General features: G+C 48.5%; 1 protein-coding gene across 3 annotated transcripts; it reads left to right on the forward strand.

The window, feature by feature from the left end:
• Positions 1-1,241: 1,241 nt before the first annotated feature.
• LY86 (lymphocyte antigen 86) lies at positions 1,242-59,106 on the forward strand. 3 transcript variants are annotated; one of them, XR_012923209.1, is made up of 6 exons: positions 1,242-1,465; positions 27,240-27,326; positions 28,599-28,727; positions 55,073-55,125; positions 58,243-58,498; positions 58,661-58,750. XR_012923209.1 is itself a non-coding variant. In XM_012737726.3 (5 exons), exons 1-5 carry the CDS (start codon positions 1,330-1,332, stop codon positions 58,742-58,744), a joined length of 489 nt encoding a protein of 162 aa, XP_012593180.1. In that variant the 5' UTR covers positions 1,242-1,329; the 3' UTR covers positions 58,745-59,106. The 3 variants fall into 3 exon arrangements, 2 of the variants coding, with proteins under 2 accessions (XP_012593180.1, XP_012593181.1); XM_012737726.3 differs by lacking the exon at positions 58,243-58,498 and having other exon boundaries at positions 58,661-59,106; XM_012737727.3 differs by lacking the exons at positions 55,073-55,125; positions 58,243-58,498; positions 58,661-58,750 and adding an exon at positions 30,676-30,818.
• The last annotated feature ends 12,104 nt before the right edge of the window (positions 59,107-71,210 follow it).

Here is a 71,210-nt window from a genome sequence, read left to right on the forward strand (position 1 = left end):
ATTAGGAGATGGAGACTTCAGGATATGATTAGGTCATGAAGGTGGAGCCCTCATGAAGGGGATTAGTGCCCTTATAAAGGAGGCTTAAGAGAGACCCTTTGCCCCTCCACCAAGTGAGCGCACAGCAAGAAGGCAGCATCTATGAACCTGAGAGCTCCCATTGAGTGTGCTGCTGCCTTGATCTTGGACTTCCCAGTCTCTAGAACTGTGATAAATAAATGTTTGTCGTTTAAGCCACCCAAACTAAGGTAGTTCTGTTATGGCAGCCAGAGTAGCTGTAGCTGAGCTCTCACTCACGCCTTCCTGAGCTCTCGCTCCCAGCACGGCTGCCTTCCACTCCCCTCGGCCAAGGGGAGCTGCCTTGTCTCCTCTTAGAGCAACTACCCACCTCTCCCTTGGGGCTCAACTTCCACCCTGTGTTCCATAAAAGCCTGTGCTTCTTAAACTTGAGCCTCGCCTGGAGGGCTTAGTGAGACTCAGAATGCTGGGCCCCAGCCCCAGCTTTCGCATTCTGCAGGTCTGTGTGCGGCCCAGGATCTGCATTTCGGACAGGCTCCCAGTGGAAGCTGCTGCAGCCATCGCCCCAGACCACACTCTGAGAACCACGGTGAAAGCCAGCATCGCTGAACTTATTTGCAGATGGGTACCTAAAAAGTCAATCCAGACATGAGCGGGGCTCACTTCCCGGGGCTGCTCCTTCCAGCTCATCTTCAAGACCACATCTGCTGCTCCCAGAACAAGGTCCTGCTCTCAGTGGGACAAGTCACTGCTGACACCCCAGCCCCAAGAGTGGAGCCAAAACCAGAGGAGAGAAAAATGACAATGATTCAAAAGCCTCATTCCAGACTCCTAATGTCATTCTGCCACCCCCAAGAAGCCAAACGCTGTCTGCCAGTCCCAGCCAGGTCCCTGGTCCTCAGCCCGTGTCAGAAGCTTGCAGAGACACGGGGCTGCTGATGGAAAACACCTGGTGGCCTGTGGTTTGTCTTTGCTGAGTTTATGGCTCCACCTGGGGGTGGGGGCTCCAAGCGGGGCTGTTCTTGGGGGCCCAGGCACGAGTTCATGCATCACTTGCCAGCCCTGTCCCTGCGAAGGCAGAAAGTCAAAGCGCAACTGTCTCAGACCAGACCCGGCCGGTGCAAGGCAAGGTCCTGCGGGAGCAGCAAATGCCTCTCTCACTGCATTTTGCTTCTGACTGTGGCTCCCCGGGAGCCTAAAATTTGAGAAGTGAAACTGACCATGCCACCCCCTTCATGAGAGGAGAGGAAGGGCCTTGAGATCTTGTTATTGGACCTGTTATTTTTCTGTCGGTCCCACACAGGCCTCGCCATGGAGGGTTTCACAGCTGTCCTCCTCATCTGGACTCTGATTGCTCCGGGCAGCAGCGGTGGCAGCGGCAGGGAAGCCTGGCCCACACACCTGGCCTGCAGGGAGGGGGGCTTGGAAGTGCTCTACCAGAGTTGCGGTAAGGGCTTTTGAAACATCCGTATGTGTTTGTGGGAAAATTAAGGCCCGCAGATGTGGGCTGCTTAAACGCTTAGTTGGGGTGGGGCTGGGGAGAGGGGACCAGCAGCCCAACGCTTTCTCCACCTGCGGGGGTCTGGGAGGGCCACAGGGGCCCTCAGAGGAGGCGTGGGGGTGGAGGATGGGGCTGGCGGTGGGCGGGAGGAGCCTCTCGAGAGTGACAAAGAGGGCAAGGAAGAGAAAGTAAGTCTAAATGCAGCAATTCACTAATACCACAGAGCCCAAAAAGAACAAAATGATCAATGCATCTACCAAATCGTGAAACCTCACCAGTTGAAAGCTAGGGAAAGATGCCCCCAACAAGGCCTCCCAGACTGCAGGCCTGCGCCCCCGGCCAGCGGAGGCAGTCTGCAGGTGGAGTGAAAAGGCCACGTCTGCCCATAGGGAAGCTTCCTGTCCTCCTCTGGGCATGTCCAGAGCCGCGGCTGCAGCGCGTCACTCTGCCTCTGTGGACACTGCGCCTGCGGCTCACGCTGTCGGGGTTTTCCGTAGCACGGGGACCACAGAGGCGCGTGGGGTGTAGTTGTGACCCCCGAGGGCAAACTGCCCCGGGATTCAGCGGAGAGGATGAGTGAGCTGCAGTGAGCAGGCCAGAGCCAGCCCCGAGAGCCGGGTGTCGGTTCGTTGGGCCTCCGTGACAAAGTACCACAGAGCAGGTGGCTGGAGCAATGGAGGTTCATTTTCACTCGGTTCTGGAGGTTGCAAACCCAAGGCCAAGGTGCTGGCAGGGTTGGCTTCTCCTGTGGCCTCTCGTCTTGGCTGTGGATAGCTGTCTTGTCCCGTGTCCTCACACGGCCGTCCCTCTGCCTGCGCCGGTGTGCTCACCGCCCTTCTCATGCGGACGCCTGTCACACCAGATTAGGGCGCGTGTCACCGCCTCCTTTTAACTTAATCATCTCTTTAAAGACCTGTCTCCAAACGCGGTTCTGCTCTGAGTCCTGAGGTGGGACTCAGTGCGCAGGTTGGTGTGGCGGGGCTCTGCCCAGCCGCGGCGGGCTCCTGCGCGGAAGAGCGCAGTCCAGGCTGGGTCACGGCGTGAGTGGAGGGTGGAGGGACTGGCTGTGGAATCTGCCCCTCGGAGGGAGGAGGGGAGACAGGCTATCTGCACTGCCGGGGCCGGGAAGGAGCCGCACATGATGCGTCCGAGTGGCTGGGGCGTAATGACGATGTGGCACTTGCGCACAGCCGAGCCCCGCAACTGCCACCCAAGGAGCTGGTCACCAGGGCCGTTTGCCCGACTTGGCTTTTAAAAAGAAGGAACATTGATGAGTACAAAAAAAGTAAAAAATAACTAAGGAGGATGAATGGCCAGTGCTGGAAGCGCCACTCGCGTCACTCACCCTGTTCCCACGGGGCGGGGCTGCCCGCTGGCGCCCCTTCATTTCGGTGCAGGGTGGAAGCCAGGCTTGCCGTGAATGCTCGGGGTTAGCGTTCCCGATTCATCCTGGCATAAAGGGTTGCCAGGGCTGGTCCGCCTCCAGACTCACCCTCAGCCTGCAGCCAAGCCTGGCATGTCCTTTCCAGTCACAGCCAGCAGAGGCGCAAGCACTGGGCACATCCGGGAAAGAGCAGAGACGGTGCCCGCCATCTGGGACGGGGAGCTGCTCCATGGAGACAGCCAATGTCCTGGACAAGCCTGCTGGGGCGCTGGGAATACGGGACGCGGGCGACGCTGTTCTTGTCCAAGAGTGGCGGGCGGGTCAGACAAGTACGCAACAGGGCAAGAGCCTCGTGAGAAGGCTGTAGTAGAGGCAGGCGTTGTGCGCCAGGGGACGTGGTGGGCAGAAGAGGCTGAGGTTGGCATCTAGATCTGTCGGGGAAGGCGTCGCCCAGCCCGAGTTGAAGCTTAAAGACTAATAACATAGTAATGAAGACATCTCCTGTTCATGGCAGGCGCCACGCTAAGTGCTTTGTAAACATCATTCTTACGATGCCGATGTGTAAAACTGAAGGTTAGAGATGTCAGGTAACTTTTCCAAGGCCACACAGCTAATACTGGCAGAATTACATCCCAGGGGGCACAGAGAAGGCAAAGCATTGAGTAAGTATTGTATTTATGGACTTGAAACAAACGGATCCCCAGCCGGCCCGACTCCAGAGCCCACGCTCCAATCTCCCTGCTCTGGAGTTTTGCAAGCAGACGAGGCGGAATGAGGAGGGCGGGGGAGGAGAGCCCGGGCGGAGAGCGTGGCACGCAGGAAAGCAGGGAGATGTGCCGAGGCATAGAGTTTGGGGACCTGCGGAAGGGCTGTCAACACGGGGGTGAGAGATGAGGGGGAAGTACAGGCAGAGCCCCAGACAGGGCGGGCCGCCTGCCTTTGGCAAGGAGTGCGGCTGCATTTTGGAAAGATCCCCCGGGTCATGAATAGAGCCTGGGTATTGAGTCAGGAGCTATTTGAGGCTGGAAACAAGGTTTGTAACCAGGAGGAGCAATAACTCAGGAAAGAAACAATAAGAGTAGGAGCTGGCATCATTTCGACAGCCTTAATATCCCTGGGAGAAAGAAGGAACCTCATAAGCAGCTGCTGGGCTCTGAATACCAACCAGGAAGTGAGCATAATTTTCTGCAAAAGCAGAAGTCCTGCCCCAGCAAACTGTTCGTGCTTTGGGAAAGAAGAGAGCCGCAGTCTTTACCAAAGCAAAATAGGGAACACATGCGGTCAGGGGCTCTGCCTTCACCGAGTCACAGGACAATTCCCAGGGACCCCAGCACACGCCACAAATGCCCACCACGCATCGACTGCATGCTGCCTCTCGTACACATGGATGTGAGGTTGACTGCAGACACACACGTCGGAAGAGGAGACGGGCAGCAGCGGGAGAAGCAGGGTGAGGGGAGGGTGAGGGAAAGTGCTGTGGACAGAATGTCTGTGTCCCCTCAAAGTTTCTGTTAAACCCTAATGCCCATATGGTATTAGGAGGTGAGGCCTTTGGGAGGTGGTCAGGTCGTGAGGGCGGAGCCTTCAGAAATGGGATTAGTGCCCTTGCGAGGAAAGGCCAGAGGTTTCCCTCTCCTTCCACCAGGAGAGGACACAATAAGAAGGCGGCCGCTGTAAGCCAGGAGGTGAGCCCTCCCCGAGAGCCCACCTGGCTGGCACCTGGCCTCCGTCTCCCAGCGTCCAGGACTGGGAGAAATGCCTGTGGATTGTTTAACATCCCCAGCTTCGGCCTATAATAATCTGATACACTCCCCCTAGCTGACCAAGGGGAGTGGTAAGACAGCAGAGGTCAGGACACACGGAACAGGTGAGGCGGCGTGAAGGGTAAGGATCTGCAGTCAGCGAACCTCACTCAAACCCGGGGCAGTCCTCCCTAGGTCTCACGTCCTTGTCTGTAAAGTGGCTGTATTAGTTTCCTTTCGCTGTTGTAACAACTTTCTATTTGGTGGTTTAAAATAGCACCAGAATCAGGGTAGATTCTGCAGAACCTTCCGTGAATGCCGCACTCACATCCTGGCATTTGAGGGAGAAAGTCAGACTGCGTGTAAGAGTGGACGAGCTGCGTGTCCTCCAGGCAACGCTCCACACGTATGACCGTCGTCGCCACCGTTGGGGTTTGTGCTGGGCTTCTGATCAGGGTCGGATAGCGGAGGTCTGAGCTACGTTCCCTGGCGAGAGCCTCGAGGGTAGACCCCTTCACGTGCTTTGCCATCAACCGGGCAGAGGAGGGCCTGTGGCACATGCCTACGTGCCTGTGCGTCCCCTCCGGTCTCTCTGCTACTCACAGTGTGCCTGGCCGTAGGAGTCCTCCTGGGAGCAGCTAGCGCAGGGGAGCTGCCTGCAAACGGTAGTCCTCGGGCAAAAAAAAATATGCCTGTTTGTGAAAGGCCCATGTTTTTACATTTTTAAATAATTAAAAAATTCAAAAGAAGAATAATAATATTTGTGACACATGGAAGTGATACAAAATTCAAGTTTCTGTGTCCACAAAATAAAGGTTTATTTTAACGCAAATATGTCTGGAAACGTAGATGTCGTTTCCCCGGAGCACAGCCGCGCCCGTTCTTCCCGAGTGGATCTGGCTGCTCCCGTGCCGCCGGGCAGAGCCGCGCAGTGACACTGGCCTCGGCCCACAGAGCCTCGCGAGTTAGCCTCCTGGAACTTTGTGGAGAAAGTTTGCTTATCCCTGGTCAAGGGTAGGAAGGAATCTTTCAAGGTCTTCACAAGGTCACAGCCTCAAGTTCCAGGTCTTCCAGATGATTCTAGCCAAAAAGGGGTTGCATGGACAAGCGAGCTTGATGGCGAAGCCACCATGACTGCGAGGAATCCCTGAAAGGGATCCGTCATGGCCAGAATAATCTCTCCCTTCCGCATGTCACCTTACAGTGGAAGGATAAGCCCCTTCCATTGGTAAGGCCTCGTTTAATCCTTACGAACAGCCCTGTGGGGTAGGGAGGATGTTTGTCTCCATATTTTGGATATAGAAACTGAAACATGCATACATATTAAGTATTTTGATAAAGTAACATACCTGAGCTGTGCTATAAACCTAGGCGTCCTGACTTCTCGCCCAGTGACTTAACGCTGTAGCGTGGGGCTCTAACAGGACCCAACCTCCTGGTCCCAGAGACACAGGGGAGGCCGGGGAGAAGACGCGGCTAAGAAGATAAGTCGTTGGGTAAAAAGGGGAAACCCTAAGCAGTATGTGGACTAGCAAAAGAAGGAGGAGGAGGAGGAAGAGGAGAAAGAAGGGGATAAGGAGGTGGAGGAAGAGGAGGGAAAATGCAGGAGGAGGAGAGGGAAGGAGGAGGAGGTGGTAGAACAGGAGAAGGAGCAGGGGAGCAGGGAAGGAGGGGAAGAGGAGGGGGCAAGAGGTGGAAGAGGAGGAAGACAAGGAGGGGAGGAGAGAGATTCAACTCCGGTGACAGTTGTGCCCCTTCTGTGCCCTGCCTCCCCTCCCTAAGACATGCAGAGCTGGGCCAACCTGTCTCTTCCCAAGTCTCCGTTGTGAATCTATTACAGCCACAGAGGAAAAGGAGCACCACAGCTATAGTTTCCAGCCATGTGTGCAAAGTTTTTGTTGCAAGGTGGTGTCTAGAAATGATATCTCCCTTACAACTGTATTAACTCCCCTGAAAAAAAAAAAAAAAAAAAAAAGAAATGATATCTCCCAAATTAAAAGAGGCAAATGAAGGGCCATTCTCTTATCATTAAGAACAGCACATTTGTGGGCAGAGCCTTACGCAGGTGGCACGCTTATTTCCTAGGGTGGCCCTATTGCCCACACCCAACAACAGTTCCCTCTGCGGAGCAGTCGGTGAGCAGGGAGGGAGGGGACCCCCACCTCAGCAGTGTGTTGAGGGCTCTGGGGGTCCCTATGGGTCCTGGCCAGCCCCTGGGAGCTTCCAAGGTCAGGTTACCATGGCATCTGGTCACCATGCTTCAAACACACAATCAGCACCTGCTCTCCTCTTCTTGAAGGCAGTGGGCCTTGCCCACATCTGCCTAAATAGGTTCCACGTCTCTGACGTTCGCTACAGGTCGGCACTTTATCTGACCTCCAAAAATTCTCTTAATTACAAAGTCTAAATCAGGCCATGTGCATCTGAATAATCCATCAAGGTAACCAAACAGGACAATTAATTAGACTTCGAGAATGCAAAACAATGCCTGCAACATCTTGACCAAAATACAGGGTGAGTTGCAAGTGACCTAGCCATGTAGCAGAGCAAACAAACAAGGCATATTGATAAAATGTTCATAGACAAATTTTTTAAAGCTGCCCTGGGAGAAAAGAGATGGAGAAAAAACTATTTTCCTCAGAATCTAATAATTCTGAGGTAAATGGAGCATAAAACAAATACAAAAGAAACAACAACATCAAAAGGAAAAGAGAGCACCACAGGCCGTGTAGTCACTTAGCAATGCTTTCACACACTGCACACAGACAGCGATTTCTCTCTCCGTTTCTCTCCCAGATTAGCAGGGAGGTCACACTGCGATCAGGGAAGTAGAAACAGCTACAGAGACAAAGAGGACGACGCTGGGTGGCGAGACTGAACAGCTCGCTGCCTTGAGCGGGGTGGGGCCTCGTGGCCCAAACTGAAAGGCAGGAAGTTGACAAGGACACAAAGATGTCAACGTTGCAGTGCAGATTTTTAACGTGCTAGATGAGAGGGAACGGTGCCGGAAGGGAGTGAACCGCGTAGACTTCTGAGACCACACCACCGGGATCCCCGGGGTTTCCCCTGGGGGAACACTTCACAGCCCATCTCCAAACCCCAGACACTTTGAAAGGAGAGGCTAAGGGACTTGGTGAACAGGGACCAGAGAGAGAAAGAAGCCAAGAGCCTGTGGTCCCACGAGGCGCCTTCTGCAGGCAGGAATGCCTCCCGGTCGCCCAAGCCAGCGGGCAGCTCCCCTGGTTCTGGGAGGGCAATCTTCAGAGAGGCAGAGACGGGCGGCTGTCCTCCAGCCCCACAGCTATTAGTTCATAGAAACTACGGCATAGATGACACATTCCCGAAGCAGCGGTGACCGTGAGGTCCTGGGCACGGGTTCAGACCCAGGCCTGCCGGAGGGACAGCGCGGACCAAAGCAGCTTCCTTTGCTCCAGGAGCCGAGGACAGTGACGGTGAAAGGGCCATTCCCAGCTCTGGCTGTGCAGCGGGGCCACCGGGAGAGCCCGAGGGCACCAGGCTCCCGTGACACAGGCCCCGCTGGCCACCCGTGCGTGGGAGCAGTGTGGGAAGGCACAGCGCAGGGGCGGGCTGGTAACGGAGTGCAGACAGGCAGGTGCTCCCTCTAACGGACAGGCAGGTGCTCCCTCTAACGGACAGGCAGGTGCTCCCTCTGGCTCCTGCCCAACAACAGGGCAGGGTTTTTCACTGAAAGGAAAGGGTGCCCCGCCCAGGACGTGGGTGCCATCTAGGTTGGTGTTCGTTCCCTTTCTGCAATCCCAGGCCCTTGCCCCAGTAGCTTGTTCTGGAAGTGGAAGGGGTAGGAATCAGGTGTTAGCACGTCCTTCTGTGTGAGGCTGACGGGTGATTCATGTGCAGTGGGCAGCATGCACGTTGGCACCCGACAGCCATCCTGTGGGATCCAGGAAGGCACCGTTGAGAGTCCCTTCTTGAAATTCTGAGACAGTCCCCCCAGTGCCCTCTGCCTTCAGGACAGAGAGAGTGGTCACCAACCCAATGGCTAGGAGGAAAAAGAAAAGAGTTCCCAGCCCAGAAATCCCCACTGGCCTTTCCAAGCACAATTTGTAGTCTGAGACTCACACAGGCTGCCTGCTCAGCCACAGCCGTCAAAGGGCTCCCTTACTGGAAACTGACGCCTCCCCTTCTGGCCAGATGGAAACTGCACCAGCCCCTGTGGGAAACCGGAACAGGATCATCAGGATTCCCTGTGTCGCTCCCACGGCTGGGCTCTTTCTCCGTCAGAGGGCTTCTCTGTATGTTTCAGCGCCTGACTTAGCCTTCTTATACTGGATTTTTAAACAATTAAACACTACTCACACGACTAATAAATCAAAACTTTGAAAATGTAACAAAACAATTTTTTGTAGACATACATACATTGGCCACAAATTTATTAATAGAATTGTCTTAAGCATTTAATCAAATACAGCACATTTTTCTTAATTGCTTTAAAAACCTTCAAAAGCAGATGGAACACACACAGATTTTCACAAGATCATTTCCCTCATTATTCTTTTTCTTAACCTGGTTTCAAAAAGTTGATACCATGAATTTTAACTTATTTCTTTATTATCTTTGTAGTAATACATTCTGACCTATGTATGCCCTTATACCTTCCTAAGGTTGTATTAAATAGTAATACTTCTTTCAGTACTTTCCTAGTTGTCTAATACATTTCAGACTAATGTTAAAAACTATCACTCAGATCAGCTGGGGTTTGAGTTACTAAGTGATTCTGGGCGTGGTGGCCAGTCAGCAAGGTGAGCTCTCTTTACTTAAACTTTACCTGTTACACACTTAAGGCCATTTAAGTCCCTCGTTTTCATAAAGATCCTGCTACCCTGCTGCTTTTCCTTGAATGACGAGCCCTTTAAGTTGTGCTGGGTCCCTTCTCGTAACTCGCTGTCCTACCGTCACCATGCACTGACTTGATCTGCAAGCGTCGCTGGAAACTCACACCTGCAGTGGTTGCCCAACATATCGTTAGAAGGATCAGTTAGAGGAGGCAGTGGATTTTGCCTGCATAGCAAAGGCTCATCTTCACAACATTTAGCTAATTTGTCATCTTAGCACGTGGCGCTGTACTGCCTTTGCACGCGTGTCTTCTGTGTGATCGGTCGTGCTGATTTGACTTCCTTCTGGCTTTCTGCCTAATTTTTATATGGACCACCTGAGCTGATCCCTCCTTCTGTTCCATTTTTCCCAAGACTGCCTGGCTCATCCACAACTCTTTGTCCTTACTCCTACTTACTTACAAAGATAGAGGAAACTGCATAGTTGTCTCTGCTCTACCCATATGGATGGAAATATTCAGTCTCCAAATAACTAAGAATCAGGCCCCATGCTCGTCTCGTCCTCAGGACATGACCTAATTTCCTTCCCATCTTCGTTATCACCTGACATGCCTGCTCAGTACTTCTCAAAGACAGGTCATGAGGGATGAGGCACTGTCTTCCTATTCCCAGCAACTGCTGGTGCTGTTAATTCCACTCGCCCTGTCCAGGGGAGGAGAGAATGCCTGAGTACCTCCCCCACCTGCCCCCTCTCTGCCAGAGATGAGCACAACAGGCCACATTAGAATGGACTGTTTACAATTCCGTGACCAGTGTAGTCATCGAGGATTTGGTCTTTTTGGCCAGCTCCCAGTGGCTGTGGAGAAGAGGGACGCCTGGCACGAGGGAGGTGCCTAGAGCAGCTCTTGACTGTCAATCAACGTGATGTCCTGAGAGGCTGCGTGATTGGCTTTTGACAGTCTGCCTTGCGGCTGCCGATGAAACATCAGGGTGTGGGGCAGCTGTCACAGGACGACCCCTCCCCCTGCAGGCCTGCGTAGGGAGGGTCAGCACTCTGTCAGTCCCTGGCCATACGCAGGGGTCTCTTACGGAACTGGAACATGTTCAGGCCAGACTGAGCCTCAGGGCTCCAAGCCGAGCACCCCCTTGTTCAGAAGAAGAACCTCGGAGCCAGGAAAGCCGTGTGTCCCAGCTGTGGCCACAAAGCCGGTCAGCAGCAGAAGCCAACAGGACCCTTCCAGGAAAGTTCTGCTTCCTCTAAAAGCATGAAAACCACCATGTGAAGTGAACTCACCAATTTCAGGTCAAAGGTATGACAAAACCAAAACCAGACTCTGTCCTGTACACCCACACACCCAGGTGCGAAGGACCCTCCTTTTAGGCAGTCCTCCTCTCGGGCTGCTTTGCCCACACCCCTTCTTGCCCAACACGCTTTTCACATGAAAAGATCCTTGGAGCCTCCTTTATAATATTGAGAGATCAACGATTCCATAAATTTATTATTAGTGCAGACTTTACATAGAAATGACATATTTTCATAGAGCAGCAAAAACAAGAGCTTGTGTGGAGTGAGCTTACGCGGGCTGCCTTCCCGTGTGACAGAATTGTCACTGAGGACTCCCGCAGCTCTTAGTAAACCAATGACCATGACAGAGGACACCTGGCAAAAATAAGACAGGTGACGTGGGCCCCTAAAGCCTGGGAACTTGATGCCAGAGCCTGCTTCTTCTGATCTTTTCTCTGTTTATAAAAAAGCTTGCTGCATATAACCATCCCTGGCTATCAGATAAATGCCAAAACCTCTCCACTGGGATTGTCTGCCTTGGGTATGGATCACTGGATAGAGAATATTCCAGAGGGGAAGTACTAGGAGCCTCAAGTCTCCAGAGAATAAATTCTAGCCTGACCTACACTGAGCTGTCTGGAAGCAAAGCAGGGTGTAGAGCAGACAGGAAGATCATTTGTCCAGAGTGAACAATAGCTTTTCTGCCTCACGCTTGGCTTTGGTTGCGACTAAAGGGCAATTTGTGTGTTAATAAGTGTGCACATTTTCAATAAATACCTGAGCAAATTGCCACCAGCTATTGGTTTATTTGAACCAGCAGTTGAAGAGAGCACAGGCTTGCTAGCAAGTATCAAGTGTCCTTACAAAAATGCGCCTAAGGTTTTAGAGCCAGTGACCAAAATAATGAGCGAAAGGCTCGTATGCAAATACTGCCTGAACTCAGGATCTCAGCAGAGCTTCCTTCCAGAGGAAGTGGACCTTCAGAATTATGGAAAGCAGTGGTAGGAGAACAGGCAAGAGAGAGAGAGAGCAACAGCTACCTTCCTGCAAAACCACCTCATCCCCTACATTTTGCCCAAGCCAGAAGAGGGAGAGCAAGGATCAGACACACAAATACCCTCATGGAAAAGGCAAATTATGATTGGAGAGGATCAGTTGCAATTTACAGTAGAAAGTGACAGAGACTATGGTACTTGCCTCGTCTCAAGAAGGAAACTGCTGTTCCATTCCCATCCTTCTGGGGACCTTCGGGAGCCGTGTGGAACATGCCTTAGAGATGTCACACCTAAAAAAGGAAGCAACCAAGGTGCTGATCTCTCAACTCCCATCCGCTGTTTGTCGAGACCTGATTCTGGATGTATTCAGTCTCTGCACTTCTGGCTTAACTGTGTGCTGGACAAGCTCACCCCCATCCAGAGAAAGCCCTCCAGCAGAGAGTTATAGGTGTTTGGGGGAAGAAATCTTTGATGAGAATAAGTGCTGTAACAAAATACTTTAGACTGGGCAACTCATAAACAACACAGATGTGTTGCTCACAGTTCTGGAGGCTGTCAAGTCCAGGATGAAGGTGCCGCTAGATTCGGTGCCTGGGGCAGGCTCACTCTCTGCTTCGTAGACGGCACCTCCGGCTATGTCCCCTGTGTGGAAAGGCAAACGACTCCCTCCGCTCTCTTTTATAAGCGCAGTAATCCCACTCATGAGGGTGCTGCCCTCATGACCTACTCGTGTCCTAAAATCCTCACCTTTTAATACACTGCATTGGGGACTAGGTCTCAACAGATGAATTTGGGGAGGACACAAACTCTTAGACCATAACTGTCTGCTACAGCATCTTTGGATCTGGAACATACATGAAAGCACTTGTAACAGAATACTGGGGAAAGAGAGACCAAGATAGTCCAGACAATGTTACCTGCACACCTAGGGAAACTGTGTGGAGTGGGCAGTCTTCTGGTCTGCATATCAAGAAAAAACTGCCTTGCGATAAAATATCTGAAAATAATGGATAAAATGTGATATGAATCTTTTTGAATAAATATCTGAACTTGTAAGAAGTGATGGGAAACTTCCAGGAGCCAAAGCAAAGCAAAAGCCAAAAAATCAGAACAGAAAACCAACACTGAAGCTGTGTGTCTGCCCTCAGAAAACTAATCAGCCTCCGTTAACCAGAACTCGGGCTTCAATGGCTGTTCATGAACTTGGCAACAGTGCCCTGCACCGTGCAAGATGGAAAGTCGACCCTTCCATGAAGAACTTCTAAGAATTGTAGCCATGGTTAAAAAAAAGTGGATAAGGAATAAAAAATCAATTTTGGGCAAAACAGAAAACAAGAAAATTTATCTAACTCTGTCTGATCCCTAGGGAAAATAAAAATAAGTCTTCATAGGGCATATTATCTAGGCATATGTCATCTAGGTTTGGGGCCCAGATGTATGTAACTACCTTTATGGTTCAGAAAATCCCAAACCTAGAAATCAAATTAAGATGGTTCCTGATTAGGCACAACTCAGGCATATTAGAAGAAGAAAATGTTATTCAACTCTACAGGGACACACACCCTCAATTCACATTTCACTGGATCTCTAAAGATTTAACCATGAGCTCGAAATCCAAAATTTAAAATCACACGGAAATAAACCACCATGAAGAAGAGTCAGCAGAAAACTCAAACAGTGGAATTATATCCCTAAATATAATAGATTTTGGAAATGTAAGATATACAACATAAAATAAGAAAGTGTAACTTGTTTAAAGAAATAAAATAGGAAATCCAAAACATGAGTAAGGAAAACTATAATATCAAAAAAAAAGATCAGGGAGCTTCAAAAAAGAATAAATTAAAACTCTTTCAGATAAAATGTTTAATTATTAAAATAAAAAGTGGTTAAGTTAAAACACCAATTTTAATATAGCTGAAGAGAGAACTGATGAACTAGACAAAATGTCTGGTGATATTACTCAAAATATATCACACAGAAATAAATAAATGGAAACAATGGGCTACAGAAGAAAATAGAACAAATGGGGGGAAATGCAATTTCTGAAGAAAAATACCAGAAATTTTCCAGAGCTTTGTAAGACGTGAATCTCAGGTTCAGTAAACATAGCAATTCTCATTCAGATTCATAAAAGGAATTCCCGCGACTAAACCAGTGAGGATAAAACCACAAATCACCAAAGGAAAAAAATTGCTAAAAGCAGCAAGAGAAATTACCTAACAAGGGGTTATAGACTGACAGCAGATTTATAAATAGCAATAGCAATATTCTCAGAGAAAAGAGAAAATAACAAGCAACCTAGAATTCCATATACAGCACAGCTAAATGTCATTCAACAGTAACAGTGCATTAAAGACTTTTTGGACAAACAAAATATAGAGTGTTTTCTCCCAAAAGAACTTTAAATAATACTTCAGAAAGAAATAAAATGATCCCATACATACGTTCTGAGATGCAGCATGGAACGGCAAGCAAAGAATTGGCAAATTTTAACAATCAATGAATGTGGTGATGATAATGTTTAATTTGGAACAGGAATGTATTAGATTTCTATTGTTACATAACAGATTACCCTAAAACTTAGCACCATGAAACAACAGCCATTATCATCTCAGTTTTTCTTCTCTGGAGCAGGAATTTGGGTGTGGCTTAGTTGGGAGTCTGACACAGCACGATCGAGGTGGGCTCTGGTCATCCCCAGGCCTGGATCTGCTTCCAAACTCACGTGCTTATGCGGCAATGGGAAGGCCACAGAAGATGCCCTTCCATGCTCGCTCACGTGGCTGTCAGCAGGACTCAGGCCCTCAGTGGCTGTTGGCCACAGAGACCAGTTCCTTGCCGTGTGGGCCTCTCCCCAGGCCGCCCACAGCATGGTAATGGGCTTCCCCAGAGTGAGGGCCCTGAAAAAAGAGGGTGAGAGGAGGTGAGAAAGACAGACATCACAGTGTCTTTGTAGCCTCATCTCAGAAAGAGCATCCCACACCTTTGCTGTGTTCTGCTGCTGAAAGGCAAGTCACGGGCCCGCTCTAGGGGAGGGCACTACACAAAGGTGCGCACGCAGGAGGGGTCACTGGGGCCACAGCGCATGCTGCCCGACACCAGGGAGCAGTGCAGCCTGAAGCCATGCACATGTAGGAGGGGCTGCAGACTGAACGTAAGGCGTTCTGATGTCCTTGTCCTTGCGTTTTTCAGGGATGAGCGCAAAGATAATGGTTAATTATGCACAATGAAAAGCTCTAGAGATCCGTTGCACAACAAAGTGAATATACTTAATGCTGCCGAACTATACATCTGAAAATAATTAAGGTGCAAATTCAATGTCATGTGTTTTTCACCACAATAAAAATAAACAAATATATACATATATACACACATACAAAGGCAAAAATGGTAAAAAAAAAAAGTGCTCCAAAACTAAAAATATAATATATAACTTCCAAACTAGTAAAAGAAAAAATCCAAAAGACAAAGAGCATAAAGAAAACCCAAAGTCATATGAGAATTATAAAGATATCAGAGGTTCTAATAAATACAAATTGACTAAATAAGCCTCATAAAAAAACAAAGAGTGCCAGATTGCATTTGAAAAGTCAGCTATCTGTTCTTTAAAGAAATGCACCTAAAATATAGATCTACAGTGAACATTATATTTAATGGCAAAACATCAGAAGCAGTCCCTTCAAAATCAAGACACAAAAATGCTCATCATCACCGTTTGAAGTCCACAGTGTACCGAAGGCCCTCACCAGCACAGCAAGATAAGGAAAAGAAAATGTTTAAGAATTTGAAAGGAGGAAACAGAAATGTTATTATGTACATGCAATGTGACTGTCTACACAGAAAAACCTAATCTACACCTTACTAGAATTAATGGGAGTTGAATTAACAATCTATTTCAGGGCCAATTTATTATTACACATTATCCCAGGAGAGAGCTAGCCTGTGTCGCTTTAGTGAACCCATTTCCACAGGGGTAAAGTATATCATTAAATGTTCAACTACAACTGCGTCCCTTCTCCTGTGATAAATATCTAGGTTGCCTCCCATTTTTTGCAATTGCAAACAGTTGTGAACATCTATTATTTATGTCTTCTGTGTCAGAAAATGTGTCCCAGCCCAGGACTTTGATTTCCCCACCTCTCTGAAGCTTAAGCCCAGGCAAAGATATTTAGGATAATTGCTCCAGTTTCATCAGTTGTGTCTAGTAATCTTTCCACACACACTAACAGTGTTTGAGCGTTAGGTTCTGAACAGACATGAACAGATGGCAAGCAGAGGCTGAACGACATCCAAGTGGTTACAGCAATGGTGTTAAAGAGAAGGGCACGTATTGAGCCAGACCTTCTGGAAACTTCTGCCGTGATGCAGAAGATAAACTCACACCCTGTGTTTAAGTTATGCGTGGGGTCGTGGAGGGCAGGAGGGCCGTGGTTGTTTGGCAGGTGCAATCTTCTCATGCAGTCCACTTTCCTGTCTTACTTTTCGTGGCAGCTTGCTGACTTTCAACATAATTCTTTTTATATTTTTAACAAAAGTGGTTTTTTAATCATCTAATTAGGAGGGAATACTCGAGTGTGTCGATATGGGAGGCAGAGAAATGAGTCCTTTCTTTAGGAATTTATTTTGCTGGTAGAGGGGCCAAGTCCACGGCAGCTGCCACTTTTCCTGTCTGGCATCGACCTGTCAGAGCTTGCAGTCTTATGTTACTCATGCGGCCGGATCCTACTCCCGAAAGGTCTGTGTTACACGAGGGACAATGGGAGTTTCCCATAGAAACCTCTCTCTCCTCCCTGCCAGGGAGAGCTCTATTTCAGGCTGGGTGTCCGGCAGGCCCATTCTTGCCCACCCACCGCTGTGAGAAACAGGGAGGAATGGTGAGCTGGCTTTGGGAATGAGGGATTCAACAGCCCTGATTTCAGCAAGACATCCGTAGGCAGTCCCACACCCTTTGCGTCCCCGAGAAGCCCCCTGGTATCTTTAGGGAGCCTGGGACCCCATGCCCTGGAGACACGGGGTCTCATTCTCTTGGAGGACCGAGCCTGCGCTCTTGCCTGCAGGCCTCCTCTTCCTTTGAGTGCCTCTCAGAGGGACACTCCTCTGCTTTTCAACTGGGGGTGGCCCCATGCAGAAGCAGCGTCCCCCTGTCCCCTCGGCAACACGCTAACATGGAAAAGGAGGGTCTGCATGAGCCAGCTCTGTCAACAGGGTTGCTTCCTAGGAAAAGTACAAATTGATTTTTTCCCTCTCATGGATCTGCAGGGGGCTTGGAGGCAGCCGTGGACAATTCATTATCATGTCTGCAGAGAGCAAAGAAAAAAACATGGTATATTGATCTCATACTGGAAAGCGTTTAGGAAACAAACCCATAAATAAGTACAATGATTATGTGTCACTTAAAAGTTAAAATTAAAGAAAAAATTAACACTTGTTCCATAGGCCTCTGAGTGTGGCCAAGGTTGCTTCCTGTGCCTTGAATGCAGCCTTGGCAAAGAAGGGCCCTGGCCAACCAAGACATGGCTGCCACGGGCATCCCTGCTGCCCTCCCCTAGACAGGCGTTAACAGCCAGCCGTGGCACCTGTGGTCTCAGTCATTCCTGGGGACATCCTTCTCATCTCACGGAGGAGTCCTGTGAGATCTGCACAGGCTGCGTGGGTACGGAAGTTGCTGACCTCATATTGGACGACCTGTCACCTCCTAATTTCTCCCCAGAGAACCAGCTTCTCTAGCAAGTCTCTCTTTTGAAGGGACCTGCCCACTGGACCTTCCTTGCGTTGCTGGTAGGAATTATAAAACACACAGCCACCCTGGAAAACCAGCGGCAGTTTCCTATAAAATTAAACATGCATTCACCAAAGGACCCAGCAATCCCACTCATTGGCACTTATTGCAGATAAATGAAAACTGTGTCCCTAAGAAAACCTGCACATGAATGGTCATGACAGCTTCCTTCATAATAGCCTAAAATTGGCCAAATGTCCTTCAACTGCACATTTACCAACAAAAGCCCTTCGTGAAATCAAGCCAGTTGTGTTTTTGTGGTGTTTGCCTTGAATCACATAAATTATCAAAGGACAGCACAGAGGAGACTCTTTATGGTGACAGAACGTATCTGTATCTTGATCGTGATGGTGTCTACACGCAATAAAATTGCACAGAACTACATACACACTCACGCGAGTGCATGTGAAAACAGGTAACATCTGAATAGTGCCTATAGAGTAGTGCACCAATATCAATGTCTTGGTTCTGATATTCAGTTTGTAAGATGTTACTGTGAGAGGAAATGGACAAAGGGTACACAGGACATCTCTGCACTCTTTGTGCAGCTCCCTGTGTCTGTCATTATTTCAAATTAAAAAGGCCCAGCCTCCGGCACGTGAGCCTAAGGCTCCGCACCCCCCTCTGCCTGCACCGTGCCATGCAGGCCCCAGAGCCCGGAGTCTCGACTGCACTGCCTGGTCCCGAGGGCATCTGAGAAGCCTGTCACAAAAAGAAAGCAGGAAGCCTAAAATAACGCCCAGTTCTCCTTTTATAGGGGAGGAAATGGAAGCTCAGTGGGGAAAGGTGATTGTTAGCTGACACCCTCATTTAACCGCTGAGTCCAGGGGTAGTTCCCCAACTGAGGAACACGCGGCGACAGAGTACCCTGACATGGTTAGCCTAGAAGGCAAAGTGAGACAGGGCTGGGGTTTTATTTTTGTGTATATGTGTGTGGGGTGTATGTGCCTGTGTTTGTATATGCATTAAAGGGTTGTAAAGAATAAACTGGTTTTGATGTCAAGCTATGGCTATCAATGGTACAGCAATTCAGTTCCATGTGATGGGGCAGATGCTTAGCAAAGTCAATAAAAGGGTGATAATGTCTGAACTTAGCTTCAAGGTGAGAGCCGGTGATGATGGTAGAAACTTTTCCTAACCCCAACAGCCGCAGAAACTGGTGTTTTACCAAGGTTGGTACCCTCTTTGTAAATATACAGGAAAAAGGCAGAAATCTACCTTTCTGGTACCATTTTAAGTGACAGAGGAAAGGAAATTTTCTGGCTTTTCCAAGATCCATCCGGAGGTGACTGTAGGGCCCCTAAGGCCTGTGCATGTCCAAGAAAACACCACTACCTCTGACCTCTAGTCTTTCAAAGGAAGAACCTGAACTGACTGCATTTATATGATTTAAGGCGAAAAACACAAAGCACAACTGGCTTGATTTCACAACAACTTTTGTTGGCAAATATGAAGTTCCCAGAAGTTACAGTCTTTAGGATTCAGAGTTTTCATACATGTTGTTCTCTCTGCCCTGAGGTTGGTAGGAAAGAGCCTAGATAGGCCCACACTCTGGAGACAGACGGTCTGGGCTCATACTCCAGCCCTTCACTAGATTTGTGACCTGCACAATCTCCTTAAACCCTCTTTGCCTCAGTTTCCTCTACTCTAATAATAGCATCCAGTTGTGAGGATTTGAGCTGATACATACATATAGTGCTTAGAACAGCACCTGCTTGTGACAAGAGCTATGAATGCGACCACTACTGTCACACCCACCTGGGTCCCCAGGGCTTCCCAGGTGGAGTGCGGGCACCCTCCCCACACGAGGCTCTGTCCTCTTCTCTGGACCCCCACCTCAAACCTCCTCGTGCCCAGGAGGGTGTTGGGCAGAGAGTTGATGCTCAGGAAATGAAATAGAAAAACTCGCTCTTAGCCGTTGCAGGAATCACATCTAGACAGAGCCCTGCCTTTCTAGAAGGAATTCTTGATGGCCACTCGGGCAGCCGCTGAGGCCCCATGTGGGGGTTCCAACCCGTCAACAGGGAGATGATGGGGTGTTGGGCTGCTTCTGTGGAGACAGCAGTCAGAGAGATGAAAAGAGAGGCAGGGACGGGCTAGGGATGTGACAGCTGGCCATAGAATGCGTGGGGGAAAAGCGCCGTGTCCCCGAAACCTTCTAAGTGTCCATCAGCTACGTAAAACCTGTGAAACGGTTTGTGAGGGGATTTCTTGGGAAACAGAGGCAGGGGTTAAACTTTGGGCCTGCAGTGACGCCAGGTCTGCCCAGGAGCCCCCCTGTAGGATCGTACACCCAGAGAATTAGCAAAAAACTTGCTGTGGCTTTTAGTAGTGGCTCTCAAGCAAGGCAGGTGGTCGGCTCACCTGGGGGCGTTTGAAACCCTCCATGCCAAGCAGCCTGGACATGTTCTGTCCGGCCGTGGAGCCGGGGCTCCGCTCCGGCATTTCCCAGCGCTCTCCCAGGACCCCGACGCGCAGCCCCGTCTGGGGACGGGTGGCAAAGAGCGTCCCAGTCACGGGATTACGCTCAGGCTGTTACACCACACGGGCTGGGAGGCCCCGGCCGACATGGAGGTTCTGTCTCAGAAATGTCTGTTAAGCTTAACTGACGTAATTTAAATCTAGAGTGCTCTCACATAATTTCTACAAGACAATTTTAAAAGGAAATTGGTTTTGTTTTCTACAGCTACAATAAGAATAGTCAATATTGCCCCTTTAACAGAATCCACCATTTTTTTGCCCAACTATCGAGTGTCTAACGTGTGCCTAGCACCGGCCAAGGCACTTTATAGACATTAGTTTTCTTAACTCACACACAGAACTTCCGATGCTTTGTCCTCTGTCCCACCCCAGCGTCCTCTGGGTTAAGAGTCCCGCGACCCGGCAACCCCAGCTCAGGAGCTGAGCAAAGCCGGAGCTCGGTAGGTCTCGTCCCTTCCTGCACACAACCTGAGTCCTAAGGGAAGCGGGGCCCGGCACATGTGCTTGGACTCGTGTTTCCTCCACCGAAATCTCTCCTCTTTCTTTGCGTTAGTCTGATGTGAGGCGACAGCCACACGACAACCAGAGAGCAGGACTCAGAGCCCTGGAGGCTGAGTGCCGGCACGCGAGGAAGCCACTTCGCTGCCTTAGATCTGAGCCTCTTCCTTACCACGCAGGCCCTTAGCACCGTCTGCCCTGGCCACGAGAAAGACAGCTGGGAGAATCGGTGATCCAAATACATCGAGCACCTCCTGGTAGATCTGGTTCACACGCAGCTCTATCCCTGAGCAAAGACTGGCTGTCAGATGGTGCCTCCCAGCCGGTTTGACAATCCCTACTCACTTGTCTGTCACAGTCCACAACATCGAATGCCAGGGGACCCTTAGCCTTTTCTTTTAACCATTCTCAGCTCATGACTTCAGAAGCAAACGGGAATTCCTTGTCAGCATTTTCAGCACGGAAAGCAAAGCCCCAGAGATCATCACACACACTTGTCAAGCAAACCACCCTGTACATCATGGTCTTGTTCTCATCCCCTGCCAAGAGACGGACAGGTTTGTAGGAAATGCAGAAATGAAATGTGACAGGGGTACCCTACTTGTATCTTGGTGTCACCAAACGGTGCCACAGCTCCCGCTGTTCCTGAGCCAAGCACCCTCCCCTGGAAGAGGTCCCCTGACATGAGAGGCAGTCGGCAGTGGAGGGACACGCGCTGGGGCTGACCTTCCACTGTAAGAGCAGAGCAGGCTGCCATCCAATTCCATGTCCCACAGGGACTGGCTCCAGGTTGGTAACAGAAGGCTAGACAATTACCAACACCAAGCCCAGGAGGCAAGTTCCCCTGATGCTTCTAGACTTAGGGGAGCCCTGGTGATTTGGTCGCTCCTTAACCCATGCAGGGCTCTGGGTGAGCTGGCCCTGGCCCATTCGATGTTGTGGACTGTGACAGACAAGTGAGTAGGGATTGTCAAACCGGCTGGGAGGCACCATCTGACAGCCAGTCTTTGCTCAGGGATAGAGCTGCGTGTGAACCAAATCTACCAGGAGGTGCTCGATGTATTTGGATCACCGATTCTCCCAGCTGTCTTTCCCGTGGCCAGGGAAGACGGTGCTAAGGGCCTGCGTGGTAAGGAAGAGGCTCAGATCTAAGGCAGCGAAGTGGCTTCCTCGCGTGCTGGCCCGAGTGGCCATCAAGAATTTCTTCTAGAAAGGCAAAGCCCTAGCAAAGCCCTGCTCTCCACTTGGCCTCCCAGCACCTAGCCCAGCGTCTGCGGCGTATCAGACAGTTGATAAGTATTGTCGTAAGAAGGAGTAGTGTCGCCGTCACTGTCACTAAGACTGTGTTGAATATGAAGAGAGCGCAGGCCAGGTAGCATGGAGTGAGTCCATGAGAGAGAAGACTCTAACCTATTGGCTTGCGTTGACTGTAAATGAGAGGTTTAGAGTACACATGTGTCTTCACTGAACGCTATCAGAATTAGATGATGGCCGTATTATAACCCAGATGAGGGCAGAAGCATTTTCTGATTTGTCTTTGTATCCACAAGGCCGCATCCTCTCCCAACGGCAGGTCATACGCAGTAAAATGAATGAGACACTAAGCGGCTCTTCCCACTCCCAAGCCCCTGGGAGGCGCTCTCTCCTGTCCACAGGTTCTGGTTTCCTCCCACCCTTGTGTTGAGGTCCTGTGGTAGGTGACACCGTGGCATCCTCTCTGTAACACGCAATGAAACTGCGCGCTCAGTCCGCACTGTTGATCTGCTCCTAAGATGCAAAAGATCAAGCATAACAGCCTCAGATGGGTCATTATTTCCTTGAGACATCTGGCAAGGTAGTTTGGGCAAGTGCTTATCTTTATTGCCATTTATCTCTTATTGTCTCCAAATTTTTCATGTCACCATACAAAGGTCATCTGCCCCTGTGCTGATGGAAACCAAACCCAGGCCACTCTGGGAGAGTGGGATCCAGGGGCCAAAGGGCCGTGCAGGGGTCCTGCCCCTTTTCCCTCAATAAAAAGGCTGTTATTAATTAATTCTGCGGGGAGGTGGGGACGGGCACCCAAAGCCTCTCCAACCTCCTGGGAAAATATAATCATTTCAAAATATAAAGTTTGGAAGGGCACTTAAAACCTGTTTTATCTTTTTGCAACTTCTTGTGAAAATATTGTTTCGAAATATAAAGTTTTTAGAAAACCATAAGCAAAGCTATAGTCTATGGAAAATGGGACTAGCCACGGGAGAGTTGTCCCAACACACCTCACTCCTCCCCCAGCAGGCTCCTCCCCTGGACAGCTGCTTGGGTCTAGCCCTGCCTGAGAGAACACGGGCCACTAATCGAGCGCAGGCGCAGAAATGGCTTTGGAGCTGAGATTTGTCAAGCCCCTGAGCACCATGAGCCTGGTTTGTTCATCCAACTCTATTCTACTCTGTGAATGTGCAAGAAAACCTTTCTAGAAGGAATTTGATTGTTGCCACCCTTAGTATGCAAAGCAGATGCTGCTGGCTGCTTTCCGGGTGCGCTCTGCCTCCCCCGGGAGTGACACTCAGCTGGCGCGGAGACACCGTGTGCCAGGGCCCACTCGCCCGGGCGGCAGCGTGGGCACGCTGGGCTCACACGCTCCAGTACCACCACCACCTCCGGGGCTGAAGCCACAGACGTCCACAGGACAGAAAGGGGGTGACACAGGCCAAGGAAGAAATATTTACAGTGAACAGATCTTCTACTTCATGATGAAGCCTTTACTTCTTTCCTCAGCTCACACACCAGCACACAAGGAAGTGTCTGGAGGAAACCTTTGTCTCTGCTCGTGAAGCCTCAGAACAGAAACTCTCATTAACGTCCTGATTTGATTGTTTCAGACGATCCAAAGTCCGATGGTCTGATTAATATGTCTTGACAGTTACCTGAGCCGGGGCTGCAGGGGAAATCTCCCTGCTCCCACCCAACCTGTCACTTCTCCTTCCCTATAAGGAGAACAACTTAAGAAATGCAGCCCACTGTCTTTTATTTTGGTTGGTGATTCCCAGGCATGTGCAGTGTAAGTAAAGCCTGGTAATTAACAAGGTAATTCTTCAAAGCGGTGGATCTGTCCCAAGGGTGAGCTCGTCCCCCAAGGGAACTCCGGCCATGTCTGGAGACGTTTTTGGTGGGGAGTGGGGGTGCCAAGAGGGCAGGGGCCGGGGGTGCTACGAAACATCTTTCGGTGCACAGGACGGCCCCCACGACAAAGGATTATCTGAAACAAAATATCAATAGTGATGAGGTTGAGAAACCTTGCTTTTAGGTTCTCAGCCAATTTACTACAAATAACCTCAATTATTCATTCAGCAAACAATTACTGGGAACCTAGAGTAATCTTAAGATAGTACATACAGCCCTGGCAGTGGGGAGCCTGCCTTTGTAGCATCTTATAGAAGAATAACAGAGGCATACAAACAAATTGCTGTAATATACAGCATGCTAGAGCCTGAGTGGAAATACAAATAAATACAGAGGAGGATATGAATTTGTGCGGATGAGAATGGGGGAGGGGGAGAAACTGATGTCACTTTTCCCAAGAGGACCACAAACTGCATGTTTACACTCAAAGACATCCCTCTCGCATACAAATTTGAAATAACTGCTAGGAAAGCTCACTAAACCCATACGTACTTTTTAAGCAATCTGTCTTTCTGCTTCTTTATATATACACCCTCAGGGAAAACCAACCTACTGCTTTCTTTGCAACTTTGTTCCTTATTAAGATTATTTTCCTAACAATGATATTTTTCCAGTGCCAGGGAAATGCTTTATTTCCTTCTCTTGCCCTTGGTTGATTCTTTTTATTCATGTCTTTAAAATATTTATAAACATACAGTATTATTCTGTAGCTGCTAATTAACTAAGCAATACATACTTAGCTTATTTTGTTTTGTCTCAGATAGCAACTTAAATTTATTCACAATTTTGGGAATGCACCTGCTTAAATATATGCTCATTGGCCTCTGTCTTTTTCCATACTGAGTGCCAAGTCCCTTCCCACTGAAAGTCCTGGCTCACCAACCCCTTATGGCCCCCTCTTGTTGTTCTTGAATGTACCTAGGTACTGCTGAATTAGCTGAAGTTTCGCAGCTTCTTCCCTGGTTAGAAACTATTGTCTCCATACTCCTTGCTCCTATTTTCCAAGCTGAAAGGAGCCCTGATATAGCACAAAGATGCTTAGGGAAGAGTCCAATGAGCATAACAAAAAAAGCCTTTTCCTCTTGGGAAAAATTAGTGACGAGACCAAAGGGGTTCTGATCAAACAAAATTGCACCCCTGTGAGATTTGCAAGGCTGAAATTGCCTAGTGGTCATTTCCATGGCATGTACTATAGACAACAACAAATCTCCCAGGTCAGCTGTGTGGAGGGTAAAACTGTCTGGAGCACTACCATTGGCAAGTGTAAGCTCATAGCTAAGCTGAAATGGAAATCAGTTATGAAATAGGACTACCAGGTGCCATATGCCTGCACACAAGATATTCTGGGCAATCTTACAAATCAAATAATTAACATATGTATTTAAGGTTCTACTCTGTGAGTATCACTGCGCAATACCAGGCAGCAAATTGTTTGTTTTTAATTATGACTTTGACTCTTGACTCTGATTCTTTCTACTGTGGGGATCTGGATAAGTTAATACCAACCTCTCTGAATCTATATTTTTACATAAGGGAAATAAGGAAAATCATACTTATCTCCCGGAATTGTTGTCTATTCTAGCACCCTGAGTCCTATCAGGAAAACAGAGACCATATCAGTTATTTTAACAGGGAGAATTTAATGTAGGGAATTCATTGGAGAACCAAGCGCAAAGAAAGAACAGCAAAGGAGTAGCTGCCACCTTGAGGGCTGGGAAAGCAAAGTGCAGAGGTTGGGGTGATTAGAATCTAGATGCTTGGAAGAAGGACGCTGTGGAGGTGAGGAATGTGTAGCAGCAGTTACCCAGGTGCTGTTATTGCAGCAGCTCAGGACCCACAGAGCTGAGCCTCAGCTGAATCTGGGAAAGTGCAGAAAGGAGTTGGATGCTAGAACTAACTGCCACTGCCAGGGTGATGGGCCATCATCAGTGACACTCCCAGCAAGTATGCAAGAAGGAGCAAAGTCCCTCCTCTGCTCCAGACTCCATCTCCCTCTGGTACCTTGACCGACAGATGGCAAGAGAGAAACGTGATTGCAGAGTGCCCCAGCTTCCAAAGCAGAGAACGGAAGACCGATTTGGAGCTGAGCAACAGCTTAATACTCGGCATATTCACTCATGCATTGTGCACTTTTACGGAGTGCTTTCCGCGTGGCAGATTGTGAGGCTCTGTGCTAAGGCTGCAAAGTCTGGAGAACTCAGTGGACACTCATAAAGTACTCGTCTCAGTGGCTAGTACAGGGTAGACCCCCCATTAAATGTAGTTGGCTTGTCTCAGGCCCAGTGGGAAACACAAAGGGAAAGGAAATGGAAAATAAAACAAACAAACAAAACAAAATAAGAAACCAGCCCTGGCCTTAAGGAATCTCACATTTAGATTAAGTGTCGAGGGATAAACTACAGAACAAAGTACAAAGTAATGCATGTGTGTACACGTTAAAAAGAATCTCAGGGATACTAGATTTGGGTTTGTTGTTGTCGTTTTTGTTGAGATAGAATCTCTCTCTGTCACCCCAGCTAATGTGCAGTGGTGTCATCGTAGCTCACAGCAACCTCAAACTCTTGGGCTTAAGCGATCCTCCTGCCTCAGCCTCCCAAGCAGCTGGGACTACAGGCATGCACCACCTCACTCAGCTAATGTTTTCTATTTTTAGTAGAGATGGGGTCTCTCTCTTGCTTAGGCTGGTCTCAAACTCCTGACCTCTGGTGATCCTTTCATTAGGCATACAGTTTTAAGAATTCAAAGAAGCAAAAGAATATTTGGGGGGCTATCAGGAAGGCATTCACAAACCAGAGGGGAGAGAGCAAGTCCTGAGTGTTTAGACAATGGCCAAAGGACTAAGACCGTTTCAAATGGAAGAAAGCCCATGATCAAATAAAACCTGGTGGGAATTTGCTGGGCCTGCATGGAGGACAGATTTGTGATGGGGACTATGGAAGGTGGGGCCAGAAGAACATGCCTGGACTTTAGTCTGAGGCATAGATGAGCCCTTGGAGCCTTTTGAATGAGCAGAAATTATGTGAAAAAAAAAATATTGTCGTAGCAGCCCCTATCATATGTAACACAATGCCTTGCATATAGTGTAATAGTTGGAAAAAATATTACATTGAATAGGATGAGATGGGATAGGATGAAATGGAATTACAAAGGCAGGTCTTAATTTGTAAATCTATGTATATCTCCCTCTATTTTCATTATAATAATAAATGTTTCATGAAATGTGTTGGGCAACCAATGAGAAATTTTAAGTCCAAAAGTTCAAAAACTAAAAGAATTCAAGCAATGATAAAAACTTTAAATGATAAAAACATTAACAAGAAAGATATCACCCAAGCAGCAAGACACAGTGCTCGTTTCGTGGGTGGGGGCCGTGGTGTCAGAGGGAACCTGACATTGACCTTGAAGAGACTGGGGGAAGCTGCTGAAAACGTCATGGACTTATTTTCAAAAAAGCACTGGGCAATGTTTTTGAATGAAGTCAGTGATTCGTGTAAAGCAATTAGTATGGTACAAATTTTGAATGTGAGTCTGTAGAATATACAACGTACTCACAATTAATCTCTTGTTTTCTTCTTGGCAGATCCATTACAGGATTTTGGCCTTTCTATGGACCAGTGTTCCAAACAATTAAAATCAAATCTCAACATTAGATTTGGAATTATTCTGAGTAAGTAAAAACGATTAGCATGAAATAAAACATTGCATAGCCTCTTCCGACTTAACACAACCAGTGACTCATATTAACTATAGTCACTGGCTAAACCACTGTTCCTCCTCTACGCTCTGGAATTAACTCTATTTCCATTTTAATTTTCAAATCTCCCTCTGGATAATAGCCAGGTAGGGTAGAACTCTCACTTAATGCTGTACTTTTGTACTGAAAAGACTCTAGGCACTCATTTGGACAATATAAGCACCTGGAATTAGTATACCCAGCAAAAAAAAAAAGGAAAATATTTTGAGACTAAATATTGATGTCTACTCAGGAGAGAGCTTTTGCTTAGTTATCTCAGCAACAAACAAATCTACTGCCAGCAGCATGGTTTGTCATCTGTGTTATATCATATCCCAAAATAATGTAAGTTCCTAAACCTTTGCACAGGCAAAGAGGAAACATAATATCATCTTCCCGCCCCCAATGAATGAGCTAGAGCACTTTCTGACTATTTAATTTTTATATGATTGTGCCATTTCAGTTAGCCAATATATTTGCTACAGCTACCAGAGTATCTCCTTTTCTAAAACAGTTTTACCAAAACCAGAGCTGAGAGATTTAATAGACTCTACATGTGGGATCATTTCAGAGAAATGGAGGAAACATTCCCAGAGATCAAGAACTCCGGTGCCTCTTTGTATTTCTAGAATCTTGCACAATATCTGGACTTTATCTGCAGCTCAAGAAATGCTTTGGGGAGAGAAAGAGAGAAAAGAGGAATAGAAGGAGGAGTAGGTGGAACATAAAGGGGAGGAAGGGAGAAAAAGGCAGAGAGAGTTGAAAGTCACCCCCACAGAGCCCCTGAAGCGTCCTGCGTAACCATGGTGCGCTGTCTGCCTGGCAACAACAGCAGGAGCCTGTAGACTCGACCACACACCAACCCTGTCATGGGGGATAAATAATACCACGGAGCTGAGAAGCTCGAGAAGTCAGAAATGCATTAAGGGGCCAAGGCACTGGGGTAGGGGCGCACAGCAGATTAACTGCCCTGCCCCCAACAGGTAGAGCTTGAGAAAAGACCACCTTCCATGCCCGAGATTATCATTACGATCCCCTGTAGCGTTGCCTGGGTGCTGTCTTACCAAGAAGAGAAGAAAGCCGTTCTCCAGACAGAGCAGACTAAAAGAAACGAAAGGTCTTTAGCTCACACTGTTAAAACCTCGGATTCCTCGCTACGCAGCGGAGCACACAGTGACAGCAACGCTGTGCTTCTCTTTCCTTCAGGAGAGGACATCAAAGAGCTGTTTCTCGACATAGCTCTCACCGCTAAAGGATCGTCGATTTTGAATTACTCCTACCCCATCTGCGAGGAGGATCAGCCCAAGTTTTCCTTCTGTGGAAGAAGGAAAGGAGGTAAGCTGGCCGGCTCGCTGCTCGCAGAGGCCCCGGGGTGGCCGAGAGCTGGCGCTAGCCCCGGCCTTTGGACAAGCTTACCCTCACCGACCAGCACCTGCCCAATAAAAATAACGGTCAGGCCTGTCCTGTACGGGCCTACCTTACAGGGATGTTGTGAAAATCAAAATAAAATGCTGTGTATGAGACGTTTTACAAACAGAAAATGGATAATGGGAGTAGTGGTGCCTTATCAGAAGCAGCCAGCAGCAGAAAGCACCAAGAGCTTCCGAAAATCCATTGAAGTTCAAGGTGTTTCCAGCTTTCCCCTCAACAGCCTCTTTCGTGGCAGGGTCTCTTAAATATAGCAATGCACTTTGAAAAAGAAAATAAAACGAAACCCACTAAATGTCACGGCCTTTCCCATTTGGGTCACTGACGGATACAGGCATCAGGTAGCTAGACTCAAAGCAGAGAAGCAGAAAAGCCATAGCATTAGCTCCCTTTTCACTAACTCCCTACGGCTGGCTGCCGCATGTCCCCCAAGAGGGCAGGAGCCCCCCACCCCCACCCCACCTCCCTCTCCACCTTGTCCTCACCCACCGGCTTACTCAAGGCCCTGGGATGCCCCTGTGTGTAGTTAAAGCCTGTTAATTGAAGCCCGTTCTGCGACTGTCCTTGCCCAGGAGTCCCCTCCTGGCTGCTCCCTCCTTCCTGTGTCCATTGGCGGGGACAGTGTACCCCCAACCTCACACCCCAGCCCCACAGCCCAGGGACATCTGTATCTATTTCCTCACTCAAGGAAGCTAGAATTCTAAATAGTGAAGTTCTTTGTGAAATGACCCAATTATCCTTTTTAAATGAAAGATCTAGAAGAAATTGGTATCCTCTTCCCACACCAAGGGAGGCAGACAAAAGAAAACAGGGAATTTAAAGGAGGGTAAACCAGGGGGAAACCCCTAACTTTGCTGTAATCTGTAGATGACAGGCTGAAATCCGCCCTCCCCTCCCCTCTCCTCCCCTCTCCTCCCCTCTCCTTCCCTCCCCTCCCCTCTCCTCCCCTCCCCTCCCCTCTGCTCCCCAAGGGCGCGGCACATCACTGTACTAGAGCACTTGCCATGGCGGACTGTCACGGTTCATTCCCACCCGCCGTCCTCCCCCAGCTGTGAGCTTCTTGAGCGTGGCATTCGCACCACCTTTCGTCTTCTCATTTCCAGTATTTTGAATGTGTCTGGTACACGGAGAGCACCAAACACACACACACACACATACACACACATACACACACACACACAGCAAAACAGCAAATGATATGGAGCATTTGTACCAGGCTCTGTTCCAAGTCATTCCCTTCCCACCCCAACCCTTCGAATGGGCACTGTTAATACTCCAACTTTATAAATGCAGAAACTGGGGACAGAGTTTTACAAACTTGCACAAAGTCACAGAGTCGGTGTGGGGGACATGGCTTGCGAGGGATCCGGGTCGGCTGGCTCCAATCTTAGCTTCTAATGAATGAATAAAGAAAGGAACTAGAAATGTATGGATGTGTCTTTTGGCCAGGAGTTTATTTTAAATTATCATTTAAGAACTCATTGTTTCAAATAGGGACTTTTTTTCCCTCCTGGCTAACCTGCCATAGAAAGATTAGACAGTGTTCCTCTCCCAACTTACTGGGAAGCTTTCTGGTTAACCAGGTGCATTCATGCATGTCCCCAGCATGGTGAGCTCGTCCTTAGTCAGTCCCCACTAATCTCCTACCTGCCCTCGGCTGGGCCAACCCCAAACCCCTCATCCAGTCAGCCCTTACTCCCTTCCTTCCTTCCTTCCTTCCTTCCTTCCTTCCTTCCTTCCTTCCTTCCTTCCTTCCTTCCTCCCTCCCTCCCTCCCTCCCATGGTGACTAAGTCCCCCTCTGTGCCAATGCTTTGGGGAGCCTGAAGATGAACCAGTAATGGTTTTTGCCTTCAGGGACATTGTGGTTGGCCGGCAGAAATGAGAGACCCACAGCACAATTATCCCAAGTGTTCATGCACGTGCATTAAAGAGTCACAAGCACCAAGTCACCTCAACAGAGTCATCTCCAACAGGTTTAACCTATTGGAACAAGGACCACCTGGGAAATTAAATAAAGAATTACTTTCCTGTTTGCCTTAAAGTTATTTGGAGCCTGTTACAGTGTTTTAAGCATTCTTTTCATATACATGTATGTGTATGATTTAAACATCGCTTAAGAACACTGGTGGTCTGTATGCATTCTGATATAGAACGTTTTGGAGGAACTCAAAGCATCTTGACCTGATAATGAAATAATAACCACCCAAGAAAGGCTAACAGTTTCAGACGTTGTCACCTGTAGCCAGCATCTACAGTTCTATCTCAAGCCTTTTTCTTATCTTTCTAATTTTTCCCCAAAATAAGTGTTCTTGAGCCCCAATGTGGAAACAGGTACCCTTGGAGGTACTGCCAGTGTGGCAAGAAAGAGCAGATCCTGGGCCAAGTCTTCCGTGACATGGCTTCCCAGCTGGTTCCGGGTCTCATCCTCGCTGCTGCCAGCGTGAATGCAGATCTCAGAATGCCACGCCCCTCCCAAGAGACTTCAAGGCTCCCTCTTCTGTAGAAAAAGTCCAAGGTCTTTAACGACCAAAGTTCATCATAAATTTGACGCCAGCCTGCTTCCGCTCGGCCTCTTGCTCCGTTCCCCTATACACAGCTTTGGCAACCGCCTCAACGAATGGTTTGCCGCTTTCTCACCGCAGCCTGCATTCGAACACACGCGAAGTTGTTCAGACTGTCCCCTTAGCCTCTGTGGCCCACTCCGCATCTGTCTTTCCTTCGCACCTAACTCAAGCATCCCCTTGGCTCGGACGCCTTCCTCCAACCACAGCCAAATGCAGCGCCTCCTGTGGTGCTCCGGGGCATCGCGCTCCCGCTTCCTTGTTAGCCCTTGTCTCAGTGGGAGGTGAATTCTATAGTTAGGGGTGTGTGTCTCCCCCATTAAACTTTCAGCTCCTCAAAGGCAGAAATGTTTCTTGCTCAGATCCAACTCTGCAGACATGGCAAAGAGAGCTGGTACAGGGTAAAGACTATAAATACTGGTTTTACTGAATATGCATGTGGATGTATAATGGATTGAATGCAAGTACACCAGTCCAGCTCAAAGGTGACTAATGATGCTTATGCATGGCACAAAGACACAAGGTGCATTGAATCACAGCAGACAGTAAATTTTTTTGGTCTTCCAAGTTTAAGGAAACCTTTCTATTTTTGCCTCTGAGTAGAGTTTTAATAGAATTAATAAAACAGAAGAGATATTATTTGAGGTGTCCAATTCAGTTTAGCAGCTCAAAAGGCTGATGTTTACCTTATTTGAATTCTGGGTGGCTCTGCAGCCATTTATTTGCTTTATTGCAGTGGGGAAGATGACTGCATAGGCAGGCTGAGAAACTAGCATTGGAGAATTGCCAGGAAACTTCATACAATATAAAACGATCAGAAAAGTGATATACAAATGCTGCATGAACAAGTAATTATGCAAATTATATAAGCCAGAGAAACTCAAATCTTAAATTCAGAGGCTTCTTGGGTTATTAATTTTTTTTTAACCCACCCACAAACCTACTGCAGGAATGACTCTATTCCAAAGATGTGATTAATACTAAGACCAGAAGGGGAAAAATGGCAACAGGGAGAACTGAAGTCATTCCAAACCCAAGCACAAGCTGCTGTTGACACAGTTAGCATGAAAAGGAGTCTCTCTGGGGTTTGCAGGTCCTTCTTAGCAGAGCAGTGAGAAAACTTGGTGTCCACTGTGGGCGACGCATTGTGGTGTCATAATGTTGCAGCTGAGTTGTTTGGAATCATTTTTGCACCATTACTACGCATTTCTCTGCAAACTGCATCTCACTGGCTGTCATCCAAGCCAGATTAAACTGCAAAATGGGTCAGGCTTTGTGAGACTGTAGGTACAAAGTGTTGTCTCCTTTTATTCCACATCCTCCTCAGCTAGCGCTAAGGCAAGAAGCACATTGGATTCAAAGGCCAAGAGTCACTCTTTTAGTACCATCATTTATGGTGTGATTAGCAATTTGAGAGAAACAGCCTAAATGGCTAATTATAAGGTATTGGTTAATTTAGGTCATTATTGGACCAAAGGTACCATATGCTGTGATTTTAAAATAATGTTGTAGATTATTATGTGAAAATATACTCATAAGAACATTAAATGACAAAGAAGAATGCTATAGGCCAGGCACAGTGGCTCACACCTATAATCTTAGCACTTTGGGAGGCTGAGGTGGGAGGATCACTTGAAGCCAGAAGTTCAAGACCAGCCTGGGCAACATAGCAAGATCCCATCCCTACAAAAAATAAGAAAAATGCACCAGATGTGGTGCTGAGTGCCTGTAGTCCCAGCTACCAGAGAGGCTGAAGTAGGAGAACTGTTTGAGGCCAGGCATTCGAGGCTGCCAGGAGCTGTGACGGCACCACTGCACCGTAACCTGGGCAACAGAGGGAGAACTCATCTCTAAAAGAAAGAAGCAGCAGTACGTTATAAAAGAGTACTGCCCACTGGATCCTGTTTTTGTTAAAATGTGTGCAAGAGTGCACATCTCAGGAAGAACACACACTTAGGTGCTTACCTCTAAATGCTGAGACTGCAGATCTTTTTTTAATTTTATATTTGAAGAACAAACATTTATTATATCATGGTTTCTGCCAGTCGGGGATTTGGGTGGTTTTGTGTGATTTTGTGCATAGTTCAGGGTCTCTCATGAGGTTGTGGTCAAGATGTTTGCCACCATCATCTGAAGGCTTGACTGGGGTGGAGGATCCTCTTCCAGGATGCTGTGGGAAGTTCCTCTCCACATGGACCTCTCCATAGGCTGCCGTGTGTCCTCAAAACCTGGCAGCTGGCTCCCTCCAGAGTTAGTCACCCAAAAGGGAAGAAGAGCAAGGTAGAGCCATGATGTCTTTTTTTTTAGTGTATTATGGGGGTACAAGTGTTAAGGTTACGTATATTGCTCATGCCCCCCTCCCCCTTTGAGTCAGAGGCTTAAGTGTGACCATCCCCCAAACGTTGCACATCTTACTCATTGTGTTTGTATATACCCATCCCCCCCCACCTGCCCGACACCTGATAAATGTTATTCCTATATGTCCACTGAGGTGTTGATCCAATTTGCTGGTGGGTACATGTGGTGCTTGTTTTTCCATTCTTGAGATACTTCACTTAGTAGAATGGGTTCCAGCTCTATCCAGGAAAATATAAGAGGTGCTATATCACCATTGTTTCTTAAAGCTGAGTAGTACTCCATGGAATACATATGACGCATTTTATTAATCCACTCATGAATTGATGGGCACTTGGGTTGTTTCCACAGCTTTGCAATTGTGAATTGTGCTGCTATAAACATTCGAGTGCAGGTGTCTGTTTGTAGAATGTCATTTGATCTTTTGGGTAGCTGCCCAGTAGTGGAATTGCTGGATCAAATGGTAGATTTACTTATATCGCTTTAAGGTATCTCCATATTGCTTTCCACAGAGGTTGAACTAGTTTGCAGTCCCACCAGCAGTGTAGGAGTGTTCCTATCTCTCTGCATCCAAGCCAACATTTATTGTTTGGGGACTTTTTGATAAAGGCCATTCTCACTGGAGATAAATGATATCTCATTGTGGTTTTGATTTGCATTTCCCTGATGATTAGAGATGTTGAACATTTTTTTATTATGTTTGTTAGCCATTATTCTGTGTTCTTTTGAGAAGTTTCTGTTCATGTCCTTTGCCCATTTTTTGATAGGGTTGTTTGATTTTTTTCTTGCTGATTTTCCTGAGTTCTAAATAGATTCTAGTTATCAGCCCTTTATCAGATGTGTAGCTTGCGAAAATTTTCTCCCATTCTGTGGGTTGTCTGTTTGCTCTCTTGACAGTTTTTTTGGCTGTGCAGAAGCTTTTATATTTGATCAGGTCCCATTTATTTATTTTTGTTGCTGCTGTGATTGCCTTTGGGGTCTTCTTCATAAATTCTTTGCCTAGGCCAATGTCTAGAAGAGTATTTCCAATGTTTTCCTCTAAAATTCTAATAGTTTCACACCTAAGGTTCAAGTCTGTTACTCAGCGTCAGTTGATTTTTGTGAGAGGTAAAAGGTGTGGGTCCTGTTTCAGTCTTCTGCATGTGACTATCCAGTTTTCCCAGCACCATTTATTGAATAAGGATTCTTTTCCCCAGTGTATGTTTTTGTCTGCTTTGTCAAAGATGAGTTGGCTATATGAGGATGGTTTTATATGTGGGTTCTCTGTTCTGTTCCACTGGTCAATGTCCCTGTTCTTGCGCCAGTCCCAAGCTTTTTTGATTACTATAGCTTTGTAGTATAGTTTGAAATCTGATAAATTGATAGCTCCTATTTTGTTTTTATTGCCTAGGATTGATTTTGCTATACGGGGTCTTCTCTGGTTCCATACAAAGCATAAAACTATTTTTTCCATATCTGTGAAAAATGTTGATGGTATTTTAATAGGGATGGCATTGACTCTGTAGGTCACTTTGGGTAGTATACACATTTTAACAATGTTGATTCTGCCAACTCATGTGCATGGTATATTCTTCCATCTGTTTATGTGCTTTGCTATTTCCTTCTTCAGTGGTTCATAGTTCTCCCTGTAGAGGTCTTTTACCTACTTAGTTAAATATATTCCAAAGTACTTTATTCTCTTTGTTGCTATTTTTCAGGGAATTGAATCTTTGATTTGCTTCTCACTTACACTGTTATTGGTGTATATGAATGCCTCTGATTTCTGTGTGTTGATTTTGTATCCTGAGACTTTAACCAAATTCATTTATCAGTTCAAGGAGTCTCTTGGTTGAATCCTTGGGGTATTCTAGGTATAATATCATGTCATCAGCAAAGAGTGAGAGTTTGATCTCTTCTGTTCCCATTTGGATGCCCTTACTTCTGCTCTCTTGTCTGATTGCTGTAGCAAGGACTTCCAGCACTATGTTGAATATAAGTGGAGATAGTGGGCAACCTTGTCTTTCTTGTTCCAGTACTAAGTGGGAATGCTTTCAATTTTTCCCCATTCAGTATGATATTGGCTGTGGGTTTATCATATATATATATATATATATATATATATATATATATATATATATGGCTTGTATCATTTTTAGGTAAGCCTCGTCTACGCCTATTTTGTTAAGCATTCTTATCAAAAAAGGGTGTTGAATTTTGTCAAATGCTTTTTCTGCATCTATTGAGAGGATCATATGGTCTTCATTTTTGTTTCTGTTTATATGGTGAATTATATTTATAGTTTTGTGTATGTTGAACCATCCCTGCATCTCTGGGATGAAGCCCACTTGGTTGTGATGGATTGTTTTCTCGACAAGCACCTGGATTTGATTGGCTAGGATTTTGTTGAGAATTTTTGCATCTATATTCATAAGGGATATTTGTCTATAGTTTTCTTTTTTTGTTGCATCCTTTCCTGGTTTTGGTATCAGGGTTATGTTCGCTTCATAAAATGTGTTGGGGAAGATTCCATCCTTCTCAATGTTGTGGATAATTTTTGCAGGATAGGCACCAGTTCTTCTTTGTAGGTGTGGTAAAATTTGGGTGTGAAACCATCTGGTCCAGGACTTTTCTTTTTGGGAAGGTTTTTTTATTGCCATTTCAATTTCATTAGTTGATATTGGTCTGTTTAGGAATTCTATTTCTTCCTGGTTGAGCCTAGGGAGGCTGTGTGTTTCTAAGAAATTGTCCATTTCCTCCACATTTTCCAGTTTGTGTGCTAGAGGTTTTTGTAGTATTCATAAATTACATCTTGTATCTCCAGGGCATGAGTTGTAATTTCTCCTTTATTGTTCCTGATGGAGCTTATTTGAGATTTTTCTTTTCTACTTTTCGTTAGTCTAGCCAAAGGTGTGCCAATTTAGTTTATTTTTTCAAAGAACCAACTTTTTGTTTTATTAATCTTCTGTATAGTTTCCCTGTTGTCAATTTCATTTAGTTCTGATTTGATCTTAATGATTTCACTTCTTCTCCTGGGTTTGGGGTTGGTCTGTTCTTCTTTTTCCAGCTCTTTGAGACAATTCATTAGGTTGTCTATTTGTCCTCTTTTTGACTTTTGGATATAGACATTTATGGAAATAAACTTTCCTCTCAGGACTTCTTTAGCTGTGTCCCACAGGTTTTGGTAACTTGTGTCTCCTTTGTCATTTAGTTCAAAGAATCTTTTTATTTCCATCTTAATTACCTCATTTATGAAGTGATCATTCAGCAAAAGGTTGTTTAATTTCCATGACTGTGTTAAAATGAGAACTCCTGTTAGGATCAATTTCTACATTTATTCCATTGTGGTCTGAAAAGATACATGGTATAATTTCTATTTTTTTAAAATTGTTTGAGACGTGCTTTGTGTCCTAGGATATGGTCAATCTTAGAGAATGACCCATGAGCTGATAAGAAGAACGTATATCCAGTGGTTTGGGGGTAGAATGTCCTGTAAATGTCATCCAGGCCCATTTGTTCTGGAGTTCTGTTTAAGTCCATTATTTCTTTGTTGATTTTCTGTTTGGAGGATCTTTCCTGTGCTGTCAGTGGGGTGTTAAAGTCTCTGACTATTATGGTGTTGTTGTTTATCCATCTGTTTAGATCAAGTAGAGTTTGATTTATGAATCTGGGTGCACCAAGGTTGGGTGCATATATATTTAGAAGTGTTATGTCTTCTTGTTGAACTGTACCCTTCACCATTATACTGACCTTCTTTGTCTTTTATTACTTTTGTTAATTTAAAAACTAAGTTATCTATAATCAGCACTGCCATGCCAGCTATCTTTTGGTTTCTGTTTGCTTGAAATATTGTTCTCCACCCCTTTACCTTTAGTCTAGCTGTATCCTTGCAGGTTAGATGTGTTTCCTGAAGGCAGCAGATATTTGGCTTGTGGTTTTTTTTTAATCCATTCGGCCAGCCTATGTCTCTTGAGTTCAAGCCATTCACATTTATTGAGATAACTGATAGGTGGGGCAGATTTGTGTTCATTTTGTTGGGTTGAACTTTGTTGCTTTTTCTTGTCTCTTGAGCCATTGTGGTATCTGGGCTTTAGCTTTGAGTAGATTTACATTCGTGAGTGTTTATTGTGCTGATCCGTGGGTAACACTGTTTTGAGTACTTCTTGAAGGGCTGATCTCATCTTGGTGAATTCCCTCAGTCTTTGCTTATCTGAGAATGTCTTGATTTCTCCTTCATATACAAAACTTAATTTTGCAGGAAATAAGATTCTAGGCTGGGCATTGTTCTGTTTCAGAAGAGTGAGAATGGGGTCCCAGTCTCTCCTTGCTTGTAAAGTTTCAGTAGAGAAGTCTGGTATTATTATGATTGGCTTTCTTTGTATGTTACTTGCTTCCTTTGTCTTAGAACCCTTAGAAGAGCCTCTGTTATTTTGGTCAGTCTGATGACTGCATGTTGTGACATGTTCCTGTTTGCATTGAATCTCCCAGGGGTCCTTTGAGCTTCTTAAACTTGTATCTAGAGATTTTTAGCAAGGCCTGGGAAATTTTCCTTTATTATATCTTCAAATCACTTGTCCAACCCTTGAGTGTTTTCTTCTTCCCCTTCTGGTAACCCTATGACCTTCACATTAGGTTTCTTCACATAATCCCACATCTCTAGTAGGCTTTGCTCTTTTCTCTTGTTTCTCTGCTCTATCTCTGTGACTGATTTATTTAATTGGAAGGTGTTATATTCAATCTCTGAGATTCTTTCTTCTTTTTGGTCTACCCTGTTCTTGAGAGCCCCCTTTGCCAGAGCTGTGGGCTCACTGACAGGGAGACAAAACTGGTCCCTGTTTCACTGTCTACTCGCTAATGCTCCCTCAGTAGGTCTCTCTCCTCTGGTAGCACCAAGCCAAATAGATTCACCTGCTTTAGTTGATCTCAATCCTTTCAATCTGGCTCCATAGGCTGGAAACCAATTTTTAAGACTAAATTGGGATTTGCTGAATGTCTTTAAGGACCACACGCCTTCCTCCTAACGGGAGAAGCTGTAGCCGACTCCCTGGATGCTCACGAACAGTAACGCTGACAGAAACCTGAGTAGTTAGGCAGCCTTGGCCTGGTGCACAGCCACTGGCACACCCTTCCCCGCGGCTCTCAATCTGGGTTGCACATTAGTCATACCTGTGCTGTCCTATGCAGGGACCACAAGCCAGCGGTGGCTACTGAGCCCCTGAAATGTAGACGGTCTGAATTGAGATGTGCTTTAAGCATAAAATACAGTCTCAATTTCAAATATTTAGTATGAAAAAAAGAATGTAAAATATCTCCATCATTGTTATATTGGTTGTATGTTGAAATTATAATATTTGGAATACATTGAGTTAAATAGAATTTACCATTAATGCATTATTTATTAATTATATATCAATAATAAGACATTACTAACATATTATTAAAATTAATTTCACCTCTTAGAATGTGGCTTCTAGGAAACATAAAATTATACATGCAACTCTCTTTATATTTCTTGCTGGACAGTGCTGCATCATAATCTCCCTCGGTAATATTGAAGATCCCAATACCCAGGCATACCCTGGACCAATTAAATCAGAATCTCCGGGAGTCAGAACCAAGCCAGGTGGTCCAACATTCAGCTGAGGTCAAGGAGCACCACCTTAGCCCTGGGCAGGCTACACAGTAGCAACTGGCATTGTCGTATCACGCCATGAGCACCAGGCACCTTTCCAAGAATGTTGTGTTTATTAACTCATTTACAGCTTGTCTCAGCCTTATGAAGTATAGAAACTACTGTTATTAGCCTCTATAATATCGTGATTTACAGTAGGAAACATATATTTGGTCTCTGTCCCTGGGTTCCTGGCAGCTCCTAAAACCCTTGTAATTTCTATCTTGTGTTCTAATATTTGGTCTACTTGCAACTAATGTTTGAAATAAGGGGGAAGAGCAGTCTTGGGGGCTGAGCCCCTAACTGTGTGGTCTGTGTTAAGTCCAGTGAGTATTAGAACTGAACTGAAGTGTAGGACACCCAGCTGGTATTGGAGAATTGGTGAATATGAGGATAAAATCCCACACATTTTGATGACCAGAAATGCTCTGTGTGGAGAATATAGCAGGAGGAAATACTTTGTTTTTCCTACAAGTAGCCTCATTTTAACAGGTGGGGAAATGGAGCCCCAGAGAGGTTGGGTAACTCACCCAAGGTCACACGCCAGCAGGTGGTTTCTGTCCAGCTCTGAACCTCTCAGCTATTCGTCTTCTGTAAACAAAGAAAAGATCCAGGAGAGGAGAAGGGAACTCATTCCAGCCCTCCGCTGGGAGTAGAAAAAGGATTTAAAGGACATACCAAAGTACCGGGCTCAGATGATCGCCTTTGGGCAGCACCAGCCACTGTCCTGAGGCCGTGGTTCTCAAAGTGCGTTCCTCAGACCAGCAACATCAGCACCATCTAGCAACCTTTAGAAATGGCGAATTCTTGGTTCCCACTCAGACTTACTGAATCAGAAACTGGGCCTGGGGCTTGGCACATCTGTATTTTAAAAGCCCTGTGGGCCACAGGTTGGCAAACTCTTTCTGGAAAGGACAAGGCAGCACATATTTCAGGCTTTCCAGGCCACACTCGGTCTCTTTGTCGATTGCTCCACTCTGCGCTGGCAGTGTGAAAGTCACCATAGACAACGTGCAAAGGGGTGATCATGGCTGTGTCCCAGTAAGACTGGATTTATGGACACTGAAATTTAAATTTCATATAATTTTTATATGTGATGAAATATTATTCTTCTTTTGATTTTTTCCTGCCATTTAAAAACATAAAAACAAAAATCACTCTCAGCTTGAGGCTTCTCAAAACCAGGCCTTGGGCAGGATCCGGCCCACCGGCCGTGGCTGGCCTCGCCCCTGCTCTGTGCTTCTGTCGCAGATAGAGGCCAGAAGCCGCTAGGAGGAGGCGAGCCGGGGGCTGTGGCTGAACCCGGGAGCACACTGCGCCCGCTCTCACTGAGACCGGCCTGAGGAGCAGCATCAGTGGGATCCCGAACGCTGCGGAAAACGCGGCGCCTTTGCTTTAACTCGGCTTCGTAAGGCCAGTGCCAACAAGTTAGGTGTGAGGCACGGGGCACTTCGCAGGGAAACTGGTAAGAGCGGTGGGGCAGCAAGAAAGCCCCTCGCGAGAAAGCCAGGGAGCGGGCCCATGGCCTCCCTCCATCCCCACAGCTGCATGGACGGGCTGGGGACAGGAGCCCTTCTTTCCTGGGGAGCCATTTAATTTCTCTGGTTCTCAGTTACTTCATCTATTAAATGGGAGTAGCCATAATTCCTTGCTGGATAACAGTGGAGACTGAGTAGGAAAAGATGAGCCGTGCGGCCGGCACATTAGAAATCACGGCAGCGAACCTCTCCGGCTTCCTCTCCCACCTGAGGGACCGTGAGGCAGGGCTGGGACCGCTTGAGCAACTTTATAAACTGGGTGCTTTATAAACCTGGGTGCGTCTCTCTCAGAAACAAGTCGGAGGTGAGGATTCCGACTCAAACCGGCTCTTCTAGAAGCCAGGGAGGCCACCAACCTATCCCTCTCTGCCAGGCTGCTCCAGACCCAGGATTTCCTGAGCACAACTGAGCAAGGCTTTTGTGGCTGTGCTTTTCTGTAATGTTCTGTTGTTTTACATGGACCAGGTCAACATCTAAAATTCTTATTTTATGGCCCTGCCTTGACTTTTTCCCGGAATGTGTGACCGTGGGAATATCCACTTGCTTCAAGGGAACCTGACATCTATCCACCAAGGTGGTCTGTCCCCAAGGTCCCCAAAAGATACCCTACAACCGTATGACCCCAGGACTTCTCCCAAAGCCTGTTTTGTCAGCGCTAACCAGCACCACAGATGAGACTCCCGCGGCCCTGTCTGGCTTGGAATCGAGTCAAGTTCACCCCAGTCCCGTTCGGTCTCTGACTTATCAAGAGTTAAACGCATCTTGATATCCATTCTCAGCGAGGTCTGTCTCTTCAGTGAGTTTCCTGGAAAGCCCATGTCAGGAGGGTGAGAGTGAAACAAGAAGTTGGATAGAGCCAAAATTTGATTGTAGGACTTACAGTGGAACATAAAACTTGAGTGTCAACCTGGGAAGTAAGAACATGACATGCTCCCCTCAAATAAAAATGGGGAGAAGTTATTAAAGGGACAGGTGGCTCACATTTTGGCTGCCTAGAATATTCTGTGTAGGGTCATGGAAAAGAGAGATTCTCAACTGGAAATGAGCCTAGAGATTTGAGTAAAGACAGATCAAAGCCATAAAGCAGATAGAACAAACACATGATTTTCACTCTTGGTAGCATAAGGCACATCAGCTGTCAAACCTGGTCTGGCCAAGCCCCTGTGAGTTCTGACCAGGGTTGGCCAACCCAGGCAAAGTGGTGTTGGTTTTATATCACTAAGTGAGTAACTGACTTTCAAAAATAAGTGTTGATTGCTTCATGGATTGACTTGTGGATATCAATTATAACCAACGTATTGCCAAAATCAACTGAGATTGAAGTAAAGGCTTAGGGGAGTTAAACAATTGAATTATGTGTGTGTGCGTGCATGTGTATACACACTGGGTATTTATTATCATAAACTAGGGGATCTGTAGGTCAGGGCTCTTCTTTGAAACTTTGGCAGCTGTGATTGAATGGTGCAACATGATGAAAAGCTGAGAGGACTTAATGATGCAAATTCATGTCAGAATCCCAGAGAGGTGCAGAGGGCAGCGGGGCCCACAAGAACTACTGACTCAGACTCATGGTGCATCCATCCCTGCATGAGCCACTTTTCTGAACCAGCAAAATCGAGTATGAAATACACACAGTAGGATATAGACATACCTCACTTCATAAAATGTGTAAGCAACAGAAAAAAAGATAGGTTTGGACTTGATTTTAAATGCATTAATTTTTAAAGCTAGTAATTAAAAGAAATATTATAAAGATACCTTTTTCAAGCTGAAGAATCCTTTGATCAAGAAAATAACTGGTCCCTAGTTTATCTTTTGTGTAAATTTCAACTTTCCTATTCTAAGTGTTTGTCCAAAGTGGGTGATACATCAAAATTAGATGAATTTTGATAAACAACAGAGTAGATCCTTTGAGAACTATATTTAAAATCTGGCGGAATAGTGCCCATAAGACAGATATCCCTGACTGAGGAAGTCTAGGAATATTCACTGATTTTGTATACACAAAGAAGTCAAAGGTGTGACCACAGCAGGTGCTCATGGCTACCTGCCTTCCTTTCCTTTTCATTATCCAGGGTGTTTCCTTTCTGGTCCTGGTTCATGGGGGACACCTTACCTGATGATCCCCTAGCATTGTTAGTTGCAGAGCCTTCTCAATCTCACTGTGTCTATTCAAAATTCAGTCTTAGAGGCTCTATGTAGATTGTCAATTCAGGTTCCACCAGCTAGATTTCTATTGCCCCCTCTATCTCTGTTTCAATGTGTCCTTTCGATAGGTATAGGGAGGGAATTTAGGAGGAGCAATGGGAATGCAATCTGTTTACTGTCTACATTTAGAAAAATTCCCATAAATGCTTTCTACAAAATACCTTCTACCTTGCATGGCCGTAGTGGAAGACAGGGCAAAACCACCTTCTAGGCGGGTGTGATCTTGAAGAGCATTAATCTACGCCGACTACCTGACAGCCTCTATAAAGCATGCCCCAAGCCATGTCAGCCTCGTGACTCGGTTGCTTCACGTTCACTACACGCACATTAACAAATGCAAGCCTTAGGAATTCGGGCATTGACCTTGGCTACAACAGAAGGAGAATAAGCAGCTTAACTGAAGACACAGTTTGAAAATACAGTAGTCTCCCTCCATCTGCAGAGGATATATTCCAAGACCCTGAGTGGAGGTCTAAAATCACGGATAGTACTGAACCCTATAATACTACATTTTTCCGTATGCATACATACCTAAAGTTAAATTTAAATTAAGCACACTAAGAGATTAACAACAATAATCAACAATAAAATAGAACAATTACAACAATATTCTGTAACAAAAATTATGTGTGTGCTTGCACTGTCTCTCTCTCTCTCTCTCTCTCTCTCTCTCTCTCTCTCTCTTTGTCCCTCTCTCTGTCTGTCTCTCTCTCTCTCTCTTACAATACTGTGACATTTGTGGACCCTGGTTGACTGCTGATAACTGAAACCGTGTAAAGTGAAGCCATGAAGTAAGACGGGATTACTGTTTGTCTTTCCTGGGGCATTGCCTCTCTCTGTTCTACCTTTGACTTCTGAGGCCATTTAGACGGCCTGCTTCAGTAAGCTGCTTTGCAAGCTGCAGGTGTTCTGTCCCCGCACTTCATTCTCAGCCTCTCCCAGGCCCAGCTCTGGTCCCATCCTTCAAGCACTGCCGATAGCCCCAGTGACAAAGTGGCTTCGATGGGAACTTGTGCATCTTGGCTCCTCTTCCCGTGGATGAATCCAGAGACCTGTGGAGGGAGTGATGATTCTCTGTCTCCTGGGAAATTGCACAATTTCTCCTGCCATCATTATCCCCACTGTCATTTTGTAGCTGCAGGCAGCATGCTACGAAAACCAATATCACTGGAACAATTTCCTGCCCCCTGCCTCGTCACACTGCAGTGCTGCTGTTGGAGAGCTGGGGGCCCAGCCCAGTCCAGTGGTTTTCGACCTTGAGTGTGCATCACATCACCTGGAGCGTGTGCTCAACCACTGAGGGCCAGAGTCCCCTCTGGGGTTTCCAGTTCAGCACATCTGGAGAGAAGCCTGAGAATTTGCATCTCTGACAAGTTGCCAGGTGAGGTTGATCACTCTGGTCCAGGGACCACACTTGGACAACCACTAGCCTGGTGGATAAGCATGGGTTTGAAGTCAGACCCACAGACCTACATAGGGCTGAAGCTTTACTATCACTTATCACTTACAGGACCTTGAGCAAGTTAACCTCTCTGAGCCTCAGTTTTCTCATCTGCACAATAAGGAAAACATAAGTGACCTTATAGGATTGTCATAAGGATAAAATGGGATAATATACATAAAGCCCTTAGCATGGTGTTGGGCACACAGCAAGCACTCGATAAGTGATCAACGGCAGCTACTTCATGCAGCTGATGGTGGATTTCTCACAAGGACTCTGAGCTTCTCGAGCCATCATCGATCTCAGAGTGGAGGTCTGCATTTTAACAAGGCACCTGGAAGGCAGCGGAGGCTTTGAGGCTTGGAAGTCTAAGACCTTTTCCTCAGGAGCAGCAGGGAGATGCCTTTGGTCCAGTCGTGCGTATTCTCTGGCAGTTGACAATGCAGGTCTCCCTGCCCCTGCCCCCTAGGGAGACAGTGCCATTTACATTTCTCATGGAATTGGAAATCTGAAGCACTATCATGTGGCCTGCAGCCCTTTCTTGTTTTCATGTTTTATTCTTTGTCTGCAGACTTCAAGCAGCCGCGGATTTCCTGCTTGTGATTACTGGGCAGCCGCTGCTGCTGCAAATCCAGGCAGAATCAACAAAAACAATGGTTTACTTACTGCATTAGCAGAAAACTTGTGGACTTCAAAAGACAGAACTAGACACAATGGTCACCCCAGGGAGGGTCCCAGCGATGACGCAGCCAAAGAGCCCTCCTGACTGCTGAGCAAAATGCGAGGGAACACATTGGCTATAAGGAATCTTGCAGCTCTGGGTACTTCCCCTTCATCCTCAAATTCAAGCGTGTTTTTAAAGGAGCCAATAACATGTTGAAACTGTCCTTTGACATCACTCACTCAATTCTTCCTGTGAGTTGGCCCCAGCATATTAAGACTAAGGTTGACCTAGGAAAGAAGCAATTTTAATTTTCTAAGACAATATAAGCATCTTTACAAACCCTTGGCCTGTTATGGAATTTCCCAAATCCAGCTCCGTGACACACACTTTCATGTAATAATCATTTTTTCCTTCTTTTTAGTATTTTAATTTTATCCTTTAATTGACAAATAATAATTGTATATATTCATGGGATATAAACATCACATAGTGATGTTTCTATATATATATATATAATGTATAGTGATCAGATCAGAGTAATTAGCATATCCATCATCCCAAACATTTGTCATTTCTTCGTGTTGGGACTAAGACTTTTCTGAGCAAACTGGGAATGACTGCAATTACTGAACTCCCCTGCTTCGGCAATTTACTTTCAGGCAGTCAGCCATTCGTATTGCACAGTGTCGCTGAGGTTTGGTTGATCCGCGTTGGGCCCGGTCGGGCTTGGTTCCACGCTGGGGTCTACATCCAGGTCAGCTCCACGTGGCTTTCACTCTTCTTGGACCAGCAGGTCCCCCAAGCACGTTCTCGTGTCACAGCTGCTAACATTCCACCCTAAGAGAAGGGAGAAATCTGCAGTAGGTATATTTTCTTCCCTGACTTCGTCATCCTTCAGAGGTAGGAAGAGTAGTTTTGTAGTCAGGAGACCGGGCAGGCTCAGCGGGGCTCTCTGCGCTGGGTAGCACAAGGCTAACACTGAGATGTTGGTTGGGGTGGGCTCGGGGAAGACGCCGCTCCCAAGCTCATGGAGGTTGTTGGGAAACTTCAGTTCCGCGCAGCTGAGACTGAGGTTGCTGCTCCTTGTGGGGCTGCCAGCTGGGCTCCCGCAGCTCCCAGAGGCTGCTCTCTGGTCCTTACGCATGACCCCTCCATCTCCAAGCTAGGAAGGCTGCAGCAAGACCTCATCATGCTACAATCATTTAAGATGCTACTTAGGAAGGCAGACTCTTGGTGCCCCCATGCCACTCAACCCCATCCCAGGGTCGCTGGTATTTGCATTTTAACAAATTGGACGTCCTGAGAGCTCCAATGTGCGTGGACGCTGGTGCCCCCAGTCTGAACGGCGCGGCCTTCTGTGATGTCCGTTTCGTGCTGCGGTCTCGCACCTGTTTACGAGGGCGCCCCGGCTTTCTGCAGGTCCAGCCCATTTCTCCTCTTTCCTCCCATCGCCATCTTCCTCATTTCCATTTCTGAGAATCCAAGCAGCCCACCAATTTTGAGTGTTATATTAAGTGATTGTCCACAGAAATCCAAGAAGAGGTCGGGGCGAAGAGACTAAAATTCCCTCAGAGGGAACCCGGGCAGGAAGACAAACAGGCCGTGTGGAGGAACGAGGTTGAAAACAAGTCATTTCCCCTTCTGGGCCCCTCCTCATCAGTGACACGATGGCACCGTCCAGACAGCAGCCTCTGGCCCTGCGGCCACCGAGCCCAGGGGCACGGCTGGTCCGAAGTGAGACGCGTTCTCCATGGAACACACTGGATTTTGAAGACTTTGTGCCAAAAAAATAAAGTGTGAAGAAAAAGAATGTAAATATCTCATTAATAATTTTTATAATGCTTTCATGATGAACTGGCAGTATTTTTAATAACAAGGTAAAGCAGAGTGTATTATTAAATTAATTTATCTTGTTTCCTTCCCCTTTTTTGGAATGTGGCTGCTAGAAAATTTAAACTGCATACACGGCTCACATTGTATTTCCATTAGTCAGTGTTAATCTAGAATTATACTGCCCAATATGGGATCTGCACGCCACAGGTGGCTATTTTCGGCATTTACATTTAAGTTAAATTAAAAATTCGGTTCACCAATTGCACCAGCCACATTTTGAGTTCCTAATAGTCACGTGTGCCTGGCAGCTACCGTATTTGATGGTGCGGATATAAACAATCCCATCTCTACAAAAAGATCTGTTGGACAGATCTGACTTAGTAGTTTCTATACTACTCTAAATTTTTATTTAAAGTCTGTCCGAACTCTCATTTGTGTGCGTTTATGTTAAAAATTCCACTCTCTGGCCCAGCCCTAAGCCCAAGTACTTTCTCTGCTGCTCAAATCCCGGATCGCGTCTGTGCCGTGGCTCTGAAGGGCCCGTGGTGGGGAGCGCGGACACAGACAAGCCGCCCTCTCGGCCCTTCTCGGCGACCACGACCCCTCCTCTTTTAATCCAAGGCCACAGTGCTGGTGTCCTATGGCTGCAACGACACATCACCCCAAACTGAGCAATTCACAGCAACACTGGTTTATTTTCTAACAGTCGGGATGTCAGAAATCTACAACCAAGTGTCCCCAGGGCTGTGGTCCTTCTGGAGGCTCAGGAGACTGTCCGTGTCCTCTTTTTTCCAGTGTCTGGAGGCCGCTGGCGTCCCTCGGCCAGTGGCCACGTCACTCCACTCTTCACATGGCCTTCGTCTTCTGCCTTCCGCCTCCCTCTTATGAGACTGCTCGTAGCTGCACTGAGCCCACCCCATTAATCAGGATGATCTCTCCAGCTCAAAATCCTTAATTTAACCACATGTGTGAAGTCCCTGTTGCTGTGTGGGGGCCGTGACATAGTCACCATTTCTGAGCATTATCGTGTGGACATCAGAGATTTCTAGGGCCACCACGAGCTCACACATGGCCTTGGCACACATTAGAGAGAGGGCACCTTCTGCCAGGAAGTGCTCTTAGTTTGGGGCCCCGTTCAAGCAGAGCTGGGATCAAGGACTTGGGGGTAAATAGTGCACTGGGAGGGGTGCCAGGAAGCAGGGTGACGGGGGAGAGCCACTAGGTGATAAGGCATGAGGGGCTGTCTACCAGTGTGGGGAGCTAGGGCTCCCTCCACTGTGACCCTGGGCACCGGCAGCATGTGCCTCAGAGTTGTCCTCAAGGTCAGGAGGCTGGGGCATTGCTCCACAGATTCCTGTCCCTCTCGGTTGACAGCTTCAACCAGGGGCTGGTGTCTCTGCACTGCCCAGGTGCCCTGCATGGAACTGAAGCAGGAAAGGGTGTCAGGTGACAGACTCTCGACAGGGGGTAGCCAATGCCCACCATGGCTGCGGGGATTTGGCCAGGGCCGAGGGGTTGTGGCACCAGACACCAACTGCATCTGCCAGGGGGACCCAGCCCGGCGGGGGTGGGTTTCCGCTCCCACTCGCCCCCCACCAGGCTCCCTCTGAGCAGCTGCACAGGGCTCCGCGGGACCGAGACCCCTTCTGAACCCGAGCAGCTGGGCCCGCGGCGCTGAGGGTCCGGGCTCCCCCCTCAAGGAGAGACGTGAAGACCTCAGAGGCTCTAGCTCTAGATAACAGGCGAATGGCCTGGGAGCTTGAGGAGCTGCCTAGTAGGACACACGGAAATATAATAATAAAAAAAAAACCCTATGAGGCCTGGGCTGGGGCTGGGGCTTACCTACCCATGCTGCCTGGAATCTATGAAAACCTTGATGCGACCTCTCGCTTTGGGGGCCCCCAGGGATCTATCTGTGGCCACAGCCACCCTGAAGGCAGTGGACACCTTTGTCAGTCCCACGCCGAGGCAAGTGCATTATCACCCTACATACCTTAAGTGCCCTAACCAACAAGCTCCTCGTATGAGAACAGGAAACACCACACCGGGGCCAGAGGCTGAAGAAGCAGAGCTGCAGGTCAGAGCAGCCCTGGGCCTTCACCACCTTCCAGATTTGCACCTCTCAAGGGTACCCAGAGTCGGGGGTGGGGGGAGCACTGTGTTTAGAGCTCACTGACATGAAGCAAGGCTCCCTCCCGGCCCTTCCAGAGATGATGCTCTTGGTTGACCAGGAAGGCCCTCCCGCCTCCCTCTTCTCCTTGGTCCTCCTGCGCCACCGGCCTTCCCACCCTCACCCACTGTGCTCCTCCCCTGCAGGGCAGAGTGACAGCTGTGTCTTCCCAGGTCCACACTGCCTGCCTGCGTGCTGTGTCTCTAGCACATCCCGATTTCCTTTCCTGGGTGTGTGTACCCAGCAGTGTGATGGCTGGGTCCGATGGTCGTTCTAGTTTTAACTCTTTGAGGAACCTCCGTACTGTTCTCCACATGACTGTGCCGATTCGCCTCCCCACCCGCAGTGTGCCAGGTCCCCTCTCCTCACACCAGGGGTCCTCAAACTTTTTAAACAGGGGCCAGTTCACTGTCCCTCAGACCGTTGGAGGGCCGGACTATAGTTTAAAAAAAAACTATGAACAAATTCCTATGCACACTGTACATATGTTATTTTGAAGTAAAAACACAAATGGGCAAAAAACACCCGCATGTGGCCTGCAGGCCATAGTTTGAGGACGCCTGGCTCACACAACGATCCACAGCAGCCAAGACGTGAAAACAACACTGACAGATGAATGGGGAAAGAATGTGGCGTATACACACAACGGAACAGGATCCGGCCTTGGAAAGGAAGAAAGTCCTGCCACGTGTGACGCCAGGGAGAACCTGGAGGACTCGGTGCTACGTAAAACGAGGCCGACAAGCACTGCATGGTCTCGCTCACATGTGGAATCTAAAAACTAAACACTAAAGAAGTTGAACTCATAGTAAGAGAGAGCAGATCAGTGGTTACCCGAGCCTGGAGGGCGGGGAAAGGGAGATGTTGGTGAAAAGATAAGTGAGTTCTGCAGACCCGCGTGCAGCCTGGTGGCCAGTTGGTAATCATGCCACTGTATTGTGTGCTGGACGTTTGCAGAGAGAACACACCTCAGCTCTCACCACACACACACACACACACACACACACACACACACACACGCGCACGCACACGGCAACTAGTTGAGACGATGGACAGGTCAGCCTTAAATATATAGGACTTTTATTTGCCAGTCATTCCTCAACATAACTGGAGAAAAAAATAACCACTGCCTCCTCCGCTCCACCCCACTGGCCCAGCAGGCAGGAGAGGGCTCAAAATGCTGAGTAAATAAATGAATAACCTTTAAAGAAAAAGTCTTTGTTCTAGATATAGCAGTCGGCCTGGTCATCACAAATTGTGACTCTAAGCATTTTTACACTGTCAAGCACCCTAATAATGCTTAACTTTTGATGCCATTTTTATAATACATCTGAAAGAAAGGGAGGATTCCGCCAAGGTCCCAGCGAGGTCTGGCAACAGACTGTGCCCACAAGGCTCTTCCACGCCAGCACCGCCGGCTTCCCGACAACAGAGGGATGCAGGGCAGGGCGCCCAGGTCAGTGCCCTCCAGCCCCTTGGGACTTTTTATTTCCACAATTTAAATACCAGTTCCTCTCTAAAATGACACTAAGTGACAGTCATCCAAAGATTTGGGTCAAACCCCCCCCCCATATTCAGAAATGACTTCATGTGTTCCGAACCAGGGAGGCGAATTTTTCAATCCACTGCACATTAAAAATTGATAAAGATTTCAAACGAAGGGAAGGAAGAAATGGGCGCAAACACACTGGGGCCCTTTTTATAGCACTGGGGGTGGGAATGTTCATTAAAGGAAGCTCAGCGTCGGAGAGGATCTGAGAAAGGAAGGAGCGAGAATTTAATTTTAGGTGTTGTTTCATCAGGTTAAAAAAAAAAAAAGACAGTTTCATGAGTTCCTTGCAGCTATTCTCAGGAACTTCTCGAGCCCCCCAAAAGCTCCAGTTGAAACTGTAAAGTGTAAGAGACCAATTTAATGAAAATCTCTCACCCCAGTAAAGACCCTGTTAATAGTGAAGAGCACAAGTTAGCAAATCTCAGGACATTAAGTGAGCACACCAAAATGTTCGATATCATTCCAGCGCTCTTCCAAGCACCATATTCATCCATTATTTTAGAACAGAAGTTCAGGACTTAGCAGCTGTGCACAAAGAGGTTCCCAAACCTAGTCTCCCTGTGTCCTCAGCATCCCAGTAACAGTCGTGCCATTAGTCTTCATCACATCGGGGTGGGTGAATATTAATACAACTGATAACTATTGTGTCTGCCCTTCCTGGGGATCCCATTCTGCTCAGTGCCTTCGCAGACAAGCTCTCCAGTCCTCCTAGCGCCCTGCGGGGAGGCGGTCCTCTTGCTACTTGGCAAGCGCGGAAGCTGAGTGGCAGGACGGCTAAGCCGTGCTAGTGAGTGGGAAAGGGGCCCTCGAACCCACGCCTTCTTTCCCCAGGTCAAGTCCTTTGCACTCTGCCACCAGAGAGCAATCTGTAATAGCATAAAGCGGGTATAAAACATGCCCAAGGGAACCCAGCCAGACCAGACGGGCTGGCACTCCCGGCCCTCATTCCTGGACTCTGCCCCTGAGCCACACTGTGCCCAAAGCCTGACTCGGGCAAGAGAGCCCTTCACAGGCTCATGCCCGCAGCAGTCACAGCCTTGGGTTGCGGGCGGCAGAAACCCGCTCCAGTCAACCAAAGCAAAGAGAACTTCTAGAAGGGCCATGGAGGAGTCTCAGGTTCAGGGATAAGCTGCAACGCCAGGCAGAAAGTGGGCAGCCCTAGAGACTGGTGAGCTGAAATGAAGCCACTTCTTGCCGGAACAGCCGGGGTTTCTTTGTGCCTCTGCTCTGGTTGTGCTGGCTTGGGTCAGAGAGCACCCACAGGGGAAAAGGTAGTTTCCTGAGAAGAAATCTCGCGCCGGTGGACGGGCCTGCGATTGCACTGCTCCGAGGGCACTGTCGCACAGACTGACGTGCACGGTGCCTCGGGCTGTGCAGGGCGCGGGCACTGCGCACCAGGGCGGGCAGCCCTCTGCACTCGGTGCTCACCAGGTACCGCGCCTACGCGCACCGCGCAGAGGGCTGGGCAGGAGAAGGAGCTAAGATCCAGGCCCAGATAGTCCGGCCCCAGGTCTGTGCTCTCAGCCTCGGTGCTTGTCACACGCTAAGGTCACAGTGCTGGGGAATCGCAGAGCCGAGGTGTCATTCTTCTTGCTGACTTCGGTGTGGACACGGATGGCCCGCCTTCCTCACCTCCTTACCTCCGACAACCTCTTCCATCGTGTCACCTCAACTGCCACCTCCTGTGTCAATCCTGGATGTTGCCACGGCCTGTGAAATTGCACCATTTCTGAAGTCTCAACTGCAAGCCTCTGCCCCCCCCGCCCCCCGGCTTCCTCGTGTTCTTCCAGCTCACTGATTCCAGGACCTCGGCTGCAATGACGAACTCTGTTCGATGACTGTACCACTCCTTGAACTATTATCCACCCCTCCCGCCTCCACCTGCATCCGTAACCCCTGAGCCGTGGCCTCGTGTTGCTATGCGCTCTCCCTGTGTCTGTCCTGACAGCTTGGCCTTTCTCTCCTGACCCTTCTCAACTAGCAAAACTCCAACCCAGTTATCGACCTTCTGTGTCCCTGCGTCACACCTGCTGAATGTTGCTGAGAAAATCTGCATCTGGGCTGGTTGAAGCATCTTTACATTTATGGCTACAACCCTCAAAGAAAGCACTTGACACTGCCTAGAAATCCTTCTGTGTTTCTCAAGTGAATTTCCTCCCCACTGTCCATGGTGAACATTGTGTACCTTCCTTCGCTACTCCACGCAGCACAAGCCCTCACCGTCCACACCCCTTATCTGTCCGTGATCTCCACTGGAAAACCAAAGTCATCCGGCAGGGCCTGCTGCCAACCCACAAATCTGCCTGCTTCAGCGCGCTCTGCTTTTTCCTCTCCTACACCAGTGTGAGTAATTTCTGTGCTCCTCTCAAAGGCAAAGGCCTTCCTTCCCCCCTTCCTAAACTCTTCATGCCTTCAGCTATTCCCTCTTCCGCACTTTCAGTGTCTCCCCTACGAGACCATCCCTTGGGACGAAGCGTGTGGGCAGTGTCTGTCCCCTGAGCAGTCGCAAACCACCTGACACCACGCCCTCCTCCGGTTACCGCTCGTGTGTTCTGCTCCCTCTACGGCAAAATTCTCTCGCTCCCCGCCTCCGAGTCACTCCCCAGCCCAGCCCATCCGGACACCTGTCCTTGCCTCTCCCAGCTCTCGTCAGGGTCACCCCGTGGCCTCATGCTGCCCAATCCACTGCGCATCTCTGTCCTCGTCTTCGCAAACTCTCAGCCGTGGCAACAACACAGCCGCTCGTGCCGTCCTTTGTGGAAAACACTCATCTCCTGCTTCGTTGGTCCCACTGTCTGGGTACCCTCCATTATACCACATTCCTTCTTGGCCCCCTTGGCCGGCGTCTCCTCCCCCACCCAACCTCTGAACGCTGCCCGGCCTGGGCAGTGGCTCCGGCCCGCCCTCTCCCCTTCTCCGTCTTTTAATTCCCTCTCAGGGTGGGGGTGGGGTTCCCATCTTGGCCCATGTCTTTATCACCTTCTAATGACTTCTGTTAATGACTCCAATATTCATAAGCCCATCCCTCCTGCCCCCCAAAATTCCAGATTTGTATACCCGATTGCTTACAAGTACCCTGATCAACCATCCCCTGGTAACAGAGCTCTTTAATCGCCACACCCCCCCCCCACACACACACACACGCACACGCACACGCCCTCCCGAGCGAGGCCCACACACCTACCCAGATGCTCAACCCCAGGCCCTCCCTGGCCCTCACTCTGCATGGCCAGCGCGTCTGCTCCTCCCTCTCCAGCGCCGCCCCCACCAACCCATCGCTCACCTCGCGCGAGCCCCCGCCTTGCCTGCCCTCCACTCCCCACACGGCTCCGCGTCTCTGCAAAACACAGCTGTTTCCACTCGACTTTTTAACACCTTTCCCATTGCCTTGGGAATGAAATCCACACTCCTCAAGGTCCTGGAGTGTCTGTCACTCCTCGGGCTTCCCACGCGCTTCTCCATGTGGCCCAGCTTGCCCATCGTGCGTCCGCAGAACCCGTCCCTCTGCCCTTCCAACGGCCGCGCCTCCGCCGCATCAGAGCCTCTGCCCGTACCCTGCCGTCCTGGATGCCTTCTCCCAGCTCTTTCCAGGCGTGGCTCAGTCCGCGTCTTCAGGGCTTGGCTCAAGCGCCACCACCTGAGACCCGCCTCCCCGGCCAGCGCCCCGCAAGACACACAGTCCTGGCATTAGCCGGTATCCATGGGTGCTTCCTAGATGTCGCTGTGTCACTAGTGCTTTACGCTAGTAACTCCCGACTCCTCACAGCACTGTGAAGTGGGCACTGTTACTGTCATTGCCACACACTTCTTGAAAGTCAGGAAACAGCCCAGAGAGATAATGGCTGTCCAGGGTCAAATACCCATCGGGGTGGTCTCAGGATTGAGCCTGTGCGTCCTGGCTTCAGCCTGGCCCTTAACCCCACACCCTCCGCCCTCTCACGTCGCTGCGTGGCTTTGACGGTCTGGATCTTGTCCTGCTTAGTTATTTCTGTGCCGTCAGGCTCCTCACTGGCATATAAGCAACGCGTGGGCAGAGGCTGTTCCTAATCCCTGCATCCCCAGGGGCTGCCACGTGGCGGGTGGCCGGCCAGTGTGCGTTGCGTGAATGCATGAAGGAATGAAAGGTAGGGCTGGATCAGGAAGTGAGAGCATTCCCATGGATGGCTGCTCCCATGCCAGTGCCCACAGTCGGCACACGTCCGAGTGACCGCCGATCGTGCGAGGGAATCGTTTTTGCTTTACGTGATTGAGTGACGGCACCAATGCTTTACACATTTTCCAGAGCAGATCTACTATGCCGGCCCTGTCAACAATCTTGGAGTGGATATTCCCAAGGTAAGGTTGGCTTTCTGTTTTGCTCTGTTGCTCAATGCTCGTATTGAACAGGTCGTTTCTTGACGAAGGAGAAGGCGAGAAGGAGGGGGGGAAGGAGGAGGGAATTGAACAGTTTAAAACTTACCCAAAGGCCATTACTCTGAAAACCTTTCTCGATAACGCTGTTACCTTTTAGTGCCCGCCATTTTGGTATTCAACATTTCCTATGCCACTGCACCTTTGCGGGTGATCTGGATCCAAACCTGCCCCTGAGAGAGCGGCCTGCGTGTCCCCAGCGGGAGTGCCGGCGTCCGTGGGGCCCGTGTGGCCCGCTCGCGCTGCGACTCCTGCGAGGAGGCTGGTCGCTCAGACAGAGGCAGACACGCAAGGCCGGACTCAACGATCCCCCTAGGTACAGCTTTGCACTGTCACTCATGGGCCACCAAGGAAATAGTGCCCCGTCCTCAGCATTTGCAGACAGGGCTCACTGCTAAGAGCAGAACTTCCCTAATTCATTTTTACTCAAAAAATGTAACTTTATGCGTGACTGAATTCAAGCCACTCTGCCATAAACAATAAATTTTCAAGATGCTACTCCCGAAAGAATCTTATGGAACATGAAAAGGATTGCAAAACTGTAATCGTTTTAAATGTTTTTGTTTTCGATCTCATTATTTCAGTTCTCCAAAACCTGCATCTGACTCTGGAAAAGGGTCTCCTCCTCTGTAAAGAATCTGGTTAGCTTAGTTTCACGTCTGGGTCTGTGTCCTCCCTGCCCCCGCCGGGTCCGGCTCAGAGGGCCAGCCCCGCACCCTCGGACCCGACCACGCTGCTCCTGCGCCGTGCGACCGCCCCACTGTGGGGTGCGCCTGCAGCTTCTCTTCAGGCCTCCGCACAATAGGGAAGTTTTGCAAGAAAGGAAAACTCAGTCTCTCTTCAACTCTAGGACATGGGACCTAGATTATTCCAGATAGCTTTTTTTTTCTTTAAATCTTTGCTATTTAAATTCTCTTTCTTTTTCCACTTTCTTTCTGATCCCCAGCTAGAGACTGACTTAAAACTTGCTAACAATTGATTTTCATTTTGCATTATTGGTTGTTTTTTTAAACTAGCTACCCAGAGCAATTATATGAAATAGAGGGGAAAAGAAAGTCTTAAAGTCAAAGAACCCCTTTGAAAGAAAAAAAACTGGCCAGGGGTATGGAACGCTTCATCACATTCACCTAGGACATGTGGGGGAAGTGCAATACCCGAGCTCTTCCACCCCCAGCGGCTCGCGCAGGCCGTGCCAGCGCGAGGACGTCGGTCCCAGGACGGGCTCCTGCACTGGCCGCAGTGCCCAGCGACTTCACTTCCCTAGTGTGGGACAGAGACAGAAACAGAGACAGAGACAGCCTTTTGGTTTCAAAAGCCCTACCCTATAACCCTATGTCCTCTCCTCCAACCAGATCCCCCAGAGACGGGCTCTGGGCTAACGGGGTCTCCGAGTGGCCAAAACCTTTCCCACTCAGAGCTCAGTCCTCAGTGCCTTGGTATCAGCTCCCTTTTAGCTCATCCAACCCGTGGCCCAGACGAAAGCCTGTGTCCTGTACCTGTCTGTGCGCCGCTGTTTTCTGAACCGGGATTTGGAGATCTGGGGGCTCCCAAAGCAACAACTTGTAGATACAACCTGAGCCGTGTGTCGCCAGGGATGCCCCTTCCAAGTCCTGACTTGCCCTCGGTGCCCTCAGTGGTGCAAGAGCGGCCGCGCTCTGTCCTTTATCCCTGCCCGGCCTCCCGGCCTCCCAGCCTCCCAGCGCACAGCCCCGCCTGCCCCCAGACTGGCGCGGCTGCCCGAATGCCCTTCCCCCCACGCCGGCGTCCGTGTATCCACAACTCATAGTCCAGGGCCCTTCCTTCAAATACATCTTCTCTTAGGCTTATAAAGCAATAATGAAAAATTCACTTGATTTTCAATAATCGCGTAGGGCATGGACTTAAATGCACAGAGAGAGTTAAAAGAAAAGGAGGTGAAGATGAGATGAGGAGGATGAGGGTGACACACAATCAGATACAAACTTGAGCCAGTCTTTACTCTTAATTCTCTAACTTTTACGCAGCTTTGATTAAATCCCTAACACTGTTTCTAAAATGTCAGCTGCCCGATATTTGAGCAGTAAGACTGCTGGGAGCCTCTAGAATCACAGACTCACACCGGGCCCGTCCGGAGAGGAGCCCGGCTCTCTCGAGCTCAGCCTCCGTGTCGGGGATCCCCCCTCCTGAGCCTGGGCAAGGTGCTAGGACAGCATTCTCCTCTGACGAAGGCAGCCTCTCGCGCAGCTTCTGTTCTGTGGTCTGACTGCCCCTTCGCTCTGGCTCTGTGCGGATTAAACCCTTTCCTCCTTTGGTGACAGGCAGTCCCAGGTGTGCACGGGTCTCCTGCGCCCCCTTCCCTCAGCCCTTCGCCCTGCCTGCCACACTCCGCCGGCCCCAGCCTTTCTTCTCCAGATCAGTGGCCACAACCCTGTCACCACCTCGTGGCCAGCGGGGCGCTGGGGCAGAGAGCGAAACAGGCGTGGCCCCAGCCCTGGGACTCCTCCACCATTGCTCACGCGCCGCTGCGCTCGGCCGGCTCCTCGAAGCTAACCCTAAACGCAGGGAGCCCTCTGGGCAGCGTTGCTGCCAGAAAGGAAAGCTGAGAGTGGCCACGCCTTCTGTGCCAGGGCGCTTGGATGTTGTGCTGCTGCACTGTGTGCCCCTGGGGTCTCCTCTGTCCCAGCAAATGACCCTGCGTCCTCCCCGTCCCGCAGGCTGGGAGCCTTCGAGTCGCCTTTGGCCCAGCTCTTTCTCCCCGCCCACTCGAGATCCTCAGCAGATCCTCTGTGGAATCCACCCCCTTCGCCCCACACTGCCCTCTGCGTCTGTCACCCCTGTCCCTGACCTGCATGACGGCAACTGCCGCCCTCCCCATCTTTCCAGTGGGCCGGAGGGATCCTGCTGACACAGCCATCAGATCAGGCCACTCCTCTGGGGAAAACTCTCAAGACCCAAATCCCTTTCAGAGTGGAAGCTGATGTCCCCAGCATGGCCTGCGAGGCCCCAAGGGCCTGGCCTCCTACATCTTCCTGACCTCACTTCCTCGCCCTCTCTTCCCCCCAGGCCCCTTTGGCCCCCTTGCTGTCCCGCAAACCTGGGGCAGCAGCCACAGCAGCACAGCACACTCGGGGCTCTTCAGGCCTTTGCCTAGAGGTTGTCTTCTGAGCATGGCCTTCCTGCACCTCCCTACGTAAAACTGCAAACCAGAACTCACCTTGTCCCCACCCAAGCTCCTGCCCACCCCTCCGTGCATGAGCATCGGTATCTGACCACCTTCGCTGCCACCTGTAGCGTGAGCTGTCTCTCTCCCAGCGAGACGGTAAGCTCCACAGGGCTCGCTGGGCGGTGCTTAGTCTTGCTCTTCTTTGTCCCCAGTGTCTAGAACAGCGCCCAGCACATAGATGCTCCATAAATAACTGTTAAGTGGTTGATTGTACTGTGGCTCACACTGTGGCTAACACTTTACCTGTGCCACCTGCAGGGAGAATACCAGGTTTTGCTAGAGCTGTATACTGAAAGTCGTGCCACCGTGGCCTGCGCCAATGCCACCATCATTTCCTTCTGACTGTGGCCTGCAGCAAAACCACAGCAAGCTCCTCTCAAGAGAACACCGAGCTCCTCAGACTGAACCTACCGCACAAGAAGAACCAGCTGACGAGAGACAGAGGCCCTGCAAAGAAGTCCCCAACCAGCTCAGCTGCTCATCTTAGCCCCAGGCCCAGACGTCTCCAGACTGCACACATGCAAGGAAGCCCCCAAATTATCTGCTTCCAAGGAGCCTCTTGGTAGTCTCGAAGCCATCTCTAGGGTGGATCATTCTTCTCTAATTCGTTGCCTCACACGAGACTTACCTGCTTTCCAGCTCCGTAGAGCACTTCTTCGTGGTTCCCAAGAATAAAGAAGGCTGGCCCGCCACCGTGCATTGTACTTTGTTCAAAGAATCTTCTCCAATGCTAAAAGTTAAAAAGGCGTTTCCTCCAGATGCAAGTGTTGGGTGCCAGGGCTGCATCAGCAGTTTCAAGAAATTCGGGAAGATGATAGTCTGGCTCTACATTCAGAGCCTGGGAAAATGTGCCCTTGCCTTTCCTGGGCGGGGTGGGCCCCACCCTTGGACCATGGTGGCGGAAAACTTGATGCAACCTCATGAACAGTGACAGCGTAGTCTCACTCATCCAAACACTCCTTTCACCTTCACCCCCAGACCATGACGATACTTGACCTCAGCCCACGATGGCACTCATCACTGCATCATCACTGCTGGACACTATGTATCAGGCACTGTGCTCGTAGGGTGCCTTCCTCATTGCCCTCAATGAATGAGCAAGTTGCGCATCCTATTGCCAGAGCCATTTCGGCAGCTCCGACTTCGCGTCCCCCGGAGGTGCAGATCACACAGTGGGCTCTGCAGCCCCTTTGCCATCCTGTGTCCCCCGTCCCAGGCCTCTCCTTCCAGTGTCACTGGGCCTAATGTCTGGCTCTCTTGCTCTTGCTAAGGGGCTGGAGTGACATGGATAGGTAGACTTTATCATTTGCAGGTAAAATCTGCAAATATCTTTTATATTCATAAAAGTGTCACTATGTTAGAAATTAAAAGAGGAAGAAATCCAGAGTTTAAAAAATGTTAGTTGCTACTAATAACTATATGTATGTAATTAAACCACCTGAAACTGCTGGCTATAAGTGCTTGGTGAATCAGAACTTTAAAACCAGCATCTGGCTGGGGGTGGTGGCTCAGACCTGTAATCCTAGCACTTTGGGAGGCCAAGGCAGGAGAATTGCTTGAGGCCAGGAGTTTGAGACCAGCCTGAGCAAGAGCAAGATCCTGTCTCTACAAAAAATAGAAAAATTAGCCTGGCATTGTGGCGCATGCCTATAGTCCCAGCTACTTGGGAGGCTGAGGTGGGAGGATCAGTTGAGCCCAGGAGTTTGAGGTTATAGTAAGCTACGACAAACACCCCCAGGACTGGTAAAGGCCCTGGGTATACTCTGTACTCACCTGTCCCAACAGTGCAGGACAGCTGTCACAGCTTTCCAACGACACCAGCAGAACTCAGCTGTTCCCTTCCTGGTCCCTTTACCTTCTTTTTAAAATTGACAATTGTGTGTATGTGTGGGTGTACGGGTGTTTGTGTGTGTGTGTGAGAGAGAGAGAGAGAGTTTCAGACCCTACATGTTTGGTTTGAACAGGGATTTCCATATTCGGAGCAGATCCTAACAGTGTCTAAATACACAAGTACACAAGCAATTTCAGTAAGGACATGATTTGAGAGAAAAAGAAAAATGTTTCTTTGCCCCAAAATATGTCTTTTTTTTTAGTGTCCTGTCATGGGCCTTAAATTATACCTCTAGTTGCATGCCAGCAAGTTGAGAAAGTATTTCAATGTTCAGGAGTCTCCTATTAAACATAGCACAAACAGCCCTGGCGGGAGGAATGCAGTCATTGCTATTATTTAATACTGTGGCAGAACATGGAAGCAGATCGAGTTGGAAGTGGCAGCCCAGGACGGCGGATGTTGGGGAGGGCGACCCCAAGCCGAGCTCTCTCGGGCAGTGCCCGCATGGTGTCCGGGGTGGGGCCGAGTGTCCGCAGTCTGCCAAAGAACGGAAATTCACTTCTCCTCTTCTGATAAAAAGATTTTCTACTGTTGCGAAAGTTACCATCAAAAATTCCAAAAATTTGTCCTCAAGAAACTTTCCTAAAGAGGAAAAATAGTAACAGTGTGGTTCAGGATTTTACCACTCCACCAAAACTCTCAAAGAACTCTTGTGAAAATCAATCGGCTCCAGTCATTTTGGTGCCCAGTGACCCTTCTCCATATTTTGAGGACAATTTCATTCCTTCTGTATGGAATTTGTGTGTGTGTGTGTGTGTGTGTGTGTGTGTGTGTGTGTGTGTGTGTGAGGCTAGGGTCTAGGCTGAAGAGCCCCTTGGGACAGTGTATTCGCATCACTTAGAACGTCTGGCTGTGAGTAACAGAACGCAACTCAGTCTGGCGCACACGGGGACTTGGTTGGCTCCTGGGACTATGAGCCCAAGGCGGTTCAGGCGTCAGCCGAGGTTTGCTCTAGAGGTTCGTGCAGCATCAGCCCTTCACCTGCATTTCTCTGCAGTTCCTCCACCTCAGGTCTCCCTGGAAGTTGGCTTCATTTTCAGACAATCTTTCCTGTAATAGTAATTCATTTCAGTGCTTGGAGACCTCCACACCCACACTGTCCACGGTACAGAGGGCTGGGGACAACTTCACCCCAAAGCCCCCATCCATTCTGATTAGAGTGGCTTGGGTCATATGACCAGTCACTTTGGCCCTGGCCTAATTGGCTTGACCTAAGTCACATGCCCCAGCCCTGAAGCTGGATCAGAGTTACTCCCACTGGAACCACACATAGGGAAACAAGAGGAATAGCAAAGGGATAAAGGGAGAAGAAGGTGAGGAAAAGGCTAGAAGTCAAGAGCATGTATAGAGTTAGGCCAGCTTTTGAGTTCTAGGTCTCCCCTACTGTTCACTGCACAAATGACCCACATTGTGTAAGCCCCAGTTTCCCCATCTGTAAGTGCTGCCTATAGTAATACCTACCTTGTAGAGCTACTGTGAGCAGTAAGTGAAGAATGCATGTAAAATGCTGAGAACAGTGCCTGGCAAGTCACTCAATAAAAGGAAGTTACTATTATGTTAGTGTGGGTGGGTGTTCACCTGTGGAACTAAAGTCCCTTTTCCTAGTTCACCTCTCCTATCCTTCTATATTATTGGGGAAACAATCGTAGAAGCCTGGCCCTCACTCACAAGCCCACATTCCCTGTCCTGAAATCATTCCTTGCATCTTGATTTCATCTAAGTATAGCTAGTTTTGTTAGACCTGGCATGGGAGCATGTTCCTTGAGCTATATGCTTGGACCAGGAACTCTGAAAAAAATTTAAGGGAAACATTTAGGTAAAATTTCCTCCAAAACAGAAACAGTGTAACCAGCCAAAAGGGCCTAAGAAAGAAAATGTATTTTTTAATTAAACTTGTTTCCTGCAAATAAAGACACACATCCCAGACGTGAAGAACTAAATGTAACATCTGCAAATGTAACAATTACGTCTGCCTTCAGAAAACATAGCCCAAAATAGCTAGTGAGAGAACTGAAAGGGCCACATCCTGATTATGACCCTGACTTGTTGGGGAGGGGAGTTTAGCATCCCAGCAGTTCAATTTCAGATTTGAATTGGCTATATTTTTCTCAGCCAGTAAAACAAGTTCCTCTGCCCAGTTTCCCAGTTATTTCATCAGAGTTTTTTACGTCTAGTTCATAAATGTCTCCAGTTGTTCACTTTGGAATGGGCGCCGTCAGCTGCCTTCAAATGGTCCAGCATGAAAAATTCTTCTCCCCCATTCCCAGCTTCCCTTTGACAGGTGTGACAAAACCAGATTCTTTCCTCCAACATCTCGGTCTCATCTCTCCCAAGGATAAGAGTGTTTGTGTCAATGTCCCTTTAGCGAAAAGTTAAGATTTATTCCTCCAGCTGACACTCTTCTGGTTTTCCCTGAAACGCAGCCAAGGGCGCAATCACAGAAACATCCATGCCCCTGGAGCCTTCATCGTTTTATGGTGGCTTTCCCTCCTTTTCTTCTGCTGCAGGAAAATTTGAGAAAGGGCCAGAGGATATTATTGGCATGATCAAGGGGCTCCAACAAGGGGCTTTCCACATAAAGATAGACTAAAAAGATTAAAATACGTGAGTGCTGAAAGACCACATCTGAGAAGGCAGAAGGACTATACTCACAATGTTGTGAAAGATAACAATGAATTGAGGCATTGTGCTAGGTATTTTGCCTGCACCTCAACACTTAATCTCTAGAACAGCCGTGGGTGGGTACACAGTGGTCCGCATTACAGAAGAAGGGCTGAGGTTGGAGAAGTTGGGGGACTGGCTAAGGTTCCCCAGGCTCGTGAGCTCAGCGGGGATTCAGATCTGTCTGATTCCAAATCCAGGCTCTCTCTGTCTGACGTTGCCTTGGCCATTTGGTTAGAGACTATATAATTACGGCTTTAGTTGTGGTCTTGAAGCATTTGTTAATTCAAGCAGCAAACAAGCTAAAAAACAAAGGAAGGCTAACACAGGGTTAGAGTAATTCATCCATGAGAGCACTGAAAAAAATTCATGGCTGTTTAAGGAGTGTACTGAACTACTGTTTCCTGATTCACTCGCGCTCTTCAACAAAGACCTTTGATCACTCACTGTCACACCCACCTGGATGGAGGGGCCACCAGCATAGTCTGGCTTTCTCACTTTCTCTTTCCTTCCTTCCATAAATATTTATTCAGCATCTCGCCTTTGCTGAGGACTGTGCTAAGCACCACACATAGAACAGAAAATGAGTAATGTATAGTATCATCCTAGTTCAAAGTCAGTTTATTTTTTGGTTCCATGAGGGTGCCATGCGGAGGGGATAGATGAAGTGGGGACAGTCATCTGGGGACACATGCATTTCTGTCACCATCAGGCAATGAACTCAATGGGAAGAAAAAAAGTATAAAAATTGTCTCATGATGGGGAGACCATGGTAAGTACAAGAAGGGAAGAACAAGGCACTGCGGCTTTGAGGTGGGGGTGACATCAGGCTTGGCTTCATGGGGAAGGGGCAAGTGAGCTGGCCCTTGAAGGTAGGCTGGGACACTGGAGGTCCCGGTGCCCACCTGGGACTCCCTGGCCATCAACCCTGGTGTTTCATTCCCAAGGACAGGGACACCCTGCTTTTCTGCTACCATCAGCCAACGAACCTGATTTCAGACTACATAAAGTATAAAATAAATAAAAATTCCCAAAGTGCAGGCTTTTCTGACTACTCAGTTGTGATTCCTGTCACTCAGTGAATCAGGAAGTGTTTCCTGAGGGTACTGGGGACCCAGACCTCCTGTGGCCACTCTAACCCTGGCCTCCCTGCCAAGAGCACCCTTGTCACCCTCCTGAACAACTGGTTTTGCACCCCTCCCTGGCCAGAGGTTATTCTCTTCTCCTGGTGGGTCCTCACCTCTTTTCCTGTTTGACTCGTGTGGTCTGAGTCCTCTCCGGTGGAAGAAGACGTGGAGCTGATCCAGTGAGTGAGTGTTCCATGGGGGTTCCGTGGAGGGTTCCATGAGGACAGGGTGGATGAAGGGGTGGCAGTCAGCCGGAGAAGAGCATCGGAACAGGGAGGCAGCATCGGAACCCAGAACAAAAGCTCTGTGCGGGGAGCAGAGCACAGGGTTCGGGAACCAGGAGCAGAAGCCACCACACTGAGTGTCACAAGCAGGAGCTGCCACCAGATGCCAGCAGACACGGTGCCCGCAGCAGCCTGGACAGGCACCGGAGGCGGGAAGCCGGGCCTTAGTGGCTGCAGCCACCTGGGCTCCGTGCTCCTCAGCTTGCTGCTCTCATTTGCCTTCCGGAGCCTGGCGTGCAGCTCGATGCAAACTAGGGCCCACAAGCCACAACTTCCACAGAAACCGGGAAGTGATCTTTGTGACTTGCCTTCCTCCCTCCTATTTTAATTTTCCCACCTCGTGTTTGGCAACGACTTGGAAGGAATTGAAAGACAGGTTAACTCAGAAACTCCCCAGCTGGTCGCCAGGGTCAAGTCCGACCTGGCCAACCTCCACGGCCCTAGCAATGACCCCTGCCAGGGGGTGGCGGACGTCACCCCGGCAGTCATTTAGAAGAGAGAGGCTCTTATTTCTCCTGCCTTGTTCCCTGGCCACACTTTTCATTAGCGTAGTGAATGTTCCCACTCCTGCCTCCCGAGGCACAAGCTATTTGTCTGTTAGCTTGGTTTCGTTTTATCCCCCCTTACAGTCACACCCCGAGCTGTCTGTCTGAAGTTGTTCATTTTCGTTTCCTTTTCTTCAGCTAGCTTGCGTTGCTCAAGGTCATATCTGTTTTGACTTCAATATTCCACAGTCACATTCCAGCTTCCAGAATCTTGGAATCAGGAACAAGTCACTGACAGGAGAGCGTGGTCCCACCTGCTCTTGGCCTCAGAGGGCTCGTGCCCAGAGAACATTTAAGGCTAGAGACGCACCCTAACAAATATATCATTGAAAACAAACACAACTTGGGAGGAAACCGATCTCACCTTAGCAAAGGACACCGCGCCGTCTCTTCTGATGTCTTCCGGGTGGCAGTGATGATGTCGGCGTTGTGCCGTGGGCAAGCCCGGGGGCAGAGGCAGCGTGGCGAGGATGGCCTGTGTCCTGTCTCCCCACCCGCACCTGGCATTTCCGCAGGGCCCCCTGGAGAGAGAAGCTGCAGCCAGGAGCTGACGTTGCAAGGGGCCCAGAGAAACGTCAGGGCACCTGCAACATTTTGTGGGACCCCAGTGGCAAGGGGCACATGTCAAGAGGGTAGGACACAGCATGGCTTGTTCCATGAACAGGGGAGGGAGGTCTAGCCGGGCCCGGGCACGGGCGCCACGCTTCCCCCGCAGCGGCCACACGCTCCGCACGCAGGGAGCTTCGGGAGCTCGGACAGCAGCCCCGGAGGAGGGCCTGAGGGTGAAACAGGAAGGAGCCCTCTGGAGCCCACGGGAGGCTTCCAGCAACACCGGCAGGCAGCGGGCCGGGCCTGCAGAGATCCCTGACCTGCATGTGCGGTTAGAAGTCGGGGCTATTTAGCGAAGTTATTGCTGAAATGTCTTCATCTGAACCCGTAGGACTGTTGGCACATAAGAAATTCCAATGTCCCTGACGAACAGGCCTTCCCTCCCTCGAGCCACACCAGAATGGGGACCCCGTTTCCTTACCCAGCACTCCACCCCAGCTCCGTCTGTCCCCGCACCGCCATCTGGAAGTCCGTGTGGGTCTGCTCGCGCCGCCTGCACTGTCCTAGATCACTGCTTCTCCCCCTGCTCCTGCTCCCAACAGCCTCTGCCTCACTGTCCTCCGGACCACAAGCATTAGAACCTGTCATCTGTCCATATTTTGGGCTGGGGCACACTTCCTGCCCCCATAGCGTATCCACTTAGCTCACTCCCAAAGAAAATTGGCAGGCTGGGGGGCCACAGTGTTCTAGAGGAGAAGAAACTCCTAACTCAGGGTAATTTTCAAAGTATCAGATATTTAGATATATGACAAGAATGGAATTTGTAGGGACCGTTGTCCTAGAAACTCAAATAATATTTATAACTCACATTTATTAGCCAATTATTGAGAACTTTGTTGCGTCCTTGACTTCCTAAGCCCCACGAAAACCAGGTGTAGCCTTACTTCAGGTGCATGAGCCGAAAGCCACAGAGCTCGAGTTCAGGCTGGGAGGTTGGCCTGGAGGTTGGTGGGGAGGCAGGAATCTAGCTAACGACACGGGAGTGCACATTAGGGGTATGGGGAGCCTGGCTCTAATTATATAGCGAGGACTCCTTGGCAGCCTTCCAACATTAGAATGGCCTGGGTTTCAAAGAAGCAAATGTCTCATCAGGTAACCAGACTCAAAGACCATGCTTGGGATTCCACCAACTTAGAGGGCTCCTCTATGAATTAGAAAAAGATGCCCCTGTTTAGTGGAACCAGGATCAGTGGCATGTGATTTGGCAAACAGGTGGCATCTTTGTGTAAAAGAAAGGGCCATCCCAAGACACACAGCTTGGGCAAGCGAGCACAAGCTAGACTTCAGTCCCCAGTCTCCCCTTGGTCAGGGGTCCTTGTGCAGTCCACAACCTATACAACCTTACCCGGCAGTGCAGGCCATGCTTTGGAATCTTCTCCTACCAAATGGTACATGTTGAAGAAAGAGAGCTTAATAAAGGGAATATTTTGCCTCAAAAGACATCAGTCTCTGCCTGTTGATTGATGGTGCCTGATCTCATCGTCACCCTACCCTGCTACAGCCCCCACTTACCACTGCCAACCAACCCTCAGTCTTAATAAGGAAACACCCCAGCTAAAAGTTATTCTGGAGGCAGAACTGCTAAGTAAAACAAACACATCGGCTTCCCTTCTAATTTTGCTTGTTCCTGTCATTTTTCGTGTATACTTGGAACTGGACTTGTTCCATTACAACAACAAAAAGTCATTAACTCCCTTGCACCGTAACAGGCTTGTTCTCTTCCAAATAAAACTACAACTCTATCATTTTTGGAATATCACTCCCTCAAAGAGGCTGTCCTTCTCGGATGCCCAGGCGGGCTAGCAGCTCCTCTCTGGGGGTTCAGAACCCCCTCCCGGGGCCTTGCCCATCGCTGGACACTAACCAAATTCTCCTGCAGTTGCACGTTTACTCTGTAAGATACTGGGCTGTAAGGACAATGGGCACCTTCCAGCTTCTGTTTACTGTTTGCTTGCTAACTGCAAGGCATTATGAGTACATTATGAGATGCAGAAGAAAAAGACAAAGAATGTGGAAACCGGAGTCTCTCAGCTAGGACCCGGAAAGGTTGGAGCCTACCAGGGGCAGGATGAAGTAAGAATCACTGTGGGGTGGATGCATGACCAGCGTATAAACAACTGAGTTATAAAAAGGGGACTAACACACAAAGGGGGGTCCCTGCCCGGAGAAGAGGCCACTGCGCTGGCACTCTGGGGGCTCGGACCCTAGCTCGAGCTAGACAATAAAACTCCTTCTGATAATTACAGCCTCGGTGACTCTGTCTCTCTGTCCTGCGGCCTTGTGAACCTCGAATATAACAACTGGATTTTCCCCGACTGGGGCATGAGCAACCTGAGAGCAGAGACAGGATCTCGTCCACCTCTGAACAAATCGCTAGCACCTGCCTTAAAATATTTGTCGAATGAATGGTCTAAGAAAGAAAAAGGACACTGTGTGCTCTATTGGTTTCCTGGAGCTGCTGCTAAAGAAAAAAAAAAGGACCACGGACCGAGCGGCTTAGAACAGTGGGCGCGTACTGCGGAGGCCAGACGTCTCAGAACACGGTGCTGCGGAAAGACCGTCCCGCCTCTCCCCTGCTCTGGTAGCCCCAGGGGTTCCTTGGCTTGTGCCGCGTCACTGTAACCCTGTCTCCACTCGGCCTTCTTCCTGCGGGCCTTCTCGTCGCCGTCCTTCTGTGGCCGTCTGTTTCTGTGTTGCCATTTCCCCTTTTAATCAGGACGCCAGTCCTGCCGGCGACTTCAACACCAGATAGCCGAGCGCCAGGGCAGAGACGGCCCTGGCTGTGGCACAGGGGACCTCAGCTCAAATCCTGCCTCCGCACCACAGGCTGCCTGTCCTGGTTCCTCACCTGCTAAGCAGGGACAGTGACAAAACAACTGCCGCGCGATGTGTAGCACGGAGACTGAGGAAAATGAGCTCATACCATGTCGTGACAGCACTGGAACTAGCTCTTCCCAAGAAGCAGCCCCAGGGACTCTTTAGCATGAAGAAACATCTGTTTCCTTTTCAACCTTCCCAGCTCCACCACTCTGTGCCCGGATGTGATATTCTGAGGACAACAGGGGTGCCCAGGGGCAGCCCAGCCCAGACCCCTCCCCTCTGCGGTAGCATCCCATTGCCACTAGCTCTCCATGCCTGTCACTTCCGCATCTTTGTTCCCACTGTCACTATTTCACAAAGACAAGTTAACAATGGGGCCACTTTGGGGTGGCCACAGGCATGGAAACCCTCTAGAGCACCTTTCAGACAAAGGACACCCTGTGTAAAAGAACTGACTCTTCCCGAGAAAGCGACAGTCAGGCATTCTTTGAAAGTCTCTTTCAGTAAGTGGCAGCCCTACAGTCCCAAAGTTCGCATGTGGCCCTGTTCCCTCTACCTCTTCTCTATTTTTCCTTTCTCTCTCTTTTTTTTTTCTTACAGTGCTATAAACTTGAGAGGGTTGCATTTCAGCTCCATCACTTCTTGGTTGTGTGGTCGTAAGCAAGCTACTTAATTTTTTTATGCCTCAGCTTTCTCATCTGTAAAATGGATTGACAATCTGCTTCAGTGATCATTGCATGAAATATGCAACCTCTCGGGCTTGGTAGACACTCTGAATATTATTTCCTCTTCCTCCCCTTCTTCCATTGAGTCCTTTTTAACTGCATGCATTAAAACAAACATGTGACATTCATCTACAACATTAGAACAATTTTAAATATAGTCAACAAGAAAATGTGGACTCTAAATTCACTGACGCAGCTAATATCTTAAAAAATAGAAAAGTCAGCTTGGGAAGACAAAAAATTTCTGGAGATAGTGGTGATGGCTATGTAACAATGTGAATGTACTTAATGACAGAGAGCACCTAAAAATGGTCAAAACAGTAAACTGTATATTCTATGTATTTTACCAAAATGTAAAATACTTAGAATTGAGATATTCAAATTAAAATTGTGTTAATTAAAAAATAAAAAAGAGTTCATTCTGAATTTATTTCCTTACTGGGCAAGGAAAAGAAAAATAGATCCATGAATGTTTAATACTTGACATGCCTTTCCCAATAATTTAACATTTTTTACAAAGTGTTCACTAATGTATAAGTCTATTCAGATTTCTTTGATCCTGAAATGTTGGCAGACATTGACACTATAGTAAAAACTCATTCAAAATCATTCTTTAAATTTTTCTCAAAATTTAAAAGTATATCAAAATGCTTTGTTCTTTATAACAGTAGCAGTCCTTTCAATTGAAGAACAGATTGTCTCTCTTAATGGAACACGAAAGGGCCTCGTATCAGAGAAATACAGAGGGTGAAGCCTTCATGGGCCTTATAATACTGAGAAGTTTCTCTCTCTCTCTCTCTCATTTCCCGCCCCCCTTTTCTGAGGAAGAGAAGGGCAGAAAACTGGAACTCTGATGTTACACAAGCAAATTGGTTCAAATACCAGAGAAAGAATGAAAACAGGAGAAGAGAGCATCTCACTGACATCAGTGGCCTTGAGAACCTTGCCCCGAATTCATCTGAAGTGGTTTCTTCAGCTCTTAAATGCTTATTATGGGCTCGCTTTTAAGGGTGCTGTGCTAGGTACCTCCTCATAAATTAGGTGATTTAAAAGTTACCACTCTCCTGTGAAATACTACTATCCCCATTTTTTAAAAAAACATCAAAATGAGGTTCACAGAGGTTAAATAAATTGCCGTTTACCATGACTGAAGCTGTTAATAATATCTGGTCAGAGGAATTGAAGTAGAGCTATTCTTAACAGAAACCTGTTTCTGAAGAAGCATGGGGACAGTGTGTGTGTCAGGAAAGGTGTCCGTCCGCCCGCCACCCGGGGCCGCTGTCCACGCTCCTGAGCGAAGGTGGAGCCTCGCTGGCTGCCGCCGTGTGTCTGGGGGACAGCCCATGCCCAGACCGGCCTGCCCTCCCCCTGTGTGGACAGGTCCCAGCCCCGTCTCTTGGGCCTCCTCAGTAAGTGTTCATGAGGTTCCCCACGAGGCCCGGTGACAGCGTACGGGGTGCGGACAAGGCAGGGGTGTGGTGTGAGCACAGTGCCCGCGCTCAGGGCCCTTCCAGCGTGACGGGGAACTTGCTGTAAAGTGCGAAATGTGAACATGGGACAGACACGACAGCACCCCATTATATCGGTTCCCGTCACTGCTGCAACCAGTCACCACAAACTTGCACAGCGCAAATCTATCATCTTCCAGTTCTGGAGGTCAGAAGCCTGAAGTGGTCTCACAGGACGGAAATCAAGGAGTAAGCAGGGTTGCATTCCTCTCGGAGGCCCTGGGGGAAACGCGGTCTGTACCCCCTGCAGTTTCTAGGGGCCGCCCACGGTCCTTGCTGGGGCGCCTCCTCTCCAGAATGCTGCGTCTCTGCGCCCTTCCTCCACAGTCCCGCTCCCTCTGAGTCTCTCCGCCCCCCAGTCCACCTCTAAGGACCCTTGTGATTGCATTGGTCTCACTGGGATAAGCCACGGTTGTCTTCACACCTAGAGGTCCTTAACTTAATCACACCTGCAAAAGTCTCTTTGCTATGCCTGGCAACAGTTCCAGGGATTAGGACACGGACATCTCTGGGCCATTATTCCCGCTTCCTTGTCAACACAGGCCAGGCTCCCACGGAAGGGGCCAAACTCGGCTGAAACCCTTCCTAGCTTTTTTTTTTTGAGACAGTCTCACTTTGTTGCCCAGGCTAGAGTGAGT

Source organism: Microcebus murinus, chromosome 15 (genome assembly GCF_040939455.1).
Source record: "Microcebus murinus isolate Inina chromosome 15, M.murinus_Inina_mat1.0, whole genome shotgun sequence".
Classification (NCBI taxonomy): Eukaryota; Metazoa; Chordata; class Mammalia; order Primates; family Cheirogaleidae; genus Microcebus; species Microcebus murinus.

Bases quoted from the DNA above. Each gene is read 5' to 3' on its own strand.
- LY86 (XM_012737726.3), top strand. From the start codon at position 1,330: ATGGAGGGTTTCACAGCTGTCCTCCTCATCTGGACTCTGATTGCTCCG. The intron at 1,466-27,239 runs GTAAGGGCTTTT...TCTTCTTGGCAG, and splicing joins AGTGCTCTACCAGAGTTGCG to ATCCATTACAGGATTTTGGC. The intron at 27,327-28,598 runs GTAAGTAAAAAC...TCTTTCCTTCAG, and splicing joins TAGATTTGGAATTATTCTGA to GAGAGGACATCAAAGAGCTG.